This window comes from Centroberyx affinis, unplaced genomic scaffold (assembly GCF_046629955.1).
Source record: "Centroberyx affinis isolate AG114_WGS23_722 - 3 ecotype Tasmania unplaced genomic scaffold, CSIRO-AGI_Caff_v1 ptg001183l_1, whole genome shotgun sequence".
Lineage (NCBI taxonomy): Eukaryota > Metazoa > Chordata > Actinopteri > Beryciformes > Berycidae > Centroberyx > Centroberyx affinis.
The window spans coordinates 48251-120139 of NW_027279709.1; the positions used below are offsets into that span (position 1 = coordinate 48251).

The 71889-nt window shown below is 41.9% G+C and overlaps 1 protein-coding gene across 4 annotated transcripts; it reads right to left on the reverse strand.

Annotated features, from left to right (window-relative positions):
* Positions 1 to 1329: 1329 nt before the first annotated feature.
* On the reverse strand, positions 1330 to 49329 carry pbx1b (pre-B-cell leukemia homeobox 1b). 4 transcript variants are annotated; one of them, XM_071524326.1, is made up of 9 exons: positions 49142 to 49329; positions 47896 to 47969; positions 10231 to 10475; positions 7957 to 8147; positions 6636 to 6771; positions 4851 to 5010; positions 3987 to 4075; positions 3686 to 3775; positions 1330 to 1422 (listed from the first exon to the last, which is right to left on the reverse strand). In XM_071524326.1, exons 1-9 carry the CDS (start codon positions 49327 to 49329, stop codon positions 1330 to 1332), a joined length of 1266 nt encoding a protein of 421 aa, XP_071380427.1. The 4 variants fall into 4 exon arrangements, with proteins under 4 accessions (XP_071380427.1, XP_071380426.1, XP_071380425.1 ...); XM_071524325.1 differs by having other exon boundaries at positions 3963 to 4075; XM_071524324.1 differs by having other exon boundaries at positions 1330 to 1421; positions 3676 to 3775; positions 3963 to 4075.
* Positions 49330 to 71889: the final 22560 nt, after the last annotated feature.

The following is a 71889-nucleotide window of genomic DNA, read 5'->3' on the forward strand; positions in this document are numbered from 1 at the left end:
CTACAACATGGTACCTTTAAATCATAATTAAGATTAAGAAGAAGATTAAGATATTCATTTTTTGCCCACAAGTGGATTTGGTTACCAGCAGTATTTGGCTATATTGATCGTATTGATGCACACTGACAATGAGTGATAATGTACTGTATGTACACTATTTGTTCCATATATGAGTACTATATTTAATTCTTACTAAAGATTTTCCTATGCATTGTTTTCTCTTTGACATAAAACAAATGTTACCCCTTGAATGCAATCATTAGGTGTTATTGTGCTTTAATACATATTGACGTGTCATAATTGTTGCTAATGCAGTCATCGATTAAGTGTTTCAGGTAAATTTTTCAAAGTTGCTTGAGTCAATTCTCTCTGAATGCTGCGGATACAGAAAATCATACCTCAAGAGAAGGGAACTGATCCTAATTGGTCCTACATGCTAGGACCCAAACTCCTTTTTGAGTCACACTGAATTTGTTTTATCGTTTGCTATATTATTGTCCTGCATATGAGTAGAAAACATACTAATCTGGCAAAGAAATATAAAATGCCTTATGTGTCACTGTCTGTTGTAGAAGTTGTGAATACAAACTATGTAAAATGAGAGTGAATGCTGGGATATTAAGAGACTAATATGGTCGGTACACAGCTAAAAGTGAGTTCTGATGATAGCTCACAAAGTATGGCATGAAAAATGTGAGTAGAAGTCATGACATAAAAAAGCATAATGTAACATTATCAAAATTCACCTCCAGGGTTGAACTTTGGCACTGTAGATAAACAATAATCTGTGAGCGCAGCCATAACAGTTTAGACAGAGGCAAAATGACAGGGCATGGGTTGGTGTAAATTTCAGTAATTACAAAAATTTCCAAAAACAAAAAGTCAAGCCTTTTCAAATGATTTTTGCTTGTTATTGTCGTTTGTTTTGTTGTTATTCTCGATAGAGGTAGTGTGAAAGCATTTCAATTTACAAGACATGGGCCAATATACTGCTAACTGTGCGCCTACTGTGTAATATACTGTAAGAGAAATACAAAGAGGCAACATGGACATCATGTGGAAACTGTACAAACTGTAAAGTGTGGATATACAGTAAGTCCCCTACACAGGCTGCTAACGGTGTCACGGTGGTCCAGATAGGAAAAGTGAAAATTTGTCCGTAATGGTGATGATGTCATCCTTAGACCCCAGACCCCAGATGTCTCCTGCCTTGTGACTACATTATGTCACGTCCAGTCCTGATGGGGTTCGGGGTGGGGGGCGGGGGGCTATGGGTTATGGGACTGTAGTGGTGGAGGTGGTGGAAGGTGGAAGATGGAAGATGGAAGATCAGTTGGAGGTGTCAGAGTGAACGCTTCCGGGTCCTTCTATGGGCGAAGTCACTGATGAGGGGGTCGGAGCATCCTGCCAGCCACCGTTTGCCTGAGAGAAAGGGAGAGACAGGAGGAGGATTGAATCCGGCACGCTCACATTCATTACTCATGCAGCTGGGTCATCCACAGCACGGCAATATTGAGGTGCAGTGAATTAAGTCCTGAGGGCAAGGTACAAGGTATGAGCGCTACATGTAATGCAGCAATACCGTTTCAATATACAGTCAACCACAGCCTTAAGCCAAATCTGGATTGGAGGAAAAACTAACCTACCTCAAATTAGAGCTAATTAGAACTGACATAGAAATTCATGGTAACCAAGCAGAAATGGAGTCTTACTGTACTGTGCTACCCCGTCATATACTGTATACTCAAATTCATCTAATGAAGAAAATGCATTTTCTGTCTTGAAAACAAACAAAAAGACCATGTCTGTACAAGAGTTGAGTCTTGAGGAAAATGCCTGTCATGTTGAATAATATGTGTAATGATGAAATTGTATGAAATGGCCTATGAAACAAAACAAGCATAATCAATGGAATATACAGTAATTATGACATTGAAATTGGAATTAACATACAATGAGAGATATGGAGGCCCTTTCCAGTACCAGAGACAGGCCTGTTAAAGAGCGTTTTGGGATATTAATAGTACATTTCATGCCATCAGAAAAACTGGAAATGGTCCTCGACAGCCTTTCATTTCCAAGCCTGTTATTTAACGCAGCAGACAGTCTGTAATCAAAAATGGAGGGGTCAGATCGCAGAATGTCTGACTTTGGTGACGCTATGTCTATTTCAAAATTGTAATTACTGCTGTAATCTACCACAACACGCATTATGTATCTGCTCAGTCATTATCAAGCCTGAGAGGAGTTTTTCATCATTTCAAATAGGGCTTTTCCTTGAACTCTTCTTCCCCTCTTCATCCATATTATCTGTCTTCATAATGTCTGTACAATGTGTACACAACTATTTTGTGTTTTTCTGTTTCCTGGGGTGTGAGTATATTTAATTAACACCACATATGTAACATACTGTATAGCAATTAAATGCTGTAAGAGCAAATATATCAAATGAACAGGCCAAATGTTGACAAAATATACCACTATTTGCCTAAACAGAAACAGAATTGCAACACGCAATATCAGTCGTATTGTAGGAGAAAAGGCAAGTACAGAGCCAAAATTTCAACTTAGTAGTCTTAGCTACATAAATCACAGCAAAACAGCTTGGCAGACAGATCTCCCACTCTTACATTATGCATTGCAAGGCTTCTTTACAGGGTATAAAAGTGAATAAAACAGCATATTGTGGCACTGTAAGATGTGGTAGAGCAAGCAGGCGTCCAAGGAGAACCATATCTGTGAGGTCAAAGGACTGAGTGAGAACAGGGCCTGAATACGTTAGTGGCCTCTCAGGGTTATCACAGCTGGCTGTGGGATGCGCTCAGAGCAGCCAGGAAGGCTATTTGAATACACATACATGTTTTTATACAGGAGACATTTCATCTGATTATCATATGGCCATTGAGGCACGACGACGACAGCAGAGGAACCCAGCCGCGGCTGTGACCGTCCTCGTCCTCTCACCACGGCTCGCTGTCAGGGCCATTAGTGTGGCAGGAACATGATCTGAGCAATGCGCTTGGATTGCTGTCCCAAGTCCACACTCTGCTCTCCTTGTGTCTGTCTTATCGATTTTCCCCTTTACGACACGGCTTGTCGCTGTGAATTTCCCTGCTGTTCGCAGCCGCCAGCTAGCAACCCCACCCCCCTCGACAACCCCCACTTCTATACACACGGGCCCGAACTCTCCCGCAAAATAAGACGGAACACACACACAAACATGAGGGTAACACACCCCTATGGCACATAAGTAGTTTTTTTTCCAGGGGCTGGAGGTTTTATTTTTAGTGGGACTGTGGCGTTGTGTCCTGGGAGGCTTTAATGGGAGCTTCTGGCCCTAGGCTGCTAATCAGGGTCAGGTGGTCAGAGGGGGTTTTGAAGCGCGATGCAGGAGGTGTCACCTGTTTGTGCAGTTCCCTCACGGCTGGCCGTGCGTGGCTGCAGGTGCTGCGCCAGAACTGATCGGACATGACAGGCTCAGACGGCGACTCCGCATGTGTGTGGCCGGCCGCACGCCCGCGTACGCTGGGCAGTGTGCTGCCCGTGGCATGACCGATACAGAAGCAATCAACTAGGTGACCATGGAGCTGAGGCAAGTCCCGCTAAGTGGCATTCTGAGCCCTATGGCTTTGAAATAATTGGTAGGGGAAGAAAACAAAATAAAAAATTTTTTTTTTTTCCTTACATTGATGCCCTGCGGACTGTACATCTGGTTGGCTGTGAGTCCGTCACTGTATCCGCCTGTCTGACTGATAACATGGCGAAGGGTATCCACCTGAAACATTCAGAAACAACAAACAAAGCAAGGTCAGACTCGACACGAGAAACACAAGAGAAAACAGAGAGGGATGACAAGAAGACAAGAGGAGTATGGTGCTGCACTTGAGACTGGGCAGCACCAGCCTTGACTGGGCAGTGAGCTGGGTCTGCTGTGGTATCTGCTGCACTGCTTGGGGCCCTACCTGTGACTGCACGTTGGCTCCCACCTGAGCCCCCTGGTATGAGTCCCCATTGAGAGATTGCACGCTCATGAACAAGTCCCCGGAGTTTGACATGTTAAAAGAGCCAGCAGAACCTGAAAGGAGAGAGGGAGCACTGGAATCACAGAGAGAAAGAGGGCAAGCAGGGTGAGCCGCTCGGCCCGTCCAGGGAGGAGCCTGGAGGAGCACCATGCAGAGGTTAGCTAGCAGGCAGGCGGCAGGCCAGACAGGTGAGAGGAGCGGGGCCGAGGAGAGCTGCCCCGACACATGAGGTACAGAGCTGCAGCTGCAGCCCGTAGCATGAGGTGTGTGTCTGAACTATATGTTTCTATCATCAACAACATGTGGCAAGCCATTTGTTATTGCCATGTTAATGTTGTTAAAAAGTTATTAATCCAAACTTACAACCAGTACAAAAGAAGAATTAACTGAGAGAATTAAATGTCAGCATAGCAGAAGATGTAGTGATATATATATATATATATCTGGCATATTAACATGAAAGGTACTGAGTTAAATAGTGATACATGAAGAACAATGTTAATTGAGAAGAAGTCAAAAGAGCGGTAAGCATAGGGAGACTTGGCATGGGGCTCAGGTTGGCTAATCTGAGAAAGCTTAAGGTGTAGCTGTACTTGTTGAGGTCTACAAGGTGTTACCCACTCAATATGTTAAGGGAACAGTACCAGCTGATAGCCATGTTTCTAAGAGCTGCTTTCTTATACATCCTTATAGTTTCATTTCAAATTTACAAAACACCAGCAACAGCACTGAAATGAAATTGAACTTTATACTGTATTTAATATAGCAGTTGCTTCACTGTACTAATGCACAGTTCCATGTCTCAGAGCTAGTGAGCTCCAGTCTCACCTGCAGAGTTTGGAGTTGAGGGTGAATTTGCTTGGCTTCCGTGTGAGGAGACGTTAGCCGCGTTCACGGCAGTTCTCGCAGCGTACATGTTGGCTTCTTCCTGGAACTTGCCAATGTTTTTCTTGTATCTGATTCTTTTATTTCCAAACCAGTTGGAAACCTGAGTAGACAAATAACAGAATGCATATTATTTATTGTGTGAGCATAGCATACAAAGCCTCACCAAATTTCAAGGCAAGCAGTGAGAGAAATCAGAGTCTTTAGCTTGTCTGGCCTTAATGGCATGTCTAACACTGCAGAGAGCCTCTGAGGCTGTCAGAGGTGGGTAGGGGCTACATAGACTGGTGCTGTGAATCCACATTAGTGCCAGGATGGAATGATTGCCAATAACAGTCTCATTATGTCACTATGACTGCAGCTATCATCAGAACTCACGCAAGCACCAATCAGTCAACATCCGCTAACACCCATTACTGCTAATGGACTCCCAGATGAAGCTAGGGGGGTAATCCCAGCGCTAATGATAAACAACATTAAAATGAAAACCGAATCAATCCTGCAAAGTTTCCAATACACAGAGTAGGTAAACATTTTCCTTTATTACGACCAAGAAACAGACACTCTACAAATCATTCAGCCCCTGAGTAGGTTCCACAATCATGCCCAGATGCATCCTCAAATCATTTTGTATAAATTAATGAAACCAATTGAGAAAACAATCCATTCCCAAATGATGGATTCAAAACACAAACTGCTGTTTACCTTGGTGTTGTCATTGCCCTCTTTATATCAATTGTCACAGGGATTAAACAACTTGAGTGCTGGAATGCATGGATGAAAAAACAAAGTGCCTATATTTTACACAGTTTTTTGCTTGTCAGCAGTGCTGGCACAAGCATATATATATGTTCAGATGTCGGGTAAGTTACTATAGGATTTTGAGTAAATCACATTGCACTGTGCATGTCTGAAGTGACTGTGGCAGTACTCCTTAGAGACCAGCTGATGGCCCTGTTGATTACTCTCATGTGCTTGAACCTGTGGTGGAAACTGCTACTAGCCCGCAGATGACACTGAGCGACTACTCGAGCATAACATACAATCAGGGGGATGGCACCCTGCGGAAGCTTTATATACCTCTCTTTCTGTAGAGGAATGACTTCCATGGTGCGGTAAGATGGTAATGTATAACTACAACAATGGGTGGCTCAACGTCTTTTGATAATACAAAAGAGGAGTTATCTGTATTCCATGCACTTGATATTTGGAGGAATTGTGGGTAGTTTAAGTAGAGAAACTCCTTGGGATTGGCTACTCCTGTTTCAATTCATACCAGTAGTTATAGCTGAGATTGTGCAAATGTGCTTTAGATTTTGCATATTTTGTGGATTGTAAATACATTTGGTCTACTATCTCATGAGATAAGAACTTGAATGTGATAGCAATGTTGTCAATGTTATCAGTTTCTTCAATAGCTAGGAATAGTCACTGGTCAAAAATAGCTTTGTTTGATTTATACGACTATAAACTCATGACATGTCATATTTCTACTCCAAACCCTTTCTTGTCTCAATAAAAGGTATTGCTACAAGATTAGAGGAGCTGTCTGTATCCATGACAGTCAGAAAACACATAGAATTATTACATTACTTGCCAAGACGCTCACAGCTGTTTCACCTGTTCAAATTACACATCCCTTTCTGGTTACTGTGGTGTGTGTGGTAATCTTCCTACAGGTGTGTGTGTGTGTGTGTATGTGTGTGTGTGCACTCTTCTATGATGTACCTGGGAGACTGTGATGGCGCACTTCTTTGCCAGCTCTTCTTTAGCCTCCTCGCTGGGATAGGGGTTGCTGAGGTGCGAGTAGAAATACTCATTCAGGATCTCTGTTGCCTGCTTGTTGAAGTTCCGTCTTTTTCGTCTGAAAAAAAGACCATCAGTAGTTAGAACAGAAATAAAATCAAGTAGAAGTCAATCAGAATAACATACATACCATCAAGGTAAACCATACTCTTAATTTTTACACACAGAATATACATTTTACAGTAAACAGATAATGCACATATAAGTGTATACATAAGTGCAGCAGATCAGCATGATAAAAATGCATGGCAGCACAAAAACAATGCTAGATTGATCTGGTATGAAATATTGCTGGTATTGATTTGTCAGGGTGTGCAAATAAAAATGAACCCTGCAAAAGCCCCATACGCAACACTTTCTTAATAAGGTTGAAAAATAGGCAAAAAAATATCATATGCCGATACCCATGAGTTGACTGACCCCTCCATCTCCTGCACCTATCAGGTTGTGTCTGCATGTGCCACATCTCAAGAGGGCTTTACATAAGCTGGAGGGGAACCCTGTAAAATCGCTTTCCGTGTATCCACTGGTGAGGAGATTTGTGCTGAAATCTCTGTCCCACACTCCAAAAGCCTGCTTGAGAATATGTAAATGTGCACAGCATGGGCTCCAGCAGTAGATTAATCAGTGGAGCTGAGCATAGCAGTGCCTCTCATCCAGTGAAAGCTTTTCCCTTCCCCTTCTTTCCCCTTCCTTCCCCTTCCCTTCCTCTCACTGCACCACCACAATCATTTGCAAAAGAATAGATAGGGAGCTTTGTAAGGGAGCGCAAGCCTCATTTAAATGTTATGCCTCCAACTCAGACTTTGAGTGAGATTTATCCTTAGAGAAATGTATGCAAATCCAAAGCATGCATCAAAAGGAACAAGCGATTACATTAAAAAAGGGAAACAGTTAGCGTTATGGAGCACAGAGAGAACTGTTACTGGCCAGAATCGCGGTGTATGCTGGTCCAAATGGTATCCGCAGATGCAAACCTACCCAGCATGTTGTGTGTAGATGGGTGGTAAGTAGCAAAATAGCATGTGATATAACATGTTTATAGCATGATAGGCCTCCTACATCAGCCATTCATATGGATATGAGGATGCGAGGGAAGCACATGATTAGGCGTTTGCACTATTGTTGGCTTGGCAGGATATTTGCAGCAAGGAACACAGCAGACGGTTTAAAAAGATGAAAATATGAGCACACATGCACACAAAGCACACACACACACACACATATATACAAGGACACACACCTGGCATCAAGGAAGCGGGAGCGCAGGATCATGACGGCCTCGCAGGTGCTCTGTTTGAGCTGCATCTGGATGGAGCTGAACTTGCGGTGGATGATGCTCACCATGCGCTCGATCTCTTTGGGCGAGATGGGCCGTGTGCGTGACTGCTCTCTCAACAGGTTCATCACATGGGTGGTGAACTCATTACATGCCTGTAAGGGGGACGCACAAACAGACATAAATCAGAGAGTGTATCAAAACACTTTCCCTCAATAGAAACGGATAACGCCAGTGAATAAAGCCTTAATTTGTGAATGTGGCCGTATCAAATTCACCATTACAGAAACATACTGTTCATCTGCATGCAGAGAGAATGAATATGGTATTCAAAGCACAGAAGTACAAACAGAGGAAATATGAAAAATGAAAATCAAGCCCTGTGCTTAATGTTGTTCTGGGGCATGCTTTCTCACAGAGCCATGGGGGAATATAAGCGCTGATATATTTCATATTTAACAGAAGTGGTGATGGCAGTGTGTTGAGAGGAACCAATGACAGCTGTTCCCTTCTCAGACGCACACTTTCGCAGTGTAGCCACCCTGAGAGACGAACATGCCACGATGTTACATTCATCCCCCTGTGTGACACCAGGCGTGAATCTGCCACGATATTACACTCTAACTCTCTGTCTCCTCCTTTCTCTTACTGTCTCCTCTTCTTTACTTCTCTCTTCCTGTCTATCTCTCTCTGGATTCACCCGTGTCAGTCTTTGTGTGCGTCTGTCTATCTGCCTGTTTATTTGTCTTATTCACATTCATCTGAAAGGGAGGCTATTGTCATGAATGCGTTGGTTATCAAGGCAATGAGTGAAAATCATCCCTGTGAACCCCTTCAGCACCTCTCAAGACTAAACTTGGCATACACACATAAATATACAACACACTGCACACACTGGACTATTCTAGCATAAACAGAATTTAAAGCGATATAATGAATTCATGCTGACAGCAAACTATTATGTCAAGTATACAAGGTTTGCCACCATATGTTAAGACTGGGTTGTCAGCCACATTGATCCTCAAACTGGAAATATTTCCTCTTTGGGTTGCCTAGGATTTCAGTGTGGAATAAAGACCTGGATTTGAAGGTTCAGGAAAGTGAATTAAAAGAAAGTGGGGAGATGGACCTGCTCAGCACAATCAGATTCAATTACTTACCATTGATATAAACAGACTGTAATATCTAGGTTAACCTAGCCAAAATGAAATTATACTGTTTGTGATATGACTGCATCTTTTGGGTGGAGGGCATCTGGAGCAGACTTCTTCTTGCTGCTGCCTGTCCATCTGTCTACACTGTAATCCTAAATACATTGCAATCCTTAATATTTTCAAAGTCTGGAATAATTAGTCCTATACTGTCATCATGCAATGGTCACATAGTCACAGACTTTTCCACAATCAACACTCCCCTGCCTATGTGCTTGAAATTGGCATGATGCTGTGGCTTCTAGAAAATTAAAATGCAAGCAGAACTCAAGGCTATGCAGAAAATATATGGATCTCATCAAAGAGAGTATGTATTCATATCTGTCTTAAAGGTTGACCATATGGATATTAGTTAGTAAACAAACACACCATAATGCAGTAAAATCCACTGATTTATTAATGTGCTAGTTATATTGGGAGAAAAGTGAAAAACTGCCACTGCAAATGGCACAAAATAAGCGAAAGTAATTTTGTGCCTGTAAGCTTTAATTGCAGCAACAATCTCAAATGGTGATTTTCAACTGCTATCTGACAAGACAAAAATCACTAAATGGCCTTGCAGTTACTTTTACCAAATGAAAGTCCAAAGGTGTGAACACTGCACATCCTCGCCTGAACCCATCTGAAACTGTGAATAGAATAAAGATTGAGAATAATTCACATTCTAATACTTTGTGAGTATTCATTTTATGCTATTTCTACTATCCTTTGTCCACTCTTTTAATTTTATTGACTCTCTAAAATACTTTGTTTGTTTTGCAGAGTGCTATAAAAATAAAATAATCATCATTATTATTATTATTATTATTATAGATAGCTGGATTACAGATATACATATTATTATTATAGACAGTAAATTAATGTGACTGGGAGACCACTCTGCTGTGGCATCGTGTTTTAAAGAAAGTTGCATTTTCGTTGTGTAATGATCAGTCCTTCAGTCCTATGGATGGTCTGATACAAATGAAATGTTGACAGTTTGTGCTCGTCTGCTGTTCATATACACAGACAGTGTTACTGTTCTCACCTGTTCGTACTTCTCCAGCTCTGTGTGGTAGATCTGTCTGATCTGGGACAGCTTGGCCCGGTAGTCAGAATGCTCTGCAGAGTTGTCAGCCCCCGCGCCTCCTGAGGCTGCAGCCGCAGCTGCCGCCGCTGCCGAGCCACCCCCTTTCTCTGGACCGGACACACCCTCCGCCAGCAGCATGTTGTCCAATCGCATAAGCTGGGCATCCGGGGGCTCCTCCTCCTGGGCGCCGCGGATACTCAGCACTACAATGACAGGAAAGGTCAGAGGTCAGTCACAAAGGTCACACCCACAGTAGCGTGATGCACCGTAACAAGCTGTCAGCTGCAGAGCCTGACTCCACGCCTGACACCGAGACGCTGAGCTGCACCCATGCTGCTGTTGCACAACAGTTCCTCTCATCCCTGAATGTATGGCGGTGCATTCACAGACACCAGCTTGAAAAGAGCGATGCAGTACGGTGCAGCCAAGAGAAACACACAGGCAGAGACTAAAAGAGTAAAGTGTGCAGACTAGCTGGAATTATGAGCAGCCTGTCTTGATGGGGCTTATCCCTTTGATGAATCATCTGCCTTTTTATTACTCATTTGTGGTCCTGAATAAAGAATATGGCTAAATACTTTGGCAAGACTACAGATAATAAAACTTAATTTGTTTAATTACAGGAAAAGTCAACTTCAGTAAACAGTTAAAGTAATATATGTTTGTTATTCAGTATGTTTTAAATATATATTTAAGGGTCGTGAGCTGGATTCAGACCCAACATGTCACCAGTAAATGGTTTATGCCTTAGCTGGCTGAGCCACAAAGATGCCCTGATGTGATTTGATGAAACAATACGAGGCGCCAAATCATATCACTCCAAATCATTAGTTCATATAAAATTCATTAATTCCAAATGTGGGTTAGGTATCATCGCTTAGGAGTCAGTGATGACACTTCTCTAAATCAGATGCTACTGCTGGATCCATCGTGGTTTAATGTGGTGTTGTTTTTCACCTCTGCCTGTCACATCACATTCAGCAGAAACACACTGCCTATGCACTAAGTGATATGTTGGCAATGCTTGGTGTTGCACAATAAGTGACACCAGTAATATCCCACAGCCCGACAGTGGACGGTGTCAACAACACTGGACTTGGCTGAACGCTGCAGGAGCAGTGCCTCTCCCTTCCACTAGAGGTCTCCCTTGCCATTCTTTAGAAGGACTGGGTCCAACCTTCCATTTTCTGAGGTGAAAACACTCACTGACTCCGCTGCTTCCTCCTCCATCTGAGAACCATCCATTTCAATATCAAACACCTTCTCCCCGCTATACGTGCGGTAGGATCCAAATTGCTCCCAGAGAAGACAAGTGCATCAAAGGCAGCCGGCATTATCATTACAGAGCCTCGGCTGCTTATGCGAGGTATGACTTGGTGACTTTAAGGCCCGTGTGTGTCGATAGCCATTTAAAACGTTACCACTTGTCAAGTGTCTCATTGTCATTGAATGAGAAGGGACAAGCGGGGAGCACTTCATTAATTCAGAGACAATAGGAGTGCTTGGTGCATTAACCCCAGACTGCTGTCCGGGTTGGGAGGCCTGGGCAGGGGGTCACTGGGATGAGAATGAGGCCTGCTGTACCGCCAGAGGAAGGAGGGGGGGTGGGGGGGGAGGGCGGAGGAGGGGGGACAGCTCCGTCAGTCCCCTCCTCCCTTTAAGTGGACTGGAAATGCAAACATGGCAACTGTTGGCGAGTGGAAGAGGTCAGGAGTTCAGGCCACGGGCTCGGCAGGAGGTAGATTGAGTGTAGTACTGGGCTTGGAGGGGGTGGTGTGTGTGTGTGGGGTGGGGGGGTGGGGGGTGGGGATCCTTGGATCACAGGACTGTACAAACATCCTGTCTTATTACGCAGACTCCTTCAACACACCGATAATGCATGGACCGGTCACTTCACACTTCTCCTCACCTCTCCACTATCGCGTCACGCTGCGACCCGATCGAACCCGCTCCATCACAAACTCTTAAACTCCTGTCCACACTGGTTTATGCAGGCTGCATCACCACAGGTCCCGCTTGCCAACTCCTGAACATTCACCAGTGTGGTAAGGTCGTTTTTTTTTTTTTATATAGTTACCACCTCATAAATACCAGACTAAAGTGGGTGTTAAAATGAGAGCGCACCACAATATCCCGTGGGGTAAAATGAGTTGTACTTTCTGGAAGTAATTTTAGGTAGAAAAACAACTCACAGCAGCACATACTTTTAAGAAGAAAACTAGGTATTGCAGTGCATTAGGTATTCCAATGCCGATTAAAGATTTACAATTCTCGCAAGATTCATAAAATGTTTTGTTCCAAATGTTAATGTCTAAATCCAGCCTATTGTTTTGGACAACTCACTTGACCCTGTCCCTTGAATATGGGAGGAGGGAAAAAAAAAACAGCTGTCACTAAATAATGACTAACAGCACTTTGCGATTCGGAGTGCACCAGCACAAAAAATATAAGGGAGGAAGCCCTTCTCAGATGTTTCTACTGAAAACTGAGGCCTTCGGATTTCTTCCCAAACTCATAAAATGTCTAGACTGTCAAATGAAAATGGAACATAAAAATTCCCTGTGTCCACAAAATGATTCGAATCACGTCTGCCAAGTTCCAGCTTAACATTCATGAAGTGTTTATTTTACTTGGCTTAAAGTACCTCCAACATCAGTCTTTTAAGAGAGCGGCTGTTCCAGAGCAGGTCATTTCTTAGAAGATCTCTTGGAGGGGAAAAAGAGAGAGAGGAAAAAAAAAATTCTGGTAGGCCTACATATTTAGAACGATGAAATGAGAAAGGTCAACAACAAAATGAGCCAGCAAAACGCAAGGGGAACTATTGCGTTCAGCACCGCTAGACAAGCTAGGCAGAGTATTATTGTGAAAATTAATAGGTAAACACTTAAAAGTGTTTCTGCAGCTGACAATTAACAGAAACCCCGACATGAACCCCAAGCCTTGCTCGGCTGACATCTGTATACCCCCTCTAATCAGCCACACATCACATTTGTGCTCCTATCCTTGTGCGTACCCCAGATCCCAGCTCCATTCTTGTTGCTGATCCAGCTGTCTTGGAGAGCATCTGTCAGGAGGGACCCAGGAAGGAACAATGCATTACGCCATGTTGGCTGTGTACTGTCATCCCTCATTGACAGCACATTGTCACACTTACACAGTGTCCTCTGAGCTGAGAACAAGCTAAGTGGCTGCTGCCTATAATATCAGCTCCTCCTAACAGCTCTTATCATACAGTCTGATGAGGAACTGAACTTGTTCCAAGTAGGGTTAATGCAGATTCTGCAAGGGGGAGACGCCGTGGTGTTGCTTTTAATTTAAGTGACTAATCGATGTGATCCTAATAACGATGACAGATATGTTGATGACAATCTCTTGTCTTGTGATGGGAAGTTTCCCAGTGTTTGGGACATCGGCCACACAGGCAGAAGCATGCGGTAAATGTCCACAGGACAGGACAAAACCACAGTCCTGCAGTGTGTGTGTGTGTGTGTGTGTGTGTGTGTGTGTGTGTGTGTGTGTGTATGTGTGTGTGTGTGTGTGTGTGTGTGTGTGTGTCATTGGAAGCGAATGTCTGATGGAAGCAAATGATGATTTATTTATTCCGCCCTGAACCTAAAGCACATAATTAAAACCATGGAGGGGATTATCTCAAACAAATAAAATTAATAAAGAAAAGAAAGGGATAATGTGCTTCCATAAAATTGGCTTTGCTGTGGGTCATAATTACACGACTCAGTGAGGGCCACTTTATTGGGTAATGGCAGCCTAATTGATTCATCCTAATGTTTTCGAGCCTTGGGTCTGTTGGGCACTCCCTGTCCAATAGTGCTGGTGAACTTACTTAGCCACCCGCAGACAAACATTGAAGGTTCTCCCAGGGATAAACAATTATCTGTGTGTGTGATTCCAGCCCCCTCCCCCCTCCTCCTCAGCGAACACACATTTTCTGTAAGTCTCTAATGGATGCCATTTCCCTCTTGGAGGCGTTTCAAAGATGGCTTGTTGTCAGACAATGCCTTATTCCTCCCTCCTGTTGTTGACAAGCAATTCTCACAAGGAGGCCTAAGCCACGCTTTATTGCTGCACTAATATGAATAAAAGCATTCTTTCATTGCCTTTGGTAGCTGATGAATTTACTGATAACACCCAGAATATGAGATTTTAGGACCGATTGATTCCATCCCGCTACATGTTTATACAGTGTGGATACATCAGTGTCAATAAATACATGATGAAAGCAATGGATTGGGTCAGAATGGCGAGCACTGGTCAGTTTTTTCATTGCTGCGTGCACACATTGCAAAACAAAATGTCACCCAGTGAGACGACAAGAAAAGTAAACTGGAATGAAACCAACGGGAGAACATGACATTTATTTAACCTCGCAACATCTGGCCTTTTACAAATCAAATCGATATTTAATAAAAACCCGGGGCAATTGGCTTTTGGAGAGGTGGATGTTTAACCGTCTGGTCGTTTATCTGAAAATATTTATTTCATTTCCAGGCAGCTCAGGAAAAAGCTTTGCTCTTTGAGGTTAAGCTTGGAATATCATGCTCCGAGATGATTTACGTACCTATTTGGAGAGAGCAGCTTGCCTGAACCCCCTTTTCTCCCCCCGCCGCTTGTTTTCAACAGGCACATGTGTAACACTCTCTGTTCCTTCTATTTCTATTAGTCATTCAAAAATATTGGCTCATGGCTTCATGTGAAGATGGTAGTGGATATTAAAATATTAATTGAACTACGAGCAACAGAGACGGATCATTTCAGCTTAGCCTTGAGTTCGGGGTGAGTCTTAATTGAACAAGGAGACTAAACTCTCTCCTCTCTCTGGAGGGGAATGAAGCATGGCAAAAAGAAGTGGGCTGGCAGCCTGGAGCGAGCATCATTTTAGAGGCAGAGTATAGCTACTTTGGAGAAATTTTATCACTGGGAAGGACACAGGTCTTGCTATAACATTGCCATATCACTCAAACATGCAACCTTGCCACAAATGACACAAGTTAATAAACATGAAAAAAATAAAATTGACTGCAAACACAAGCAATAACAGAGATCCAGGTCTAAAAATACACTTTTGAGTCAGTGACAGTATTTGGGATTGTATCAAAAGCTTCTCAGAGGATTAAGATTTCTTCCAGGACACTGCTTGCATCTTCAAAATGATTCAGTAAAAAAAAAAAAAATGGCATAACAATATCAGACTCAAAGAGTTACAGCACACCATGCTCTGCAGTCCAGATATCTTATCCTATCAGATTAACAGAGGCAAATGGCATGCTGTCAAAAACCATTACCATATGTAATCCCCTTCTAGATTTCGAAGGCATGTCGACAGGGACTGTTGGCATGGCAGCCTGTCATGGCGATCTGATGATTGGGGGAAGTCTGATGTTTAATTAATGATGTTGGGCCATTCTGTCACAGTTAGCGAGATGTACGGTCAAACATCGAGGCCTCTGCCTCTGACAGAGGAGATCGGTCCCTCCAGTTCAAACCGGCAGACACCTTTGGAGGCCCTCCGTTCTGCATCGGGATGCTGAAATGTGATCCACTGTGTTACGTCACGGGTGCGAGCGTAGGGAGCTATGTCAGCCAAAAGTGACACTCGATGCCGGTCAGGTGACAGCCTGTCCAGATATGCAGGCAGTTCAACACTGCCTTGCTGTGACATCTCTAAGAGCATTTCGATTAGAAAGGTGAAGGGCACAAGACCTTAAAGTAGCAATCTGTGATGTTTTCATATAAATAAATGTCTGTGTTGCTATTCTATCACAGATCGATATAACTCAATAGTGACTCAGCCTATACCCAGTTCATTAAAGCTTTAACATTAGCTGTTCTATTCACTGTTCTATTCATTTCTTTCCTTACAAAAATCCTCTGGCACACAGAAAGTGATGCTTTTACGTTTCCGACAGCAGCAACAGCGGAACAGAGCGCCACCTACAGAAACTCAAACTTGATCAACAGAAGATCCAAGGAAAAACATCACACACACACACACACCCTCACCGTTTTCGACTGCACCGGGAAGTGCAGTCGAAAACACAGCATCAGCAATGTCTGCTTATCACATTTCACATTAATCACATTAAAGTTGATGGCAAAATAAAAAATAAAAAATGAGGATCTGGCGGATTACCACTTTAAATTATTATCCATTGCTTTCACTTGATGTCACAGCTCCAATCTGCAGCCATTCTGTTTTGGACCTTTTGTGTCCCTTCAAATCAGCCTGCAGTTTAATTCATATAGGGACACACACGAGTGAAAGCAACTCATCAGCTAATACTGTGGTACAGATCAGTGAGTGGATTAGATTTCATAGTCAAGGGGAAACATTTCTCTGAAACTGTACAAGTAGTTCATAATTTTTTGACTTTTAGCTTTATGTAATAGTGTTTCTGGAAAATCTTGTACTGTATACTACTAGCATTTTTAATTCAAAAATATATGTGTGTCAACTAGCATGAAATGTTGCTTCACCAGATCTTCCTGTGTATTTGGAAACTAAGATTTAAAATATATAACTGATGTAAAATATACTTAATGTATAGAATTAAACAATATGATATTCAGTATATGATGGAAAATATGCCTAATCTTAAAAGTTAGGTATGATATTCAGCGTATGGCATTATGTTTATGAATCTCAAACTCTCTAAAAAAATAGTTCAAGAGGCATTATGTAATCTTGTCTCTAACAAACAAAATGTTTTCCGTCCTTAAAAGCAAGCCTAGTGCGTCTGGTGAAAACCAAACGCTTTTGCATAATTAACCCTCTCTGGTCAGGCTGTGGTCGGCCTGTCTGCTTGAATTTACAGTGACAGCACTGGCCCTATTTGTTTGCATTGGTGCTTCAGTGGGCACACTTCATTGTGGCTTCAGCAGTTAATAAATCACAGTAGAAGCCCCCTCTCTCGACGCCAGCCTGTGCTACGGTGGTCCTGTCACAAGGCAGGCACCAGAGCCGAAGCGACAGCTACATGCTAATTCAACATCGGCATAATTCATTATACAGTCGCAAGTGTACTGGAATGGAAAGAGAACCAACATACACCAGGAGGAAGACGACAGGCATCAAACTGTTAAATCCAGCTACCCTTAAGTCCCCTCTGTTTGCCTTTGTAGAGACTGAAGTCTTTAAACTCTTGCCAACTATATAAAATTATATTCCACTTATTAGATATGCACAGAAAGAGCTTTGGGGAGTGTCAAGAATAAAATTATTTTACTACGTTTACTTTCAAAGCATAGATCGTAAATACAGAGTCATGTAATCGTATTCATTTTAGAGGAAAAAGGTTAACAGACAATATCAAAGAGGTTAATAGACAATGAAGACAATTAACCAGCCACTGAGCTCCTTAACAGGGTTGTTAAATGGAAATCTGCCTTTTTATGAAATATGGTAATCTATACAGTGACTTCCTGTAAGTCATGCAAAAGCCAATGTAAAATGACATATCAAAAGGTGGAATGAGGGCTATTGCACTAAAGGGGAAATTAACAAAAAGATAAAGAGTCAATTAAACCGATAAGGCCTTGTGCTCTTCAGAAGGTGACAACCAAGGGGAGCGGAGCTGACAGCCAGTGCATTAAACCGCTTTGGTGGCTTCTCATGCTCTATGTGGCCCCTCCGCTGTAACCACCAGCTCTTAGGAGAAAGACGCAGCACACACTTTGTTAGGAGGGCCCGATCACACGCCCTCCCGTCCTCGTCCTCGGCAGATACCACTAATGATGGTAATTATAATTAGGTCCACCGAGGCCTTAGGGCGACCAATAATGATGCAGTCTCTGCTACAGTGGACATCCTTCCCACTTGGAATTTGAAGTGAAGGATATTCCCATGAAAGATGCTCTCCATTATTCAAGACAGACAATATATTAGTGGCCCCAGGTCAAATATATTCCTGTCTGCCACTTTTATTTTTAGAATAAAGTTTTAAATATAAGATTGGTTTGCTTGACCCGATCACACTGGAGTCCAGAATGAAGTTAATGCAGCCGCAGCCTGAGGCTTTCATATTTTCTGATTTCTGATAGCATAAGACTTAAACGTCACATTAAACAATGAGCCCACAGTCGACATTTGTGATGCAGTTGCCCCTTTGGGCTAGTTAGTATCAACACTTAAAATTTATGTTATATGGATTAATGAGAGAGATAAAACAATCTAAGCTTTTCTTTGTTGGAAAATCAAAATGGAATGAGTGTCAGGCTTACAGTCTGTTTTCTAACACGAGGGGTTTCAGAGATGCTCTTCAATTCGCTAATCAAGTGGAATCATTAAGAGTTAGGCATAGTTTATCACCCATTTTGGGAATGGTGGAGAAACTAGGCCTAAATATTAGTACTAAAGTATTGGCAGGGTTTTGCCTATACATAGCATAGAACATTCGCTCACTTCTGCTCTCTGATTGGCTGTTTGGTGTGTATGATTTGGGGAATTTCACACCTGTGGTCAGTCGCCGCCTCTCCACTCCCCTCCAAAATTCCTGAGTGTGATGTTGTCACTTCACTGCTGTTGGTCGTCGTTGACCAAATTTTGGTGTAATTTTGAAAATGGGAAATATCAGTGGCAAGAGGCATCATTCACCCAAGTTCAGTCAAAATCGGGCAAGAAGTTTCTGAATTATTGCCTGTGATTAATGCACAGACAGAGATCAATAGTGTGGAGGATAATGAATTAAAAAGTGTCTATCCATCAGTAAGGTCGGGTTGGGTTGATGCCACTGCTGTGCAACTTCCCGGCGCACATAAAGGATCGGTAGCAGCACTGCAGCATCCAGACAAGCGTCCTGTGTTGGCCCGCATGAGATAGCGAGCGTCCAGCAGCATGCACCAGACCGGGGCCATGCATGGCCTCGGGCCGTGTGTTGACTGGGCCTGCCATGTCATTAACAGTCGCCTTGATCCGCTCTACCTTATTAAAGCCATTCCTTCAGGAGAGCAGACGAGCATGTCACACTGTGAAACCAGGCCAAAGAGGGAAGGTGACCACACTGCCACCCTCAGCTTGTGCAGGGGCAGGGGGGATATGAGCGCAGCGCAGCGGCTTTGTTGTCAGCCTCATCCCGGACCCCCTGATGTCCCCGTGATTCCCTTGTCAGTCTGTGTTAATGGAACTCACAGTGGTTATGCTTCTTCACATTCTTATCTCCGTTAGCAGGGCAGTCACACAACCTAGCAGCGTCTCTTTGGCCATGGGTGACCAGGAACTGTATATGCAGAGAATTGCTGTGTTGAATATTGACAATGTCGTTTTCCCCTTAGCAAGAAATGTCTTCGTGATTAACCCTATTTAGAAATGCTGAGACTCAAACAATTTACTATTAAATGCAGTGTCAGAATTACTACTATGAGATGGCCTTCGACTATTTGAATTGTATTAACTGATGCAGAGAATTATCAGAGGTTAACTTACTTTGACTGGTGTGCTCATGAGTAAAAAGGCTACAGTATAAACTCAGAGAAACACTTGGGAAGCCTGGCAGCTTCCAGTTCTGTTCCATTCTATCTATCTGACTATACACACTTGTGTGGCATTTTTCACAGAGCACAGCTCTCCTACTGCCAACCAGTTTATGTAAAAGTGATTAACAGTAATTAATCCTTAATCACCATGATTAGCCAAGTCGCAGTAAATTAAGCCACATCTGGAGCAGCTGAGGGCTTGTGAGTGGCAGCAGGCATGCTGAGTGTGGATGCCACTGTTTACTGAGGTCTACCTGAAACACTTGAAAGCAAACAGCAGAAGGCTAATCTCAGTAGGTTTGTTTGGGGTTTGTGGTGTAAGTGGTGTGTAAATTCAGCACCCCTCAAGAGCAAGAATCCCTTTTTTGTTTGCTATAACAAACAGAAGATGAATTGGTTGCAATGTTACAACAGAGCTCGGAAGTAGAAACGATTTTAAACCCAAATGGAACCAAAAATGAAATTGTCCAAAGCTGGAAATATTATTGCGCCTGCAAATAATTGTATTGGAGACTTTTTTTTGAGTAACTTCTTTATATGAGCATGGCAACCCCTATCTTGTTATCGGTTCTGTTCTAGCCAATCAAATGTCAGCTTGACCTTGTTTACCTGAAAGCTTTTTTTTTTTTTAATAATTATGATCTTTTGAAAACTGCAGTGGCAAAAACCACCAGGTTTGAACACCCGGTTTGTGCATCACACCATCTGAAATGAATCTAAAACACATGTTTGTTTCCCATATCTGGATATCCAATATATCCAGAATAGTAAATTGTTATCATTTTACAGTAATGCCCATTTTTAATAGAAAGAATTGGTGCTCCTTACATTTTTTGGGGTGTACCTAAATTTTTGCTAGTGCTCCTTAGTTTTTGAGCCTTGGAGTACCAGTGCTACCACATAAAGAAGCTAATTTAGAGCACTGTCTATGGTCGGCTATATACAGGAATACAATGCATTTCCATCTCTTGAAATAAAAGATTGATAACTAAAAACTCTATCACATTTTCAAAGTTAGGGTAAATCTATACTCACTTAAAAATGCCTTCCAAGAAGCCAAGAAACCGACCTTCAGCATCCACAATAAATAGACACCAAAGCATATTCCCCCACATTTACAAGGACATACACAACACACACACACACACACACACACACCGCCCTCTGTACCCATGCTGCATTGTTGATTGGCTGAGTTGCCTGAAGATGTCTCAGTGCATACCAGCGCCAGCGCCTCTCTATAGCTTTTTTTCTGGGAGATAAATGATGCAGTAGGAGCGGTTGTGTGCTGGGGAACTGGTTCCATCACAGTGGGTGTGCTGCGTCTCTTACCCCAATGTTTCTCTTGTGCCCCCCTGGAGAGTTTTTTCCCTGCGCCCCAGTCTCTCCCTGTTACACAGCTCCAGATTAATTACACACTTTAATGAGCTGAATTATTAATGGGGCTCTTACTTGGCAGTTTAAGGAAATGCAGAAGAGAAGTCAGCGTTGAGCATCGGGTCTCGGGCTCTCATTAAAACATCACACAACGCCTTTGGGACCGGTGTTATTTAGCCGGAGAAATAATAGGATTTGGTATTTTACATATCGGGAACAGTAAAGCTGTTTGAGTATGAATCCACTGCAGGAGATAGGGAAAAGAGCCCTGCAGAGGCTCTTGCACGACATTATGTCATTATGATTGCAAGCCCAAGGAAAATGAAAGGCCATCTAATGCAGCCACTAGAAAAGGTTTCCTTTCTGATTGTTCAGCACAGATGGGAGCAATATTATCTGAAATGAGGTGGACTAAAGCAGGGATGAAATGAATGAAAAGAAAGGCAATTTCTAGGAGAATATGTCTCATTCCCTTTTCCCTAAAAAGGGGACCGTTTTAATCTCACACAGCTGTAACAGTTATAGTGGCAAGGATCTTCATCAAAATCAGGAATATGGAAAATTGTCATTATGAAAGTTGCAAAAAGCTGGTAGAAAATAAGATTATTCACATGATATCACACTCGCTCATAACAGAAAATCCCACAGTGAAGAGACAGGAAATGAAACCAGGAAACTAGTTCCAGACTTGTTCCTGGTAGTCTAATTTTATATCTCCGCTGTAACAACATTCAATCTACTTGTGTGTGTGTGATGTGTGTGTATGTATGATGTGTGTATGCTGTACATGTCTACGAAGTCTGTGTACTCGATAAGGTGCACAAACGTTAAAACACCAGGAACATGTACAACACTGTGAAACATTATGAAAGCTTAACTGTAACTATATATGATCTGACAATCCTGTGAAAGAACAGAAAGGGCGGTTTGTTTTCCCAATACACTTTAATGTGTCAGAGAACAGAACTATCTGTTCTCTATTTAGACAAAACGTCTTTATCAAGAAGTTAGTCATATTTGGAGTGTGATAATTGTGTTTATCAGACGAGTGTGAGGCTGTGATGGCTGCTGCACTAACACAGGCTACATGTCTTGAGAGCACCAAACGGCTTTCACGCTCGCTAGTGGAATCCACAGTGTGATCCCAGGGGATCTCTCTATTTGTGTACAAGATGCTGCCAATGCCGACTGTTCCTGGTGTTCTGGAGGAAACAATAACAGGCATCGCACAGTCAGATTACATTACAGCCCGATGCTCTGCACAGGATTCTGAATGGATTTATCCTTTATTGCCATATTCAGGAAGACACTTAAGGAAAACTGATGATATTGCGCCTGACAGATAAGATTGAAATCTGACCGATGATTTAGCCCCTGCGTCTCTGTGATACGGTGCTAACACAGGTCCTTGATTAGTAATCACCGTGAATAGTAATCAGATGACCTAGAATGGCCCGAGTGGCCAGGCGGGCGTCCGGATGGGAAGCTGTCTTTGTGCAGCCCTGCAGCTCCAGACAGAAAGCCCTGGGGACACTGCTACTGCAACACAGCTAAACGCCCCCCTGTACCCACCATGAAAACGACACAAGTTGCTGCTCAACATTTGAAAAATGGCCGAGTGGCTCATTACGTGGGTCCTATCTGGGTCACAGAGCAGATGCAAATGTAGGTCAGAAGGAACCCCTGTTGTCAATCAAGAGGGAGAGGAGAAAGGGGTGGAGTAATGGAGGAGGATAGAGAGAGTGTCTCCCCGGTGAAAGATCACGCCTGCTGCACTTCACAGCCCATCCCCAAGGACGAGCGCACAAAAGAGTATCAAATCATATGCGGCAAAGAAGAGCGGTGCTAAGCTTGAATGAGGAAACTTAATTAGACTGACGCTTGTGAGGTTAATTTGAGCTAACTGATGCAATTGAAAAAGCATTTAAAGAATTCCTGTCGTGTTTTGCAGTACTGACATAGCACTCCACATCAACCTCTGTTTTCAGTCTTGCGCTAGGAGCGGTGTCATTGTACCATTTATCACCGCTGTACCAATAAAGCCTTTTCCCATCTAGCCTATCCTGCATGGTTTGCAGTCCTATCAGCGACATTCTGGTTGGATTATGAGGCCAGTCTGACCTAGATGCTGCAGACCTCCAGAGAGCCCAAGATCCAGCTCCTGCACAAACCTGGCAAGCACATCCTGCTGAACGGGAGTAAATCCTAAACCTTAAGTCACCTTGCAGCAAGATCCGCTGTCATCCTATTCACTTTTCCATGCTTGAATTCCTTTCAGATGACTTCTTTTTTCACATCTGAAGAAAAGTTGAAGTACACAGTCTCTTTTTTTTTTTACTCTTGCACTTTGAGCGTTTTGGCCAATTCCAGCTTCTCTCTCACTTCTGAAAATCTCTGCCACAGCAGCTTCCCTAACTCTGTAGCATTTCATTTCACTTCACACTGAGCTTAGATGCAGTGCTAACTGCCTAGAGGTTGACACTTGTCTGAATAATGTTATGCTAATGCTCTAGTCTACCTGTATTTACCCCTAAGTGCAGCAAGCAATCTGTTGATTGCGAGAAAGCAATTTTCCTGAAAGAGGGGGAGAAAGGGCTGGTAAGAAAGACTGAATGAGAGGGTAACAAGAGATCTTCTTTAAGCTGCAGCAAAGCAATTTACAGAGGACGACAATTTTCTCTGGCTGTGAAAGGAGCGCTCTCTCTAATTGTGCCTACGCAGAGCCATCAAGATGGGGATACAGAAAATAGCATAGCAGGCACACACACATCCCAGGGAAACTTAGGCGTATAAGCAGGAAAAAAGCTATAAAACAAGAAAATTTTTCAAAAATAAATTGAGATACCCATTCATAGAATCGAAAAAAAAAATCGTTGCCCACTAAACACTGTAATGGCCTGTCTATAGTTCTGTTTTCCAGATCTCTAGCAGTAGCAGGCTAATTACTTTTAGGTTCTACATTATACATAACGAACTATGATAAAACATTATGACATGTATAAGACAGAGCGGCATCCATCTCCCTAGTCTTGTTTCTTTTTACATGTGCAGACACACTGCAACCCCAAACCCTATAATGATGAATGGGAACATTGTCCTTTTAATTTGTTTGTTGGTCCTCGCGTTGCCGGAGAAGGCAGATGTAGAAATTAATTGCTCTTTCTGACAAGGAGTGGGGTTGGCTGTGGCGTGTGTGTGTGTGTGTGTGTGTGTGTTTGGGGGGGGGGGGGGGGGATGACAAGGCTTCTAAAAATAAAGCAGCAGAACCGTGTGTGCGGTGCCAGATTGGGCTCAGTGCTGTGCTCGTCTCGCTCTGGCTCGACTTCTATCTGCCCGTGTGATAAAGCTGCTAACAGGCCTTTATCGGGGAGCAAGGGGAAATATGCTCCTGCCAGATTAGGCCCCAGACTCTGCCAAGGTTATAAACAGCCTGTTATCTGTGTCCCAAACAGAGTAATCCACGCTCTATCAGCACCCAAACATATGGGCCACACAGAGCAGAGATAGCCTCTGATGGACACTTGGTTTTAATTGCAATGAGAGCCACCAGAGCATCCCTGGGAAAGGAACGGGACATAAAAAAGGTCTGTTATTGTGGACATCTCCCAGCCCCGGTGTAGCTGGCCAACATTCACAAAGAGCAACCTCGACCTTTCTGCAGCACCGCACCTGCTCCTCCTTGTGTGCCGAGGAGATATCATGAATGAGCGGGGCAACATCAGTGTTACATTTCCAGGAATCTATTCAAAGCCCCACTGGATATTTGTTTCCCACTGAAATTAATATTTTCCCTTTTCATCTGATGTCATTTCGCGTCTTTGTGCATTTCATCCGCATGCTAAATGAGATCGGGTACAATAAGTATGCATTAATTTGATTAGGCGGCGATGGGCTATTTTCAGTTCTCACCACGGCGCAGACTGCTCTTGTACTGATGCTTCACTTCACAAAACAACAGCTCTCAGATGCACTCTGTCTCGCTAATCAATAACAACTTTAACTTTCCCAGACTCAGTAAACAACAGCAACTCAGACATAGTCTGTCTCTCAAAACAAAACACACTCTCACTAAAAGTCTGTGTGAAGCCAGGTAGGCAGGTAGAGAGATCATGCGGGGTGAATGGTGTCTTTCAGCCCAGCATAAACTATATGTGTGTGTGTGTGTTGAAAGATAGCTGTAAATATAAACAAATATATTTATGCGGAATGTTTTGGTCAGAGAACAATCTATCAACGCTGTAGCTTCAACCAAATAACACCTCATCTTTTTGTTTAAGCTACTTTCATCTGAGTTTGACTTTAAAAACCTTGATGATAATGGCTTTGACAAAATAGGAGGTGATGATGCCCTGAGCTAAATTCATGGGCTGGCGTGGGAAGTGTAATAGCATGTCCTCAAAGATGAACGACATTGGCTGACAAATACACACATTCACACAAACATGCGCACACACACACACGTGAAAACAACACTGGAATTAGGTTTGATCTAAGACACATTTTGAGACTTTTAGTTAATTAGCAACTGAATCTTTAATTCTACAATTCTAAATTCATCCTTGATCATGACTTCTGTGATGTACCCTAAATATAATGTACATATAAATGTTTCTTATGGCATGATTGCTTGTATTGGCACACTGTTACTTGTTTTTCACAATACAGTGTAAGAAAACCACAGAAGGAAACTCTCATCCCCTTCAACCATGAGGCACAAGACATTATGTGAAGCAGCTCCTGCGTTAATGAGGATTGAGGTAAATCTGGGAGAGATTTAGACCCTCTACTAGGCTCTGTCTCCTCATATAAGCAGCGGGCCGCTCTTTCTGTCAGCAGAGCTGTGATCTGAATACCTCTGCCTTCATAAAAGATTCAGGCCTTATTGACTTCCTACTTTGGTTTCCCCGCAGAGCCTACCTCCCCTGCTCCTTTTAAATTCTGCTCTCGTGGCTGAGGATGCGCACCTGCCTCAGGAAAAAGGCGCCAGCTTAACACAAGGCTTTTATAGCCTTCCCTGAACCTGCTCTGTAACATATCATCCTCTGTGCACAAAATGTACCACACTTTTGCTCAGTGCATCATTAGAGAACGACCCTGGGATAAAATCCTGTATATACGATATATTAAAATAATAAATAGCCAAGAGTCAGTTCTGATATCACCTATTTACAGTTGAATTTACGAAAGCAGATCGCTCAGCTGTTCCCTCCTTACAGGGTCAATTGAGAGATTATTGGCATTATAAAATGCCACATGACATCTGTGATGCTAAATATTGATATATCATGTTCCGTTTATTTCAGCATCTGTTACCTGCTCTTTGCAGCACATAATTTGCTGGGGATTACTGACTGCAGCATTAAAAATACACAGGCTGAGTTCATCTGTCTGTGTCTATACAATATTTCAAACACAACCTACACGAAAGGGCACAACGTCTAATAAATTCCTCATTTTATATACTTCCCCCAGATTTCAAAGTCTTGTCCAATAAAGTTTTAAATGTCATGAAGGACCTATAACATAGATAGTATAAACCGGAGCCAGGAAAACCATACAATGCTTTGTCCCTTATCTTTTTATCCAATAAAGTTTTATATCTTTGAATCAACTATAAAATGGTTTGGAAACTGTCAACAGGGGAATAATTGGCCAACTTTATTGTTACCATTATATGTCCCCAAAGGCTCATTGCTCCAATCTGACAGCATTAGTTCCTTTGAGTAAATGAGCAAGTTGTATACTGTACAATGTATTCCTTCTATATGTCTACGCAGTCTGAATTAATCAAATAACCTACATTCAATTTGATTGATCCATTACAAATGAGACTTAAAGCAAAAATTACACTTTTTATATTTATTTATAATAAGGACATATTCATAGGTTGTAGCTCATGGAAGAAAATTGAACAATACACAACAGAAATGTTGAATTTAAACCACGCAACGCCTTCTTGACCTCTAAAACTGGCACTAACCTTCTGTCCAGGATTTCCGAGTTGCGACAAACTGGTCGAACAAACAAAAGCAGACCAGCATCTCTAAGGCGCAGCATTTCACACTTGGGTAGAGGCAGAGGACGGGCCTTTAATGACACACAGTCCCCCCAGTCACCTAGAATGAACACGCAGCGCTGGAAATAGACCGGAAACTCTGTCTCCACACAGGCCAGAAACCCGGTGACGCCTGCCTGCCTGTCTGCTTGCCAGACAAATCTTACCAAAAGCACTGCAGAGAGAGACAAACCCCAAAGAGGTGAACTACGTTTCAATCTTACCAACAAAAAACGATCAAACCATGTTATATGCTGCGCTATAATATTGACAAAATCATGTAGTGTGCACATAGCACACTTTAGTCAGCTGATGTGCTGTCCAGCGATGTGTGATAACACTGTAGATGGCAGAATGTCCATTCTTGGATTTCCAGTCCAGCAAAATCTCTCCATGTTGTGTACACTCTCTGCAACTATCAACAAAATACTATCCTAGCTATGCAACAAAATCCTCATCAAAACATTCTAATATTTCCCTTGAAATATGAACTTATCAGACTAAATATAGTGAATCAAACAATAGTAATAAAGGACCCAGTGACCTGCACTTGTGTCATTATTTAGATCCTGATCGTTATTGACCACGACTGCTCTGTACATTTAACATGACTCACAGGTCACATGGACAGTATTAAGACTGAATGCTTTCCTATTGATTGTGCTTCCCTACCAGTGGAAGCGACATGGCTGGTTTGCTGCTTCAAGAAAGGCCATTTCATACATCAAGTAACTCACCTGTGCCACTCCACTAGGACTCCAGCAAGCTCCCAGTATTGAATTCCACCTCCCAAAATGGATTCCCCCTCCAGCCTAAATTCCCTGGCTTCCACTAGTCTGCTATGACAAAGGGAGTAAAGGCAGGCAGCACTGGGGTTAAGTCTCCAGTCTCCTAATGAGCTCCTCTGTTCCAGTATGTTGCATAAACCCATTACCTCCCAGCACATTACCTCATTCATTTCTTATATGTGGATAGCTTCCCTCTCCCAAGAGCATGGCATTTCAGACACGGCTCATGGTATACTGTATGTACACACACGCACACACGCACACACGCACACACACACACACACACACACACACACACACACACGCAAGCAGACACACATTTCTCCCCTCCCCCTCTATTATGCATCACAGTGCAGCGTCTCACAGTAAGAGTCTATAATGTTTCTATTTCACATAGCCATTGAGTTGACCCTGAGATATCAGGCAAACACTGAGGAAAATACAAAAAAAAAACCCAGAAAAAACCCTCAGCTGGCAGGAGATATATTATTCAGAGAAAAGACAAAGGGAGAGAAAGAGAGAGAGAAAAAGAGAGAGAGAGGAGAAGAGAGAGAGAGAGAAAGAGAGAGAGAGAGAGAGAGAAGAAGAAGAAAAGCAATGTCTCCTTTATAGCATTATTTCCTCAGTATGTGGCAACTATTGCCATGTAGGATAAAAGACGCAGGTGGCAGCGAGTTCCACTGAGCCTCAAGCTAATCTGGGGATACGATCCAGGATGTAAGACAGCGAAGACTCTCCATTTGCCTGATGTCGAACATAACATTAGCATTTTAGGACGCTTCAAAAAGGCATGCAATAATGAAGAGAAAACACATTTAACTTTCAGCTAACTAGGAGCGAAGGAAATACAAACGAATACACAGATGGGAGAAAAGAGCCGCAGCCTCTAAACCTCTGTTTGCAAGCATTTAGGCCACACTTTGGACAACGCTCATGCAAATAGAACAATCAAAGACACGAGTCCCTTTCATGTAACAAGCCACTCCATAGAGTGTTGCGTTGATTGATTGTGGATGCAGAATAAATCTTGCCCGTACTAATCCTCTGTCTTATCCGAACTAGAGAATATTTATGTCTGCGGAAGACAATATTAAATTACTCCTACAGCCATCGGTGTTGACAACAGCTTCACGTGTCGTGCAAACCAACAACATACATGTTAGCTTGTACTTGCAGAAGGATTTATTCAAATTCATCGACACCTTGGTTGGAAATCAGTAAGCCTTAATTTCAATTCGGTGTTGGAACACTTTATTTTGTCACCATAAATCAACAGTGAGTCCAGAAACAATGGGCCTATTTTTCAACCTAATAGCAGCTCATTCCACATTGCAGAGGGAGACTGTGACTCTGAATAAACTACTCAATATGGCATGAGTGTTTACATGGATATCAATATTTAATCGCAGTTAGAGACAGCTACAATTCAGAGAGACAATGGATGGAGTTTATATGAATGCCATTGCCATGAGCCAAACAATTTTTTGGAGTTTGCACGAATTCCTTGGCACTTAAATGAAAAAATAAACAATGACATCAAATCAAACCAAGTGGGATTCTGACCCCGGAGTCTGTACCCAATAACTAAATCTTCTTACATTACAAGTGATGATGAGAATAACGTGAGATCCTGTCTCATGTTTAGTTGATTCATCACTCATTCCTCCCACTTCCATAGCATCTAGTGCCGAGGACAATGATGTCTGTTGTTGATGTTATTGTTTGTCAGGCTAAGTCAATAACTAACGTTTCAATCTCAGCCATTTGGACTTCGTTATAGTTCAAACCGCAGCCCTCACACATCAATCAAAGGAAACATTGTGAGCAAATGTGTCCCCTGTATAATTGCACACAGTCCTTTTTCTATCACGCAGTGACAGTATGGAGTACTGGAAAACTGTAATGCATCCCGCGGTGAATCATTCTGTTTGAAGAGGGAACGTCTGCAATATGAAATCCATATGAATGTTTCACAACCTCGTCCAAGTTTCCATAAAAAAAAGAATCCTCTAATAAACTGCCATAGAAAATTGTCACCATCTTTCTCTTCCTTCAGGGGAGGGATGTGAGGCTTGGCGAGGCTACTGTCCTCTGCATGTGGTTCCCTGCTTTTCTCTTCCAAGGCTAAGTTAAAACAGAGCATCAAAATCCGAGCTTTAATAATTGAGGCAGAGACTGCAGGGTACTCTACTCGGGCTGTCTTGATGTGAAGAGTCCTTAAAAGATGCATGGATGCCTCCCCAGAGGGATATGGAGGGCCTTCATAGAGCCGAGCCTCCGTACACTTAAAGATTATATGTGCATCCTCTAAAGCAAGATGACCAGAAAAATGCTCAGAGGACCATTATTCTCCACAGAGAGGTTTCAGGGACGGGCCCCAACCTGGTAAGATACTGTCAATTTTCATGCCTCTAAATCAATTATATCCCCACCTACTTCAAACGCAAATCATTTGGCAAGCGAAACATTTTCAGAGTGACTTCCCAGACTGCAATAATTTAATGCAGGATGTACATACTACACAAAACTAGGTAAACAAGTACTTAGATATAGACTTAGCATTTGAGCTGATGTGATAAGGATTCCAGCAAACATAAATGTGTCAGCCGTTTACAGCAAACACATGCAGGGGTTTCTAGTTAACGCCAGCAGCCTTAACTTGAGCTTGGCTGTGCCTTTAAAATGTAATCTCTGACTCAGATGTATCGGTTTCTCCTCACCCCGCCATTAAGGCTAGGGCCTAAATTATTGATCCCCTGCCTTCATCAGCATAGCAGTCACGTCCGAGCGCAGGGGATCTAACTCTGGCTGTGTCCCCACGCTCCAGCCACTGAAATAATTAGGAGGAGTTCTCATTAAGGGAGAATGAAAGGTTGAGAAAGAGAGGAGGGAGAGCAGCCTGAGGGGCATTCTGGGTGTTTAATATCTTCCCTTGGGCCCTGAGATCATTCTGATCAAATCCGGAGGCTATGTCTAAAGACGACAGGCCATACCGCAGGAAAATACACACACCGCGTGGACACACAGCAACGCACAAATAATACATCAAGACAGCAAGAGAGAGGAGCAATGCATAAATAAAGATGTTGCGCCGTGCAACCAAATTAATAATAAATTGTGAGGATTGGGATCAATAGCATCAGCACATAGCCTCAGCAAGTATTAATATGGCAAAGTAGGAGGCTACTAAGTAGCAGTGTGAATTGGAGCAATCCCTGCTCAACTCCTTTTATTTTAGTTACTGAGGGAATCCACAGGGCTTTGGTGCCCCAAGGTAGTTTCCTTCTTAATGCTTTGTGAATCATACAACCAAAAACACACCAGTGTGTCTGTGTGTGTGTGTGTGTGTGTGTGTGTGTGTGTGTGTGTGTGGGTGTGCGTGTGTATATGAGTATGTGTGTACGTCTGCACTTGTGTGTTTATGCTGTATATGGGCTGTAAAATCTTGAGGGAAAAGTAAAAAAAAAATGAATAATTGACAAAGAGGGTATAATGAATGATTGATTTAACTATTTATAGGAGGCTGAACACTACATGTGCCAACACTGATAAACAAATGTGATGTGAACCAAGTACACATTAGCGACAAAAATACCTTTGATTTTAGTCAGTCCAAAGTACATGACTTAAGTGGACCATACAGTCAGTCCATATGGAGAGTTCTTCGTTAATTTTTCAGGATAAGAACGCACTGCAAAGGAATTGCGTTGTCATGTCAGGCTCAAGAAGAAAACATGAACACTGCCTCTAAACTGGCTTTGCAAAGGAACCCACTGACGAATGTGCATGCTACAGTAACATTCTTGCCAAAATGGCTTTTGCAATGACTAGTGAAGTCCATGAATCTTTTTGTCACATTGTGCTTTCACTGTCGGCTTGCCTCACGCTGCGACTCCTGAGCTTTCTAAGTAGCTCAGTGTCGAGGCCACACCCCTCGTTAGTGGGGAGGGTTCATTATGCAAATGATCCGACTGGAGCGGTATCAACGAGGCGCACGCTCCGTTATCGTTTTCTGCCGCCGGGGCTCTTCCTCTCCCCGATCGCTCATACGGAATCATGGCCTAATAGCATCCCATTAACATAATTGCCAGCACAACTAGTGTTCCGTGTCTCAGAGCCACTCTGCTGCTCTGCCAGCCGAAGAAGAGAGAAGAGGATGGGTGAGGGTGAGGATGGGGGGTGGAAAAAAATTTAATTAAGCCAACGCATTGGCCACTCCCTCCCACCGTAAATGTGTCTGTTTTCTTTCTTTTTTTCAAAGAGGAAGAGGGGGCAGAGCTTTTTGTTTTCAAGAGACCTTGAGAGTCTCCCTCCGCTCCTGCGAAGCAAGCAAGGTGCTCAATATTCCACTGATGAGCTCACAGCAGACGCCAGCATCACGTCCAAACCCAGTCTGCCAGGCGAAATAAAATCCCCATTATTTTTTAATTAATCCTTAATTAAAATATATTACAGCGCCGATTCCGCAAATCTCTCCTAATGTGAAAATGCAGCCCATTCAAGCATATTTACATATCTTTAATTAACGCAGCACATTCTTTCAGTCTAACAAGCCGTGCGCTTTGAGTACCAAGGTGATCCAAAACATCGCTGTAACTATGGCACATGCAGAGTTGCTGGGAACGAGGCCTTTCAGAGACCTCAGATACTCCCATAAGACAACTGGCATTGCGGTCCACTAAGGACACTCCGCAGGAATCTTTGTAGCTACAGAACGATGGGTGTACAGTCAGTCCATTAAGGCATTGCAGCATCAGCTACAGCGGTGAGGGGAAATAGTTGCAGCAGGGAGCTATAATCATGTGCTGCGCTCCTCCTCTACGCTGCCATTACCACGCCCCCAGCTCTCCTCTCAGCACAGCCACCCGTGTTGCTCTGATGAATTGATTGACACCATTTTCCATCTTCTGGCGCTGTCAGAAAAATAGAGAGAGCCTCACAGGGAGGCCTGCTACTCTGACACTCTGGCAGCAGCAGCACTGTGGTCATTTCTGAAGGGTTCTCCACTGGGAAATGTACACATACATCACAGCGCTGGCCTCGCTTAGCCCCAACAAGCACCCCATATAATCATAAAGTAGTACAAAGCTCGGTGCATCCCAAACATTAAGGAACAAGAGTGCCATTATAATAACAGCTTGCCTTACTAAACATGTTGTAATGTAAAAAAGCACAAGCTTCTGATCAATCAAAACATTATTCACACTGCGCATTTCCCATACAAATGACTGCTAAATGCTCAACATTAAGGCTCCATCGCAAAGTATGTGATCATGTGAGTCTGAGGAAGCATGCTTTCACACTCCCATCTCACAGCTCAATAACACGTCTAGCCTCGTTACGCTTATCACAATGACAACTAAATAAGCACAATTAGCAATCACCCAGGTACCCTCACTGCTGGTGATTTCATTCACCAAATTATCTGAGAGATTCTAAATGTTAGATGCAACATTTTTTCATCAAATAACGGATGATAATCGCACAGAGCGGAAACCAAAAGGAGGTTAAAACAGCATGTCAGCATCAGAAACAGCTCTCTTGTGATAGGATCCTTTTACATCAAACTCATGCTGCCATTGCTACAGTATAGACGTGCTTTGTTGACAATTTTCTTAATTCTTTCTCTTAAAAGAAAGAGTTCATTTTGTCTTTCCTTCTGACCATGGCTGCTCGTCTTTCCCTTTCACTGTCATCATCTCAATGGTCAGCAGCATACTGTATCAACACTCTCTCAATCCTAACCTCGCAAAAAACAAATTGGTGCCCCAAACCTTTTTTTGTGTTCACAAGCATGCCATACAGGGACATACATGTAACCACGCACATGCAGACAGACATACACACACACACACACACACACACACAAATACAGTACATAGCCTACACAAAATGTTTCCTCTCTCTTTTCCCAGGCTGTTTTAATTTGACACCTTGAGCTGGGGTAACTAGGTGGGGAGTGAGGAGCCGCAGAGGAATTCATTAGGCGCGCCACTGCAGGGTCCTGGCTCGGAGCGTTAATGACATTGGAGGATAGGGAAACGAGACAGCCCAGACGCAAAATGAAATAAACATGAGGACTGTCAGTTCTGACAGGCCTAGCAAAGGGGACAGAGTCATTTGGGCCGGAGACCTTCAGCCCATAAGATCAGACCAGACGGCTTATGGACCAAAACAATATTAGTGTGGGAGCACAATCATCCTCGCCAGGCCCTTAGATTCACACTGACTGTGTGTGTGTGTGTGTGTGTGTGTGTGTGCGTGCGTGTGCTGTCATTGATCTTTCTGGGCTTCACTCTTCATATCATTAAAAATATCCATCACTTGGCACTCCCGCGGCATTCAGATACACGGCTGCAATTAAATTATTAATGTCACAGCACCCCCATACAAACTGCACTCTTAATGTGCCTGGTGAAAGACATTAAATATACAGCAATCTTTGTCTGGCTTCACCGTGGATCAATTTAGATGACTACAAAAATAATACATGGAGAGAAAATAGGGATGCTAGCCATAGAGTATGAAGATGTAGGAAGGAGAGGGAAAGGGGTGCATTAGTCATTTGGCTTTCACTATTTCATGTCACTTCTTTGAATAAAAATGTCATGCACTGGCAGGTAGAACAGCAGGGAAATATGGACAAAATTGCCTCGAAAATGATGGACCTTTTGGGGTCCCTCTCACTCTCTCTCTCTCTCTCTCTCTCTTTGTCTCTCATTATACAAAGCAGGGAGCAAAGTGAAATTTTGTAAAGCGAAATCCATGACTTGAGCTTCACTTGAAAAATCCAAAAGCCAGAGCTGAAAGTGGCATTCAGTGCCCCACATCCCCACCCCCACCCCCCATTGCTACTTTACAGATGCCAGTGGCACGCTGAATAGTGGGATACAAAGTGGTATCCACTAAAGCCCCCCAAGCCTGCATCTATCTTGAATTAGAACAGCATTTTCATAGGAATTCCTTACGAAATTCACGATTCCTGGAGGTCGGAGCAACAGTTTAAGAGTTTTGTAGTGAGAATGTAAAAAGAGACTTCTCTGATAGCTACATGTGTACAATACACACAAAAGAGTGTTGAAGATATGATGTGGCTATACAAAGAAACAACAATGTATGCATAGAAACAAGTAATTCTTACTGTGCATGACTGAGTATGGTCTGTGCTTGTAAGGCCTTTTCATGAGTGCCTTTCATCCCCATTCCTCAAAGGACACAATAAAGCCGTCAGTCAGTATGTCAGTCAGTCAGTACATAGCCTAGTCTGTAATGCTCTTGGACTGGGACGGTCTCCTCTGGTGGATGCTCCATATCTGACATGAGCACTCTCATACACTGATGGAACTCCGGTCTCTTGCGATATGGCGACTGTGAATGGGCGGCAAAAGATGACCCTTCTTTCCAAGTTGCTCAGCTTCAAATATGTGGCACCGTCGCAGCAGGCATCTGCCTGGACAAGAGGGGGTGGAGGGGGGGGGGGGTGGGTGCTGACACCTGTCTCTCCTAGGACAAGCCCCCCTTTGTGACGTGGGAGCCCGGGCTGGCTGTCGGGACAGGCCTGAGACAGATATGACAGGGCCGCTGACAAGGGCCAGGCTGCACGCTGGGAGCAACACTGCAGTCCAACGCAAACAAGTCTTGTGCTCTCTGCATCGGCCGGGCCTGCAGCTAGACCCACAGCTGGCAGCTGAGAAGCCTCAGCTTATATGCGCTGATTCATTGAATGGAAAGCCACTGAGTTCAGAACAATGCTAATCACTGTTGCATGGATGGACCTCAAAGATACAAATACAGAACATCAAATCCACCTTTCTGTCAATGTCAATAGGCTGTTTTCCACTCTGCCTTCAGCGTTCTCCAGCCCCAGACTTCAAATTCACCAGACACCAGAGCGCTTGCCTCTGCTGGATCTGTGCCCCCCTGCCCCTGCCAATCTATGGCGAGGCACTGTTCATTATATCAACCTCGCTTGGCACGCACATATTTCTAAGCGCCATTCCAAAGCAGACGTCTCCTAATTGTTTTCAGGTCTGTGTTGAGACAGTCCAAGGAGAGATGCTGATAAACACTCTCCTGGAGCTGCTAAGACATCTCACAAATAGCTGCAGCACCAAACCCGCTTTGGATGTCTAGGTACAGTATGGGTGCGGAGGCATCACCAGTGCAACTCGCCTTGCTCTCTGACCACAGTCAGAACAATATGACAAATTGGCCTAGTTTTCCTTTTAATTAATCATGCCTTGCTGACAGCTACCTGTGCCACACATCATCATTAGTCAAGAGGAGAGGAAGCCCCAGCCACATATGATAAGAGAGGAGGATACACCTCATTAACTAATTTTCCGCCATTTATTTTTTTACAGCAACAAAGCAATCACAGAAATAATATTTTACAGCCCGTACCTTCATCATGGCATGTGAGTTGATTTGCCTTGTTTTACAAAACTAAAGAAGTGAGTTTGTTCAAAATAAATCTCAGAAAAAGTGGACAATTGTAGAAATTTCAAGTAGAAAATTGTTTATAAATGTGTGCTTTGTTAGGAACAGGAACAAGAGACAATGCAAATCATCCCTTCCTGAATCCTATGTCATTCATTCAAGCGTTCTATTATGTTTAAAGATTTTAAGCACACCTTAAAAAAGCATGCAACCCCAGTCACTGGATCTAAATGACTTCCCTCTGCATCACTATATTGCATCAATCTAATTATTTTCACTAACCTCTGTGTACCTCTCTAGCCTCATTCAAACTGAAATGATGTATTTAATGAACGGGTAACACACTGGGAAACAGTCAACAGAAATGCACATGTGTGGCGACAAAAGTCATTGTTCCAGTCCCTCCATGAGAACAGAGGCTGCTCCTCAGGACTTGGGAAGCCTGCAGATGATTGACAGTTCCATCTTTATAGGGGCCATCCAACAAAAAGGCAGAGAGAGAGGCCATTCTCGCCCACTGGGCTGAATGTGCTTGGAGACCAGTCATGAACTGGTGAGATAAAAAAGGAAAGCAAAATCAACCATCTTAGCATTCTGCAGATAAATCATGATGCCTCTCAGACACTCTGACATGCAGAACAATTCTTCGAACATTGGTCTGACTCTCCTTTATGTTAGGGAATACTGATTTCATGCACACTCAGCTTCTAATTGGACCCCCATATTTGTTTATCACAGTCACTTAAGGTTATAACTATGTCAAATGCCATCTGTTCAATACTAGCCAATCATGTAGGCATTTTAACAACTATCCATATATTGTACGTGTTCAGGGTTTGATGTAAAGTGTCCGGTCTTACCTTGCTCATAAAAGGATAATTGCTAGCTTCGTAAAGCAATAAACACCTCGCTAAACCCAAGATCTTAAATGTATCCAGAACAGAAAATAAGTGGTGCCCGTGTTCATAAGGTGGGTACAAATAAATACAGCTCAAACATTGTAGCGCTTCCATTTGTAAGAGGAGATATTTGGGGTGAGATAGACGGCTAGCAGGTGGATAGTGGGATGGATAGAATCTAAAAACCTAAAAAAAAAAAGCTAGTAGGGTAATAGCCTGACCTGAACTCACACAAATAAATGTTGCACAGCCTGTGCTGACATAGTTAAAAATGAAGAGAAATGTAGCAATGTAAAACCCTCTATAAGCTGTTAATATTTCATGAATAGCTGTTCTGACACTGTCAGTATATACCTAATTTGTATGGCAAGCAAGGAGAGGGAAAGAGAGAAAGCTGGCGAAGGGAAGAAAAAAGGGGGAGAAAGGGTGGATGGAAGAGCAGCAAGTAAAAGAAATAGAAGAAGATATAAGATAAAGAAGACAGTGAGAAAGAGTATTCAAAAAGACTTCAACATGCACAGAATTGGATGACAGTGGATTTTGGAAGTCAGCATGGTACAAAGAACATTTGAAATGGCCCATTTAACAGCACTGTACTCTACTCCCAGCCGATGCCACCATTTGCATACTTCATATCAGATGAAGATGGATGGTGGAAATCAATGTCATTGAGATGAGCATTTTATCAAGGTTATGCTATCCTCCAAACTCCTAAAACCTCTTTATCTCATCTCTGTCGTCAGAATATTAACTTATCAACACAATCTCTTTACCGCAGAGGTAGGAGACACTGCAGTAGCAATGTGAATTTATCAGGGAGAGAGTGCCAGTGACAGGGTGGTCAACTGGTATTACATCCAAACCACAGCCTATTCAGCTTTATAGGCAAGTCCATGTTTAGTGTAACATCATTATATGTGCTCAGTGGTTTGATTCCCTGCAGCAGTCTCCTATTGTACCTTACCTCTCTCTCTCTGTCAGGCTACAGAATCCTTCCCTTTGTCTGTATGATTAGCTGCTGGCCCCTCATTATGTGGGTTATAACTGAACTTCCATTTCAAGCCTTTGTGACTCCCACCTTTAGTTCAGGCCACTAGTCATAAAAATGTCATGCCAGCTATAGCGCCGGAGTGAAGGGCACACAGGCCAGACTGAGATCTAACGGGAATCACACGCTCAAGGCCACACCGCCCCGGGGCAAAAAATGTCCAGCGGTCACAATTTGGAGACCGGTGAAGAATTTCTGCATACTACTTGCCACACGCTCACCCTTTCCACCCTTTCGCATCAGTTTGAATGTGACTTCCACCAACTGCACATCCTTTGTTTACTCTCTGCCGGTGTAATGTTGCACCACAGAGAGAAAATGACAGACGATTTATAAAACAGGAAGAGGAGCTAACTACAGTAAGCATTAGCTATTTCTGGAGAAGGATCTCAGCAAATAACAAAGAGCTGTCAAACTCTAACAGGTCCCCGGTGACATAAAATCACATTTAAAAAAAATAATAATAATAATAAAACGCTGCTTTAGACTATGTTGAAGTCATACCAGGTAACTTTCAATAACGCAGAGAAACTCCTAATCTTGGTTTTGTGTCTTTGATCCCACCTGCTGTGGCCCCTGCTGATGGTGCAGACGATCACACTCCATGCTTAAAGTTCCCCACCATGTCGCTGGTGTCTGCACTGGGAAGCCGTCCAAAACCACAATACAGTTCTGCTATGGAACATTTGTTTCCTTTCAGGGGGCGCAGGGCCCAACACGCTCCTTCTACATTTTTCTGTCCTGCCACATTGCATGACAGTTTATTTTGGGAGGCACAGGTTGGCACCTGAGACACAAAGCTGACAAAGCACTTGGTGTCACTCCAATGAGGCCAGTTGGTGCCATGACAATGCCTCTGGCCATGCAATCCTACAAGATGGACAACACTGCATCCAGTATCTTGGCAAAACAGGAAAAGAGGCACTGGCTGTACAACAATTTGGACAATTGTACAAAAAACTCTTAAAAGGGAATTAATTGTAAACTCTAGATCTGACATACTTGATGTTACATAAACATGAGCTAGTCTACCACCTAAGATTAGTAGACATGAATACAATTTTAACTGCTGTGATGGACTGGTGACTGTGTCTCCCTGCCTTCTGCCCAATGCATGCTGGGATAGGCTCCAACCCCCCATGACCCTGAATAGGAATAAGCGGGTAAAGACAATGAAAGAATGAATGAATGAGTGAATGAATAAATGATTCAATGACTGAAAATCTGAACTGATGTAAAAACAAATTCTAAGATGTAGGCAAAATTCATAAATCTCATATTGTTTTTGACACAAAAGAAAAAATCACTATCAGATTTTAAAAGATACTTAAAGCAAAATACCAGTATTTTTCACTTCTTTCATTGCAGCCCTATTTCATATTATCTTTAGGCAATTTTATACTGCATGGCTTGGTCATTATAATTTGAGGCTAAAGGACCATTTAATTCATGTAGCTTGAAATGCCATGTGAAGTCGTAAAAACCCAGGAAATACTTAATCACTGAACTGTTTTTAGTTGGTTCACAGTATTTACTGAACAAACGTTTGCAGCTATCGGGTCCAGCAAAAATCATATGGTTCTTGTGGAGTGCATTGATTCAATAATACTACTTATCCAGGAACTTGCTGCCACTTATCAAAGCTTTTGCCCGAAATGAGCAAGGAAGCTATTTCTATAAATAAAATGGAAAGTACTCAGTTCGCTGTGATGGATTATGGCTTTAGACTGACGAGAATGTCTGTCTATAGGGTATTGGATGGATGCTGCTCCAAACCGAAAGGGATCCTATGAGTAGTGGACTGTACTACGACTTTGAATTATGCTACAACATGTTGCATGCATCAACTAACAGTCTGTGGGTTTAAAATAAAGGGAAAAATATTACTTTTAGCACAAAACATACCAGTATTTTCCTCCAAGAGGGGAATAAAGGGGAATACCACTCAACAAAGACTAACGTGTTTGTATTAGATTATAGATGATGAACTGTAGCTTTATATTATAGTGGTGGAGCTCCACAAATTATCCTGCATGCATCACAGTCATCTTCTCCATGTTGTCTAATTCATTCTTAGCTGCACATCAGTGTGAAATCACAAATGCGAGGTGTGACAAACTCTTGTTTCTGGTGTGGGAGCCGAGAGTAAATTGCTCACTAATACAGATCTGAGACACAGGGATGATATTTCAAAGTTAAAACGCCACAATATTCTCCTTTAAAATAATGGCTGTGCATGTGACCCAGTAACGCAATCATTCTTTCCTATAAGAGTGGTGTAAGTCTGTTTGAGCTGGTGGAATTTCCTTTACATTTACGACTAAGATACAGGCAGCATTTAATTTCAGGCGTATCTCTTAATAATCATCCCTCTGAGTATGTTTTTATCTGAGCCAGTGGAATGACAAAGAGATGAGTAGCAGCAGTGGAATTGCAGCATGCATTAGCTAGGCCAATTATGAGCCTTAGTGGGATGCTTTATGTTGCCCTGCAAGGAGAGGTGCTGCTGTAGCTGACAGGATAGTCAGCGGATCTGTGGGCACCACTGCTGCCAGTCAATGACGACCAAAATCAAAAGGAAATATACAATGTACTGTATAAGTTCGAACATTATATAACATTAGCATTTTGCTTACAGTTCTTTGGAAAGCACTAAAATGATATTATTCCATGATAATTTCATGTAGTGCTTCTTGGAGATAACTGTTCAGTAACCTTGTCTTATTGGGAGGAAGGTGGATTTCAGTTTCCCAGTAATGGGGAATCTGAATGCTTGATGCTGCTTTCAAGAAAATCCACTCGTCTATATATACTGTACCTGACACACACACACACACACACACCGAACAGAATAGTGAACGCATATCCTGTTTCTGATAATGCAATGGCGACTGGGCAAAAGATAAGATTACTGACTGGAATGACTGCTTAAAAAATATAGCCTACACGGACACAAGCTAGCGCGTACATATGTGCACTCACTCACGCACACACTCCTGCAAACACACACACACACACACACGCACGCACACACTTGTACTGTAAAGTGACAGAGCAACTGCTTTACTGTGTTAAATATCAGATGCAAATGAAAAGAGAAAATCTATCATGACTCTAATGTGGCCTGATAGGAGGGGGCGCACTCTCCTCTGAGGAGCCGAGCGGTGTGAGGAGGGTGATGTATGGAGGAGCTGGATGAGAGGTGAAAAGCGTAGCGAGACGGACGAAGGGAGGGGTGGATTGCTGGGAGGGGAGGGGGGCCACACAGTCCTGCCAGACTCCTGAGGGCCCAGGGCAAAAGTGGAATAAATGTTGATTAGTGTTGATTTTGTCCAACGAGCACCCGGCAACTGACAGTGGGACTAAGCTGCAGCGAAAGGGAACCATTAATCTTGGTCTGGTTTAAGTAGTGTATATTAATTTGTGTCATTTCCACTACGTGGAGAGAGGCCTCTCTCTCTTCTCTTTCTCCCTCCCTCAGTCTCTCTCTCTCTCTCTCTCTCTCTCTCTCACTCTCTCTCTCCAGTGTTTGAAAGCTGTGGCAGCCTCGGCTCTTTCATAGCATACGTACAGTGGAAGCCTGGAGGTGGCGTCTGCAAGTAGCAGCAGGGGAGAGTGGAGGAAATGAGATTCCAAACACTACATTATGGAAAATGAACTCCTGGGGGGTTGGTATGGCAACCACATTCAAATGTGCCATTGCATGTTCAATTTAACGTGCATAACAAATTTGCGGACTTGATTAAATTCGTAACATATTAAGGAAGCCAGTATAAAAAAGGCAGACCAAACCTGCAGGGACCGAGATTGCAAACAGACCCTTGAACAGAGTAAATGGCAGAACAGTGATATTTAAGCAATCGTTTCTCGGCTTTGAGTACAGGAGCCTACAGTCTGGTGAAAGATTGAGGCCTATGCTCATTTACAAGTCCACTTGGATCTCGCCTTCATTCTGCAATCTCCACACTGGCAGGGCTGCTATGAGCAAAATGTCATTTTTTTTATGAACAGCATTCCAGTGGCCTTGAGCAAACGGGGGGGAAAAAAATCATTAATCAGTTTAAAAAATCAGCTCAAAAAATCATTAATCAGTTCAAAAATATAGACAAGAAATACTGTCGGCTCTTCCTTTTCACAATGGCAAGGATAAGAGAAAATGATCAAGGTAGAAAAACTTATCCTGGAAAAAAAAATAGATCACTTTCCTTGTAAATGTGATGTCAATGTTAATTACCAAATCGCAGCACAGTAAGATTCCTATAATTAAGCTCCTTAATATGATTAACATGTATCAATTAGGCGACTGACAATTTGCATAATGTATAATGTAACCACATTGTTCTATACTGTAATGGTATTAACACACCATTTACAATACTGTCACTCACTGAAGATACTGCGATTATGATTCTGCATCAAATACAATAAAAAGTCAGTAACAGCCTTATGATGGTTAATCAAAAGGCACATTGTCCTATTTTCCCAGTTGCCTATATCCTCTGAGCAGAATTAGACTTTGGCTCTTCCTCTCGGTGGATGATTAAGCAGAGAGATTGGGGAAACAGCTGTGGTGGCTAGCTTGGCATTTCTCTCCCCTGAATGCTGCTGTATCAGCATCGAGGAGGAAGGATAAAAGGGAGACAAAAGCTGCACGTATTAGAATCATCTCTCTGTCGGCCAGGAGACTCAGACGAGACGGGACGCACAGCCTGTGACACCGCGCTCTGTATCGGAGCAGACATCTACATCGCCTCTCAATTGATAGAAGGCACAATACACCGGTACGACCTGCTAGTTTACATTTACCTTGGCTCCCAACAAGCCCCGCGAACCTCATCCTGTTGAATTATAGAGACGTTCCTGCAGTAGTGATTATAGAATCTTTTTCATTGGAAAACTCAGGATGCAGCCCTGAGCCAACCTGAAGATTTAAAAGACATGTTGAAATTCCTTTAGTTCACCAGTACGCCTTACATTTTGAAGCTGGAAATCATACCAGTTTCTCTCTGGTTATCATGAAGGCTGACGAAAATTGTTTATACAACGACCGAGCCGAGTTCTTGCCTCTGCAATACAAATAGGCAGATGCCAGGCATCTGAATGGACTGACAAGTCAATGCAGTGTAGGCTTCCATGCAGCCTCCATAATCAGATCTCTGGCTCATTTCATCCCGTCAAACATTACTCTGCTGCCCTCTGTAAAACACCCTATTTTCACCCTTCAAAAAATAACATTACATCACTTGGCTAGTCATTTTTATAAATGGAGGATCCCCTAGGCTTGAAACCTTACACTATTCAAACACAGGCCACAAGAAAGCTGCCCTTTTGTTGAGGTTGAGAGAAAAAAAATTAAACAGCAAGTCAGAGCAGCACATTTACTGAGCAGCTCAGTCAAGGAGTGGTTTTGTTTGACACTGGTAGAGATTTATGATGTTGGTGAAGTGTTTACAGAGGTCAAGGCAGCTCATTTTCCAAATCAGTTTGTCAAGCATTTGCTTATCTAAAGAGGCCTTTTCATCAATCATAAAAAAACTCATGGTGAAAAAGAACAGAAAACAGTCCTGGTTGAAAATTTCAATAAAATAAAAAGATAATATTTGTATACACATATGATGCATATAACCCCTGACTTGTTTCAACATCCACCTATGACCATATAGATAGATAGATAGATAGAGAGAGAGAGAGAGAGAGAGAGAGAGAGAGAGAGAGAGAGAGAGAGAGAGAGCGAGAGAAAGAGAGACAGAGAGAGAGACAGACAGACAGACAGACAGACAGAGATGCGGTTTGGATTGAGTTGTGTCGCATTTATTTGATGTCCCTATATTTACCAGCCTGTTAAGTTAAAGAATTCAGTTAGTGAAAGGTTAAGGTTTCATGGCCCAATAGCAGCGGAGTCAAATTGTTTGGATATATTTTTGGAAAGTCCCTGTGAGAACCTCTCCTACCAGAGGCTGCACTGGTGTTGCTAGGACATACGCTAACACAGACAAACCCAAACCGGGGCTGTTTTTACCTTTGCTCTACATTTCAGACGCACAATAAACTTAATATAATTTAATGCCCAGTCTCTTCTTCAGAATACACTGTGTTGCCCTCAATCACATTGCTCCAGGAGCTCTGACAAACAACCAGGCTCATTTGCTTTAACACACACACTCACTCACATACACACACACACTCACTCACACACACTCATACACGGTCTCTGAAAAGTAACATTCCTTTCAACTAAAAAAGACAACCAAAATATGCCAGGAATGAAACTGGCCAAAGACGAAGCCAGTGTCTAAAAAAAAAAAAAAGGAAGAAAAAAAAAGAAAAAAGTAAAGGACGCATTGGTTTAAATAAAGTGTTCCTTCCTTCTCCTTTCCTCTGGGGTGTAAGCGCACCATTGTGCTTGTTTATACTGCACAATATTTCTGTTGGCCATCCCTCACTGCATCCCAGTAAAAATACACAGAGTAGGTCAGAAGTTCAGGCCCTAGATCAACACTGGCATTGTGTCCTGCAGGTGCTGTCAGCTGCTCTGGGGACAGCCAGCCATGGAAAATATACACAGCAGAACAGCAGCTCTATGACTCTAGACTGTCTCTACACTGTAAAAAGAAAAAGAAAAACACATGGGATGTTTCTTATTACAAAGTTACAGTGGCACAAATGCAACTCTGAAGAGTCTCCAAAAGCCTTAATTTTGGCTGTTCTGTACTCAACTTTTTAAATTTTTAAAAGATGCAGCAGGGAAAGTTGGGCAGTTGGCACAAAGGCAGAGAGACAGCAGACAGAAACTGGACTTCAGTTGGTTTCTCAGGTGACATCAGCCAGCACAGAAAGTACTGAGATAATTATAGTTATACTAGACTAGAGCTGAGCTTTTTATGAAGCTGAAATAAAAATATCAGCTGTGTCAAGTGTGTGGGGAAAAAAACTGCATCCATGATCTCTAAAAAAAAAATACAATCTTAACCAGTCTTAGTCTTAATAAGCAGTTACTACAAAAAAGTTAAAATATATATATATAGGATTTTTTTTTTTTTTTACTTTCAGTCAAACCCTAACCCATAATGACAAATAAGTATACAGAAAGAGAACCATGGCAAAATGACCAAGACTATCTTAATACAGTTCAAACATTAGACAAGTACGATAGCTACCTACTATGCTTCGCGTTAACCATCAAAACTAAAATTTGATCTCTGTAAATTAGGCAAACCTAAACTGACATTGAATTAAAATAAAATGAAAACGAAAAATAAAGGGGGTCACAAAAATATAACCCTAGTTGTAAGTATAAAATTTACTGTAATTAAATTTGAAAGGGAGACTGAACCACTAGAGGGAGCAACATGATGTTGCTTTCTATAAAAAATATAAATTTATCGATTTATGTTAATATTCAGAGCAGAACTAGGATCTTTTAGGATCTTCTAGGATTAATTTTCAACTGAAAAGACCTTGTGCATACTATCACTTTAAAAATGTAAAAATCCACACTATCCTGCCAGTGACAGTAGCGTTTACCACATTTTGAGATGTTACTCAAAACACTGGTGAACTCTGTCTTGGTAAGGTATGAATAGCATCAAACATTTTAATGCTTAAAAAACATAATTGAGAGCAGCAGAAAAGGTCTGTATAGCCTACAGCACTCTATTTTTTATTTACACTGAACCCGGCAGTACTCTGTATTGCTTTACTTATCTGGAAGTTGACATGGTGTTAAGCACAGAAACTGATTTAACATGGTGATCATAATGATTTTTAGACTTTGGCAGCAAGTCTACAACTGCAAATGATCACATGCTAAATAGGAGACTTATTCCAAATGTAAAATACTAACTTTTGTTGACTCTCTCATTTGTTTTGATGCTATTGCAAACTTCACACAAGTGATATGAAACAAAAATAATCAACTTCCACATCATACCTAAATTACAGAAACAGTAGGGTATAAATTGTAGTAAAAGTAAAAATTTCCAACTAACTAAAAGTTACAACAAAGTTACCTGGATGTAATTAAAGCATACAATGATACTATTATCATACAATGATAATAAATGCTTTCAGTGCTGATGTGATACATAAAGTCTACCAAAACAAGACAAGCACCATATCTCTTCTGTAAAGCGCCATAACCTGTGCCATGTATTTATGGGTTGCCAGCTGAAAGAGAAAAGAATGGGTGTGCAGCCAGGAAGAGGTCCAAGTTACTTTGTACTCTCAGCAGAGCCGAACTTTGGATGAACTCCGAGAAGCGCCAGGGAGTAAAACACTATGCATAACTGTGTCACTCCCCCTCCAAAAACCTACCAAGACAACAAAAAAGAAGAGAGAGCCAGCAGGCTTCAAAAGGCCCCCTGCTCTCCTGAGGCAGTGGCCGATTCAAGATAAACTACGGGGCTTGAGGGCAGGCAGCGAGGTGAACTTCAATGAAAACCTCAATGAAAACATCAATGAAAACATCATGCAAGGTTGGGATCACACGCAAGAAAGAATATAAACAACTCCAGTCATCACTGCCACAAACGTGAAGTATGAGCAAGTGCAACTTTGGAGATAATGAAAATGATATCTCATTTATCCTACAACCATTCCATTTTATTTCATGCACTAATGACTGTGAAACACAGAAAGCGCTGCCTTTGACATTAAACTGGCCAACTATGGCAATTCAATATCTCACCACTGTAAGTTTTGAAGAGTCCTACACCACATCAGTCTAAAGATGGGAAAATAAAAGATGAGATGCACGCTATCAATCTGAAGTGCACTGAATTCTATCTGTGCCAATTTCAAAAATGTCACAGGGAAAACGATTTGGAAACATGACTTACGCCTCCCATGTTATGTTATTTCTCTCCTAGCAATTATTTTGGTGACATGCTCTCTCACAACTGCTTTAATAGAGAGACACAATACAGAATAGAATGAGACATATTCACCAGACTTGACAGTTAACTCACAAGGGGAGACATCACAATGCATGTGGCAATTTTGCTCAATACTCTCTATTATCCAACAATGACATCAAAACCTTATTCATATGTTGACACAATAATTGATAAGGACTGTTTAGAGGTAATTGTCCACTGTTCCTATTGTGCAATCGCTAAAACATGCAGCATTTATAAAGGAGGAAACACATGTCTGACATGTCAGTGGGATTTATATGGCAAATTGTGTTGTGACTGAATATCCAGCATCAAGTTCTTCAATGTGAATTTAAGTCTGAATAGCAAATTACCCTTTGATGATAAAATAGCCCACACACAATTGTTACGATGCTTCTCTTGAAACACACATTTTGGCATTTTTTAGCTAAATGTTTCATTGGTCAAAAAATTATGTGTGTGTTCAGTATTTGTGTGCATTTTAGCCGCTTAAGGTGACTTATAGGCTTTGCTGTTAGACAATATAGACACAACATTATGCTATCAGTGCAGTGGATACGTTTCCCATCCCAAGGTTATCTTGGCACAGGATAGCAATGAATGAATGCAATGAACTCGGGTGAAAATTTGAACTTACCTGTTTTTTCTTTGATTTCACACAAGACATTGAAAAGAGCAGGCTTCATTCTGTGACAATTCAAAGCATGTTTCCTGCAACATAAAAGTGGCTTTATAAGCAACCTCAGTGCATGTCAGAGAAAAGTATGTTATCTAGCCTGTTCTACCACTAAATTATGTACACAAGGCTGTATATGATATTTTTGTATTTCATTTTATTTCAGATAACAACATGCTATTGCACATTATTTGGTTACAAGGCACAGCTGATAATATATTACAGCTGAATAACACCTATAAGGTATATAGAACATGTGTGGCCCAGTTTAATTGGTGTAAAATGATTTTAACTATAGCCATTTCAAGGACACATAGTAAAGACAGGATCACTGATATAAAACAATAATAAAACAGTAATTAAAAAAAAATAATTATAATTAGGCTTATATAGTGTCTTATTGACTATCATAAAATAATATAATTAAGATATAGAATGCTTTTTGGGGGTTGAGGTTGTTGATCATTGGTTGCTTTTACCTCTGTAGGCTGCCTACTGTCAAGAAAAAAAATTATAAAAGATAAATAAGTAAAAATTTAGAATCATGTTTTAACATATTGTCAGTCACTTGGAGATTTATTCAATTTAATAAGAACTACACAAGATGGATGAAACCTTGAATTATAGCAAAAGTAAGAAAGTTGCATTGCATTTGCCCACCACGTTGTAAACACGCCAGGCAGGACTTTGAGTCAGTTCAGAAAGACTGGCTTGTTACTCAAGAATTACATTTCTTATTTAGTAAATAAAATATCAGCTTTATTTGTTTGTTTTATCTTGTAAATGCGCCTTTACTGAATAAAGGTGTATTTCAAAAATAGTCTCAATACAAGTTGGCAACACTAATAGGCACCATAAGAATAATTCATAAAATCGGCTACTTTAGATGTCAGATTTGTTGTCACATCGTTTCTTCCTTTGAGGAGCGTGGCTGTCAAGTTAGTCAACCAAAACCAAAACTAGTGATTTAAGTTTAAGTGCTGCAATACATGCCATCGTTGTTTTCCACTGTTTTGTCTGGTTTTGGACAAGGCTATGCCAAGCGCGTGTGCGTATTCAGTTCATGAACACCGCACTGTATTTTTTTTTTTTTTAAATTAAATTTCGCTAAATTATTATTTTTTTCTTCCTTTTAAAAAAAAATAATTTCATCTAGTTTGCCACCTCGTTATAGGCTACGAATCAGCGCAAATCTGTGCCACCTTACCTGGCTTGGGCTTCGTCCAGACTTTGATCTGTGATGGTCATAATTTGCTGTAAAATGTCTCCAATGTCCTGTTTTCTTCCATCGCCGTCTGTTCCTCCGGTGCCTTCCTGCATATGCTGCGACAGGCCGGGGTGCCCTGCCATGCCTACCCCCGTATGAGAGTGCATCAACCTCGGCTGCTCGTCCATCTCTTCCCTCTATCTAAATTCTCTGTGTCAAATCTCGCAGAAATCCTGCACACACAAAAAATCCCGACAGCGGCTTTAATATTGCGTACACCCGGTTCCTCGCAGGGTTTTCTGGCGCTGCTGGCTCGCCGAGGAGCGCGGAGTATCGGCGGGGAAGTGGAGAAACGAGCCCTCTTGCTCTGGCTGTCTCTCTCCCAGCTGGTCGGAGCTGAATGTGAAATCTGATATGAACTGCTGCTGCCTTCACTGGAGTAGGGTGTGCGTAAAAAGAGATAGGCTGGTTTATACTACAAATATGAACTAGGACACGTTTCTGTTGTAATGTGGCGCAGTGATCCAAACCCCAACCCCTCTTTCTGCCAAACAGACTACGTCGTGAGTAAAAAAAAAAAGTGGCTTTGAGAAATAAGAACTGTGGGTTAATTAGACTCACTCCATCCTCTTGCTTTTGTCATGTACAGTACAGGCTGGGCAAGCAGCAGATAGCAAAGAGCATGAGAGTCAGACTCCGCCTACGCGACATGATTGGGAATATAAGACCATTTAGCCCCACCTTGAGGTGCCTCTCATGAAACGTCGATCATTGGACTGTAAAGGTGGGATGCAGAGGAGAAGCTGGGAGATGTGGCTGCCTTACAAGCAGGGAGACAGTATGGAGTGGCAACACAGTGATGGATAGAGCCTGAACTCCAAATAAATAATAGTGGCTGACACGAGAGGTCTGCTTTAGTCTCCCCCTCTGACCTCAGCCAGATCCCCCATTTGCTCCACAGGAGACCATTTCATTTCCCACGCTATTGCCAAGAAATAGATTGATCCAAGGTACACTAATCAAAACAACTGACCGCCCCCTTTCATTTCTGAAAATTATTAGTTAGGTAATGCGTTTTAAGATTAATGGCAGGAAAAATCCATCTACTGATGGGAGTAATCACATAATGAAAAACACCTTTGCAATATCAATAATAACGTTAACATTTAATTATGATACCACATGATATCACGATATTATACGTGTTGTATAATCATGATATTATCTGTACAATGTGCTTATTTTGTGCACTACACTTGGGTTGGGGAACATTGTTTATTTTTTCAGGTATGTTGGAGGGCTTCGCTTGGCTGACTTTGGCAGGGTCCTCCTAATGTAAGGCGGTGACCCATGTTGCGCAGCCAAGCAGCAAGGCCTGAGTGTGTCTGGCCAGGCTGAAAAGTGCCCTTCAGGCCCAGTGCAGCCTCACTGCCGCTGCTCCCCCTGCCACTGAGAGCCATTCAGAGGGAAGAGAGGAGGAGGGGCAACAAGCTCTCCAGTGTGGAACTAAAGTATGAACAGTGCTGTGCAAACCATCCAGCTAGATGTAGACATGTGTGACATACATAATCAAGGACATATGTAAATACTTGACAGTGTCACAGTGTTTTATTGCGAGCAGAAGTCTCAAATCAGGTTTGCACTCTATTATAGATGGACTAAAATTAGATGTTGACAACTGTTAGTCCTGTCCAGGACATGATTTAATTTCCCCTGCTATGATTTCAGTTCAACTTAAAGATTTCACTAACCCAAACACCTTGGAAATGGAGGCCATCTGAAACAATGCATTGTTCAGAATACTGAAATTCACTGAAATACCAGGACAAATCATATTCAAAAGATTAAACATGCAAATAATGCAACACATGTTCAGAGACACCATGTATTGCCTCATTTGCAGTTGAGAGGTAGCTATATTATTCAGGTTATTACAGCATTTTTGAAACGCCTGCAAATGTAAATGCATCAGTTTGGAACCTTGAGATCCTGATAAGTGACATTCTACACTATATGCAAATACTTCCCAATACAATAAAAAAAAATCATTATTTTACCATCTTATTAAGACCATTTCATAATACAATGTTTGCTGAATGACATTAAACTATTTAAAAATCATCAAGCTGCCGATTTTTATTCCCCGGAATTCAAAATACACAACTGGGATGCACCCATTGGAATACCTCTGTACAACTATTAGCATATTTGAGTTTGAGGTGTAGTGACAGTGACATCTCAGACTGTCTTCATGAGCCTCAGGTGAAGCTGCAGTGCAATCCTTGAGCTAGGTACTCTCCCTGTAGGAGCTCCTGTGAAGCACTGGCTATGTAAATTGGGAGCAGAATATGTATGATGGATAATGGTAAGTGTGGTAAGTTTCCTTGCCATCTGCTCAGTAGTAGAATAATGAGAATACCTGAGGGGGCCTCTGTTACACCAACATCCATATGACTCCCTAACATCTGCTAAGTTACGTTAGCAGGGCATTTAGAAATCTAAATATATGCTGATACTTTCAGTCTCCATGGCAAGGCAAACAAATCATACAACTGGCAATGATCCTCATCCTCTCATTGCCAGACTGATGTATGATCAGCCACTGACTAGTGATAAAGCGGGAAATGCTAATAGACGGTACTGTATAATTCTTAATTTGCAGTGGAGACATAAGCGATATATTATGGAATTTGGCGCTGAATACATGAATTTCCCATGTGAAAGTATGATCCACACTAGTATGATTCTGTGATACCGTCACAGTTATTAAAAGTAACAATGGCAGCTTCTACCAGTGGTGTCAAATATAACGCCCAGGTGCAGGACAGAAGAGCGGCTTTGGCCCTCACACCTCTGCACTGCTATACTGTAGAACCTCTGGAGAACTGGATTCTCATATTATTCTTGTTCATTCAGTAAGAGAAGCTACTCATAGTTTAATAAAACAACAGCATATCATTTACTGGCTTTTGACACATATTAGATATTGTATTTGACAGAGATGGGATTGAAAGAGCCCATCAGAAGATCCAACATTTCGTTGGTCATAACTTAATCTTAAGCATACTGTATCAATATTGTGTAAATGAGGTTTAAAGCAATATTCCACTTAGTTTTAACATGGGGGTTATTTGGCTCTTGACCGCCATGAAAACCAGAATATACACTAATCACCAAGATCAGATGCAGCTGAGACGGGTTTGTTACGTTCGGATTTTTACTTCCCATTCATTTGAGGCCACAAAAATAGCCTGAAAACTGACATTTAACACGTTCATGAACAGATTCAACAACAGTTGAATTGACTGTGGGTCCAACGTTTTAGAACATAATTTCACCAAATAGCATTTATATTGATAGAAGAGAACACAGCAGAGGGATATCATTAAGGAGAGATAGTTCCTGTTTGGGAGACTGGATCTACTTTTATTTTTAATTGCTAATTTTAGTGTAAACCAAGAATAAAAATGCGAAATGACGGCGGACCCAGGATCTGTTGTTGAATCTGTTCACAAACATGTTAAAGTTTTCGCAGGCTATTTCCGTGGTCTCATTCACAGGCTACAAATGCTACAAAAACTTTCCCAAGCTACAGCCGATCTCATGTTAAAAGTAAGTGGAATAATGCTTTAAGTTCTATGGTTCTGAGGTTTAAGTTGAGTTGAATCTCAGCATCATATCAGGCTTCTCATCTATCTATTCTTCTCCACAAGCCTACACAGCGTCACCCAGATATCGACACAGGAAAAACACAAGAGCGCGACTGGAGGACGACAGGACAGCAGCCAGAGGTGGATTGGTTTCCATGGCACCTGAGAGAGACCTTTCCACTCCAGGCCCCGGGTCACACCATGTGATGAGGCTATGCAGATAAATCCTCCCTTTCATCCTGTGTGGCTTTTGGCTTCTGTAGAGGCAGCAGCGCTAATGGAACGGGGCACACGTATTCGTACACGTAACTCTTCCTTTGATTCTGATGCATTTGGACTGAGAAGCGAATGCATGGAAGCTGCGTCCTCTCTCGCTCTCTCCTTTCAAACTTACAACAGAGAATGTATGTATAGCAGTGAATGATGAAAAGAAAGTTACTGCACTTCATAGAATAAAGGAGTGTTGAAAGCAAGGAGGCAACTGTGTTTTTAATTTCCCATGGCTTTTTTTTTTTTAGATAAATTAAAAGCTCCTGTGACTCTGTGTGAGAGTAGGAATGAGTCACCATGGCTGCAAGTGAGATGGCACATTGTTTATCCTCTGAGTGACCTGGCAATACAACATGCTAGATGCTGTACTAGATGCCTCCTTTTATGTCAGAATATATAGTGAGACATGAAGACTCGGAAACACAAAGATTAGCCTTCTCCTAACAATCCCCCGAGGCTCTGTTATATCAGAGCATGATGCATTCCTGTGGAGACATGGAAGAGACTGAGATGATCAATTGATCTGCCAGTACAGTCATTCATTTGTCTGTTCTAACCATGAACTGATAAAAATCATCTTCAGTCACTTTAAAAGATACAGAAGATATGATACACAGCAATAAGAACGAAGGCTGCATATAACACAGAAACAACTATAGAACGTAGAAGTTATCTGACAATAATTGGTCATGAAGTCCTTATATGTAAGTAGAAAATAGAAGCACAAGACCTCCGGTTGAGGACTGTGGGTTTTGCAGGGGCTCTTTTTTTAGCCGCTGTGTGTGAATGAGCATTAGAGGAAGATCCATGGCGCAGGCTGGTTTGAAGAGAGTGAGCACCAGTGGAGTACATTCGGGAGGAGGTCTGAATGGATCAATACATCACAGAACAAAGGGGAACTGTGCTTCAGCAGGGGCCCTAGAACAAGACAGGCCCATTGCTCAACCACTGTCACAGTAGTGTATCACAGGCATCTCACATGCACCTTTTCAGGGCTAGAGCCTCCGGTTACAGAGCGGGGATAAAGACGGATGAGCGGATGGGTGGATAAAGTGAGTAAACTTAGGACACAACCAGCAGATCTACAGATGAAGTAGTCGTGTGACACCAGAGAACTACTGAAGAATTAGCTCTGATTCTTTGGCTAACACGGTTACAACATTATGTACTGGTTCTGTTGAGGTACACTAGTGTAGGTAACTGTTTATTGTAAGAATTCATGTGTTATTGCTACGGTCTAAAACAGTTCAATTGCTATTTGCGAACATGTAAAGTTAGAAATCAGGGAATCAAGACTAGCTTGTTGGAGTCTAAGCTTTTTGCTAATAGCTCTGAACCACAAAATGTATCCACATGACCAGAAAACTCATGCTGCTCACAAATATGAACTGAATAGCCCTACTGTAATAGGAAAACATTCTTTTACTACTTTAATTACTGAAATTCAGTGGTATTCCTCTTTAAGAGTGGGGCTTTAGCCTCACAATGCACCTGATCACTGCTTTTTCCCCCTGACCAATCCCTAATATGATAGATACAATGTCAGCGCAGCACATAAAGGTTACTGACAGTCTAGTTACCCTTCACACACCAGTAGCTGCATGCCCTTTCTCTCACTCATTTCAAGACATCTCTTTTTTAAGCTACCTGTCATATCTATTATGATATTGTTTATTCACAGCCTTCCCATGTCCTCCCCTTGAAGTGCGGGCGTGGCATGTTTTCACAATACTGTATATTCTAAGCATCAAAAAATACCATGATATTTATGTTAATACTGATGCATAAATCTAGTTTATAACAGGCAAAAGATCCCTTGACCAAAATGCCTGTTGTTTTTTTTTTGTTTTGTTTTTAAATCTAACCTATTTAATTTCGGTGCTGGTGGGCTGGTGGAGACTTAAATGAAGCTATAATCAAACCCCAAGATAAATTAAGAGGCAAGCGTTGACTCAGCGTTTTGTCGCCCTAGCGATCCATTGACCCTGAGGGCCGGCAGCGAGAAAATTGAGAAATGCTCGTTTTAATGCCTATCCAATATATACGGCATCTACCTCGAGATGGGGCTGTGCAATCAACCACTAATCCATTAGACAGAGATGTTTTTCAAAGATTGACGCGTTATTGTGCTGCTGTCTGCACTGGCTCACGTTCAAGGTTAACCTTTTAGAGACGCCTGATTGTTGCTAGAAGGTTAAACAACACATTAACATGCATTAAAATATTAAATTATGGCTCCATTTACTATATGAGAGAAAAACAACAACATAAAAAAGGCTTTTAAAATTATGAAGGCAATTGATAAAGTGGGTGGCTAGCAAAGGCGTTTACTCTGGGGGAAAATGGGGTTGAGGAAGTGAGATGGTTTTCAAATGGGCAGACCGGGTGCAGTTCTGGCAGAATGAGGGCTTCTTTTATTGCCAGGTTAATGAACTGATGGTGAGGTCAAGTATTGAAGCCTTTGCAATTAAGGTGACTTTTCCCATAAGAGCTGGCCAATACAGAGGATGAAAACAAATTGAAACAGCCACCTCTCTGGCTGACATTTTATTCCATTTTTGCAGCACTGCAGTGTAAGCCTATCAGAAATAGCTACAGCATGGTGGTTACATTTGGGCTACATCTGTCTTCCAACAAGAATAAACTCACGCTGCAGGAGGCCGGCGAGAGGCCATTCTCTGTTACAGTATATTGACAGTGGGAGGATTCTGAATAAGTGATGCCTCCTGTCTCCCCAGTGAAATACAACCTGCACCTTGTTTCAGAGGATAACCAATTAACTAATCTGAGAGCTATAGTATAGCTACAGTGGCAGCACCGGCTCCTTTCCTATCTCGTCCATTTAAGTAATTGAAGGATTGGAAAAGCCATCCCATTTTAAACCTTATAAGGGAGCAATCCCATCATGCACATCTTCACCCTCGCCATCCCAACCTGTGCTGTCTGCCGTCACATGTTGCTGATTGACAGCTTTCCCTTTTTAAAGGTCCCACGGCACAGCAAGTTCAATTTACCTTATGTAGTGTCAGTGTCCGGCGTTGGGATGGCGGGGTCGAAATGCACACATCCTAAGCTACAGTGGGGTTGAGGGGGGAGAAATAAGGGATTGGGGGATGGGGTTGTGGCACAGGACAAGAGATGGAAAGAGTAAAGAAGAGAGGGAGAAAGACTGAGAGGAAGAGAGAGAGGACCCTGTCGCTTGGAATCACCATCACAGAGCAGGTGGAGAGAGATAAATGTCAAAGGACTCTCGGCGAAATAAAACAACAACTCGCCTGCGCTCATCCAGGCAAGCACAACTCAACCACGGCTCGAGAGGCTCCTGGCCCCTGGTTTAAATAGACACACAAAAACGCAGCAAAGGAAAAGTCCATAAATCCTAATATAAACAAGAATCAAAATGAGAGAGCAGAGGGCTTGACCAATATGTACTCATTTAACATAAGTAATTATTATGTTATTATTATAAGTAGTTATATGTCATTATGTTAACCCCGATTAATGTTTTCGTGCATGCAGCGAATAAATGTTCATTACAACGTGACACCATTTATATCCAGGGTATCTTTTTTTTTTCTTGTACTTTCTGATTTTAGAAAGGACAGACAGTTATGAGTGTAAAAAATATTCATTGTTGTGAAGTGAGGTATTGTACCTGGAAAGGACACCAAAAAGTGCGGGAAAGGCTCCAAAATTTGGTCTAGGGCCCATGTGTGTGGAGAGTGTCACAGCTGCGGTGTGACAGGTCCTCCTGCAGGCCCTATTCTCACAGACACTGTAAGCCTGCTTTTATTAACACTCCCCCCAAAATAACAGAGAAGGAGCCAGGACTCTGGAGCCAAGTAGCTGTTGCTGGCATTTTTCTGGCCTAATTTGCATTAATAAAGAGGCTGTTCCTTGTCGGAATGTGTTTTATCCAGCTCAAAAAATCCCTGGGCGATCCCTCTCCGTAGAGCACTGGGAGAATCCGACTGTCAGAGCCGACAAGACAAATGAATCCTGGTGTCAGCGCCGAGTGGCTCCGCGTTGACAGATTGAGAAGAACTGTCCCTCTGTCGACAGGCATGCTTCATTTTCAAATTAATAAATCTGAATAAAATATTTTACCCTTCATTATGAGTGCTGCCTCTGTGACAGCTTTGCTGAACAGGGCTGGGATGGGGATGGGTGTTGGGGGAGGGGGGTAGGAGGGAGGAGAGGGGGGCTGCCAGTGAAAACAGCTTGCACCAAATCCACCTGGGCTTCCTGCGCTGTGTATTTATAATGTGTGCTGTGTGTGTGTGTGTGTGTGTGTGTGTGTGTGTGTGTGTGTGTGTGTGCGTGCGTGTGTTTATGATGTGGTGTGTGTGTGTGTGTGTATGTGTGTGCTTGTGGTTTCACTACTTTGAGAGCGTATGCACATGGGTTTCTTGCATTTTCTATTGATCCTCTACTCGCACATTTTCTACTCAGCACACTCCCTGAGCCCCCCCTGTTCTACCAAAGGCAATGGGACAAACAAAAATAACTAGTGCCTTTGTGGTACAGTAGTGATAGATTCCTCACATATTCTCCCCTTACACCTGTACAGCCATATGGAGACATGTCAACATGGCAAAAAATAACTTTTCAATAAGAGTGTTGAGCATGATATAAATACTGAATGTAGCTTATGCCAAAATAAAAATGAAAATGTGTTTGTTTACATAAATCATCAATTTCAGCTGAAATGTATCTTGAATAATTTACTATTTTGTAGTGTATGTGTGTACAAGTGATTTTAAAGACTGACTTCCCTAAACATTAGACATACTAAATCACAATATGAGGTTTCTGGTAGGTTATATTGATGCATAGGGTCAAGGTCTCTTCAGTCTCCAAAACCACATAATGTCCAGTCCGATCATGTATCAGGTTTGTGGTCTACAGAGTCTAAAAACGCTAACCATCTTTGTATGAAGTAAAAGCCGATTGATCAAAAGTCAAGTGTTTAACAATGAATCAATAAAGTAGTCTCCCGGCAACCTCTTACCCACCACAGAGTGGTGGATAAGTACATGTTGAGTGACAGATTGATGGGGTGAAAGACATAATTGCTTGAGATAAAAAGGACTTGAAAAAGGGGGAATGTATAAATATAACACACAGGACTCATAATCCTGCAATATTACCCCTCCAGGGCGAGAAGGAGGCATAAGGGAGGAGGGTGGTTTGTATCCAGTCACAGTCATTCTGGATGCTAAATTAATATGCAACAGCAAACACTAATATGCCCTTTGAGAAGGCCCGGCATATTGTGTACGACTTTAAGCTCTCGAAGTTGCCTGAAGGCAAATTCATCTGAATAACATAAAATACAATATCATGCTCTGTAAATTGTGCAATTGTTAGGGTGCTGTATATCTTGTTATTCTCCTCTTATTTTCTCCTGCTGCCTATTTATTAATGCACACTAGAAAATAAAAAAAAATGATGGTGTTATGTTTAATAGTTGACATTTTCCTATGTCAAATGTTAATTGCTCATAATTTTTTCCTAAAACACTGGAATTACTGCAGATAGGATGCTGTTAGAGACTAAGTCATGAAGTCATTGGTATTTCTTTTTAATTGATGCAAATAAATTTAAAATATTAAAATGTAAACTACTACATTGATGAAAAATAATGTATACTACATAAAATAGGGATTACAGTACAGTGTAATATATGTCTGGTGAAAGAACAAGTCTGATCTGTTCAATGTCAGTGTGTTTCTGACCGTAGACTTGTGATTTCTGGGATGCTGGGTACGCAAAAGCTGCACCAAAGCCACTTCTGAAAGGAATTCTTTCTATTTCCTTTAATCAACATACAAAAAAAGTGTTATCCAACCAATTAATTTACACCAGCTGACACATGTATAATAATGACAGGCAGCACAAAGGACAAATGACGATGTTCCTCCTTATGTCGGCCTTCAATATTTAAAGAAGAATACGTGTTTTTGGCAAGGGTACGGCAACGGGTGTCAGTTAAACTTCTTAGACGTCAACCTTCTCTGTGAACATCACATCATCAGAGATGACATTTCATCAACTAACTCAATAAATAATAGAACATAGGACCTGCCATTTGAACCTTAGGTGACAGCATCTGAGGAAATTGTCACCCTTTAATTTGGATTCTTATGTCTTCTGTCATCTTTTATTTGCCACTGAAAGAGTTATCACTTGTATTACTGTAATCTAATATCCTAGGTAAAGTGAAGGTATTATCATTTAAAATAGAAGGTGTACCTTTAATCTTCAAAAAAAAAAAACCCACAAAGTTTAGCTTAGTTACCTAATTGGTGTCCTAAGCAATACTGACACAGAAACAGACCGATAGATCTGTTAATATAAAGACAGAAGAGAAAGCAGTCTGAGTGAAATAAAAAATAAAATAAAAAAATAAATACATGCAACCTCTGACTTGTTTTGACATCCTATGAAGGATAGATAGATAGATAGATAGATAGATAGATAGATGGACGGATGGACAGACAGACAGACAGACAGATAGATAGATAGACAGATAGATAGATAGATAGGTAGATAGATAGATAGATAGATAGATAGATGAGTATTTGGAGCAATGATTAGAAATGGCTGGTCCGTCTGAGAAATCAAGTAAACTGAGCGGACAGGGAGTGACAGCGCTGTATTTGTGATCTCTTTACAGAGGCTGGGGGATTGTTAGGGAGGGGAGCTGGAGAAATGTGCCAGCCCTAATGCCTTATGGCAACTCATGTTCAGCTGATAAGACAATATTTCACGTAGGGTCAGGGCCAATAAGGGGCCTTTTCAACACCACAGAGATGAATAGGGCCTGACTGCCATGATCAAAATGCCAACTGCACACACACAGACACACACGCACACACACACACACAGGCACACACACACACACACACAGTGCTGTGAATGTAAAACACGTGGGCTGGCCTGAGGAACTGCACTCACTGATAATAATACAAACTATCTCCAGCTGATTGAGAGGTGCCTCCTGAGAGGGTGTAATCAGGTCATTGTGTGTGTAGTGATGCTGAGACACTGACTGACAAGACTAGCTGACATAACAGCCACTTGCTTTGTTGTCACCCATAATGGAGGAAGTATAAGCAGACAAAGACAGCACTACGGTCCATTTAAATATTTGCACCAAATAATGCCACCCATAGCCTGCTTACAGAATTACATAAATACCTAGTCTAGTCTAGTCTAGTTTGGACATTGACACACCTGATTGAATGTACTATGTTTTTCATTATCGTAAAGCCAATTTTATCTAAAGACTTGTGCTTAAATGCTTGAAATTTGTTTCCTAGACACATACAAATAGTGAAGTTGATGCCTAAATATACATTTCTTTCCAAAGCCTTTGCCTTTCCATCAAGGCAAAGGGTGGCTACTTTAAAAAATCTAAAATATAAGATAGTTTTGATTTGTTTAACACTTTTTTGGTCACTGCATAATTCCATTTGTGTTATTTCATAGTTTTGATGTCTTTACTATTATTCTAAAATGTGAAAAATAGTAAAAATAAAGAAAAATGCACGTCAAAGCGTTTGACTAGTGGTGTACATACTATGTATATACACATATACACATATATACATTCTACATCATATACTTCATACATTTTACCCATGATAAAACGTAGATACATCAAAATAATAATTATGTTCAGCATTCCAGCCCCCTTGCTGTTTCAGTGTGGTGATAATTGGATTATAGGCCAAGGAAGGGTTAAACCTATAAAGAGATATACCTCAGCCATGACCCCTTGCTCTCCAAGGTATCTCCCCTGTGCAGGATTCTTATTCAACTTCAAACTGACAGTGTTTTTAATCTTTTCTTTGCTTCTCTCCTGGAGATTGGGGAAACAAAAATCAATACACTGTGGCAGGCGATCTAGAAGCCGGTGAATTACAAGGCCTGGGTCCAGCCACGGCGGCTGCTCGGCAGCCTTGAGCGGGGGACCATGGGAGTATCATCAGAGACCGAGGGAGGTCACAGGTTCAGGTCAGGATCAGAGACGGAAAAGCAAGGTATTTACTGCCTGTGCTCTAAAATGAGAAATAAGTTCCACACAGCACCAGGGGAGCCTCGAATCTTCGCTCTGTTTTTTTTTCCTGAGAGTAGTTCTGGCCCCTGTGCTGCTCTCCCACCACACCTCTCTGCTCACTCCCTTTGGATGATATATCGGGCCGGAGCCTGCGATCATGCCCGCACTACAAATCTGAGCGCAGAACATATCGACACCCAGGTCTGTCATTATCCGTTAATCACGCCACTGACGTACGTTTCAATCCAGGCTTCTTGGCAGCCCACCAAGCTACATAAATGACCTCAGATAAATCCACTGGGCTGGAGAGCGCACACCTCCATCTTATGCTAACTCCAAACACTAACCAAACTTACATGTGTCAAAAGTATTATAAAGCACATCTACTTGAGTTCAAGTCATTCTGTTAGGAGCATGCAGCATAGGAAAAATACATAGCCTACAAATTATATAGCGCTGACTATAAACTAAGTCTGAAAAGTGAGTAAATTCAGTTTAACTATCCCCTGAAGAGGATTTCAACAGGTTTTAAACTAAGACAGGCTGTAAAGCAAATCACCATGTTACTTCAGGCTAGGGTTAAAATAAGGAACACCACCCATAAGACTTCACCCACTGAGTGAATGATTGGGAGCAATTTGTGTGTGTGTGTGTGTGTGCGTGTGTGTGTGTGTGTGTGTGTGTGTGTGTGTGTGGCGGGTGGAGATGGGGGAGTTGCTGGTACTCCACTTGTTAGCAAAACAGGTCAAAAGTATCTTATGGTTAAGAATTGCTAGCTTACCATTACGACCGTATCATTACCATTACGTTAAGTGATAAACTCCAACTTTATATACTTTTTAGCTTTTCTGATGCAGCCAACAGTACCAAGGTTCTCTGAATTAGCATTTAACGGCAGCTAAATAGCCTGACTGATATTAAGCTTGCTCATTTTTTAAAACAATTTCAATAAATAGTTGCAATTCTGTTCAGGCATAATTCTGCTGATATGCAGAACTATCCTTTCTCTAAGTGAGAGCAGTTTTCAAAGATGAAAACTCACACTTTTCCCAATACAGTTATATTGTTTGTCCATTTACAAAACAATAAAAACACACGCACCAATATTTAAGTGAGTGAGTTTTCCCAAGAATGAGGCCAGCCTCCCCTGGGGGGCACTAGAGGTCCAACGCCATGGACAAGTCTTGATAACCACTTACCAAGGAAATTCCAAAAATCAACAATTCAACCGAGAGAGGACATTTAGGCGTCACCACTTATTCTGTTCATTCTGCCTATTTGGTTTTATAATCCCATCACCCAAAAAGCCCTGTAGGACTCCAAAAGTAAAACCCTATAGGCATGGCGCCAAATGAGCCAGTTCAATAAGATTGTTAGATATCTTAATAATGCAGGACTCTACAGTAGCATAGCATAGCATATAGAATAGCACATCACAGCATAGTATAGTATAGTATAGTTTAGTATAATATAGTGTATGGTATGGTATGGTATGGTTTGGTATAGTGTAGTATATATAGTAGAGTATAGTGTAGTGTAGTGTAGTGTAGTGTAGTATAGTATAGTATAGTATAGTATAGTATAGTATAGTATAGTATAGTGTAGTGTAGTATAGTATAATATAGTAGTATAGTATCAATAGATAGTATAGAGCCAGTTCCTATAACCAATTAGATTACCAGAAAACTTTTTGACTTCTTGACTTGGCTGGACTGTGATTGGAAGAACTCCTCTAAGCTTCTCAGGTCTAAACTTCATTGCACAGTGAGTCATATTCTCTGTTGTCAAGTGATGTTCAGGCAATAATCCAAAAAAAATTCCTTTGCTCTCAAAACAACAGGCAAGCATCACATCAAATATGGAACGGTTTGAGATTTAATATTTTTCTTCCACCAAAATAATGCTTGATTAATTTGTGTTTGAGAGTCCAGCCCTAAGCACTTTGATCAATATGTGTGTAACCACCTGCCAATACTAGACTGACTGAGTAATTAGCCAATGTGCTCCAGCAATCGTTGGCGGGCCTGACGGGGGTAATGAAGTTGCACGGGCTAAAAGCTGCCAGGAAAAAAATTTCAGTACCTTATTCCAATCCAAATAAAGATGGTTTCCCTTCAAAGGCCCTGCATAGCCTGATACATTGAGAGAACGGTATAAAATGCTCAGAGAAGCTTTAACAACAGCAAAACAACACAAATCATCTGTGTCCCCATACATTGACAGAAGTAGAGAGCCCCTTCATTTGCAAGAATATTAATTCCAACCAAGATTGAGGTAGAGTGCTATAAATATCTATGACCGCCTGATTGCTCTTGGAGGATCAAACAGAGACAAACAATGTACTTTCTAAACAGTTTGTTCTGAGAGAATTATGACAGAAATAACTGACAGCCCTAGATGAACAGGGACATCCGAAGATCAGACAAGTTTTTTATTAAATTAATTCTAAAAATGATACATCACTCAATGGTGTATTAAAAGCATTCAGCTCCCGGTTAAAGAATTTTTGATTTCCCTGACAACGGAGTCTAATTAGACCAAACACGTCTCTGTTTGTTTGACTGAAATAACTCAATTATAGAAACTCCAAACATCTGGCTGCACACTCGCTGAATTGATTAAAACAAATTTTCCTGAAATGATTAAATAAGACGGTAATCGTTTTAGAGCCGGCACCATCTCTATTAGAAATGTGGAGAAGGCAGAAGATGTAGAACCTAAACTAATCCAATCAGCTGAACCCACACTTATTTACAGTTAGATGTGAAGGTAACAATCAAATGAAGCTGTGTGCACAAAATATGTGTGGATTTGCTGCCAAACCATATCTTAACTTGTATTTTATTTAGCTTCTTCTTTCATAAATAATGACATGATTCCTATTGCTTATTTTTTAGTTGTTTTGGCTGTGACAAATTACAGAGCTGTTCTGTAATTATGATAATGTGCAAATTACAGTTGGCTACATGCTTCAACCTTGCATGCCATGAATGCTAAAAACAATTATGAACATTGCAACTGTTCAAGCGTGTTTTTCGAAAGGCTCTGGCCTATGGGTATGTTTTTTCTTCAGCCTGTGTAGCTTCTGCCACCAGCCCATTACCCTTGCCAGGACAGAACAGAGCACAATCCGCTGTAGCCTTTAATTTCAGGGGGGAAAAAAAGCTAATTGAAACTTTCTCTCAATGATTTGCTACTTGATTTGACACTGGACTTTCCCATTGTCACAAAATCGATAGAGGGAAGACAGGCAGGAACTAACTGGAAAAGGCTTTTGGCTTTTCATGCAGTGCACAGGCGAGTGAGAGCGTCAGGGTTAAGTGATGTGTTTCTGACGCTGAGTGGGTCTGGGACACCCCACTCTCTCACCAGCCCTCTGGAACTCACGGGCCTAATGGCAGGGCAAATCACTTGGGGGAAGGGGACTGACTCACTGTGGTGAGTGTGCGCGTGCAAGTGCGCTAGATTGTGTGTGCTTATCTATTGTCTGTGTGTGTGTGTGTGTGTATGTAGAGGGAGAACTCTCTAGGGCATTTGATTGTTCATAAAACCAAGTGAGGTCTGCACCATAATGACTTCACCCACTTCCCAAAATGAAAATTAAAAACTAAAGCAACACAATGGCCACAGCTATTATCATTGTAATGGGGTACCGACAATCTGCCAGCTGCTGTGTGTGAGCGCATGTTTGTGTGTGTGTGTGTGTGTGTGTGTGTGTGTGCGTGTGTGTGAGTGAGTGCGCCTGTGTGTGTGTGTGAGGGCCATCCTTTTCTCTACCTCTCTGCCACCTTTCATCTTATGAACAAATACAACCAAAATACCGCTGCTGTCAGGTGAAAACCTTGTATCTCCATAACTGTCAACTTTATAGGAACTAAGAAAAAAAGACTTGTTTTCAGCTTGACAACCATGAATGTGTCAGTTTATCTAAGGGGTTTTAAAAGGTTTTCAAAAGCCCAAGCTTATGAAGCTTTCTCAACCCATAGAGGACCATGTAATCTTCCAATTGAAGGTAAAAATGAAAATCACCACCACTGGAATTACGAGGTTTTCACCCAACAGCGACAATATGCAAAACACAACACATTTTGGTATGCATTACAATGAATAACAGCGATCAATCACCTGACACTGAATTCAGCATTAAAGGTGAGGCTCAGCACTAAAAGACTAGTCGGAGAGGTTGAACCAGGAACATGAATTCTTAAAGTGAGAGCTTGAGAAGCCTGAGTTAATGCACTTAGGCAAATAGAGAAGGCCATAGCCATTTGGGTAAGTAGGGAGCAATTACACGTGAGGATGATTTAAGGGAATGCTGTCACTATGGTGAGGAGCCAGGACCTCTACAGATGAAATGAAAATGGCCCCTATAATGGCAGAGGCGACTACGCAGCCACTTTGGATGGACTGACTATTACGGCACGTCAACACAGAAAAGAAAAAGAGCAAAACTATGAGGACAGCAATTAGAGAACATGATAGAAAATGGATCGGGGTGGCATCTGAGCTAAGGAGAGTGTTACAGCAAAGGACTTCTGAACAGGAGTTAATGCATTGATTTATGGAATTTTTGATCACAGACATGTATGTTATAAATTTCCTGACTGTAGTAATAGCCATAATGAGGTCACCGACTGTACAGTGTCATCTCAGCACTTTGGGGTTCACGCACAGTATTGAGAGTGGTTACCCGCCCCGCATTCTGAATCATTAGATGATGGCATCAGTCACCAAACATTACCTTAATGCAAATGTCAGTCTGACTTTGGGCATGTCTCTGTCTTGTGATAGCTCATCGCTCTGCAACACTCAGAGGGGATTAGAGGAAGGCCAGAAGTGATCAGCTGGGGAGCACCATTATTCAAGATCTACATGGTAAATACAGTGCAGATATGAACACTGATATGCATCATCATCGCCACCACCACCACCATCATCATCATCATCATCATCATCATCACCATCATCATCATTACCCATGCCACCATCATCATTATCACCATGTAAATACACTCTCAATATTTTGCAGTTTGGATCCTGGACTGCACAGCAGGCCCTGTCGTGCATTTGCATGTGCATATTTCAGTGTTTTCTGAGAACGCGCCACAGCAATTAACACAGGATTAATTGGCATCTTTATCTCATTAGGGCCAATCTGATCAGAGTATGATGAGGTTTCTGTGCGCTCCCATTTGTTTAAGCGGATTGTGGTAATTGCTGTCATTATTATGGGCTCTTTAGCGTCATCCGTGGGCCTCCTCTCCCTGTCTGGACCCCATAAAGCCCAGCCATGTGTCACGGCTCAGTTTAGTTAACCCCTGGAATGAGCCCAGTGGTGCCGGCGTGTGCTTAACGGCCGAGCGGTGATTAGCTCTCACACATCAACCCATTAACACGTCCCCCCTCTCAAACTGCCTTTGTGTTCACTCCTAATTACAGTCCCACCTTCCCAAATAAAAACTTTACAGGCCCCATGTGGGGGGAAAACACGATGCCACAGCATAGGATCGGGCAACGCAGGTTCAGTATGTGTTAGGATGTTTTACAAAGCCCCGGGGCCTCGTTTGTCAATCCTGCAATGATGCACTTCACAACAGTGGCACGTACATGCCATAAAAACGATAGATATCGCTTTATAGACAATGAGGAGAAATTATGGTTATTTCACACACTGATATTAAGGTTTTGAGTAGGGGTGATATTAAACCAGCTCCAAACAGAAACTAGGAACAGTTTTCCCCATAACATATTACTACTTCTAAAATGTATATTTTACAACATCCTCACCGTAGTAAATATACTGTGGATCTAAAGCACACGGCATCAAAAGACAGTATTTCTGAAAGAGGGAGCTATTACTCCAACATGAGCCCAGATCTACAGCCCACAAGAGAGGAGAAGGAGAGTGATATGGAGACACAGAGTACAATAGAAGAAGGGAACCATTGATCCCACAGTGCACAAACTTTACTCTTGCTGCTAAGTTCTCTAAAGGGGGCAATCAAGTTTTATGTGCTCGTAACTATTTCACCCCCTCTAAATGTTAACAACTGCACACTCACACTATATGGCCCATCCCCTTTGTTGCTCTGCCGTAGCGACGGGCCCCATCTTCATGGATTTGCAATATAATAACAAACTAAGCCTATGACACCCTGAGTCGCTACTACGGTTTCACCCTGACATCCAGTATCTTAAACCGAATTCATGGTGCCAATATCCTGTCCTCACAAGTCAATCAAGTCCTGCGGGCATGGGCGGAAATTACGGGGGGGACGGGGGGGTCCGGACCCCCCTGTTCCCCCCTATTAATATGCATTGAAAGCACTTGTGCAAATTATAGATGCAAAACAATGCGTTTTTGAGTTTCGAAAGATTGTGTCCTCCCCTCATATGCCTCACAGTGGTTTGGTCCACTGCCTCCCATCCCCGAACCCCCACACACATTAGCCCTCCGTACGTGTCTGTGGAGCAATCTCTGGAAGTGTGTCAGTGGTGACTGACCTCCAGTAAGTAGCAGCTACTTTGCAAAGGTTAACTTAAAGGATGTGTCAGACATTTTTCTTTACTTCTACCACTCAATAGAATAAAACACATTTACAGTTGTAACCAGACTACATTTTGTTCGCTCCATTACCTCGCGGTTGAATATTGTGCGTCAACGTATTGGTACGGGGCAGCTGTGTCTCCTAATGCATGCATGTCTATGGAGGCAGGAGGTCTATCCATAATTAAAATCATGATGACTCGCTGAATTTTCGAGAGGTTTGGTTTGTTACAAATGCCAGATGTGTATTTATGATACAGGATACTTGGTTAAATTAAAATGCAGGTTTTCATACCAAAATACTTTATCTTTTGTAGATGGTAACAGTAATATTTCTATAATATAATATTTAGGATTAACTTACCCTACATAATTAGGTTCTAAGTATATTATTTTTTTCTTACTGCATGTAAAATGGCTGCCACTATGTAATTCTGTTCATAATTTTGGAAATAAATGAAGACTTAATTCATAAAAACGACACAATTACAACAAACACTATGTTAAAATATTAAGTAAGTTTCTGGCAGGCTTCATAGCGTTCTGGACTTTTACACATTGACAGTAAAACATTAGAGATCTGCTTCTTCCGGAAAACTAAATCTAATTAGGCATATATTAGCTTTAGTTCAGTTAATGGGTGTTGCTTCTCTCCCACTACTGTAAATAACCTGCATGCTGTGTGTGTGTGTGTGTGTGTGTGTGTGTGTGTGTGTGTGTGAGTCTATTTGTCAGCCAGCCAAGTCAGTTAAAATGGCAGAGAAAAGAAAAACAGACATCCGATCATTTTTCAGTGCACCGAAACGCCAAGTAAGTAGAAAGACCCCAGTAATATCAAAGGCAATTTGATAAAATCTTCATAAGAAAGGAATGAAGTGCTTATGGAAATGTCTCATAATGGACCTCTATATACATTTAATACAACAGTACTTTTGGCGGCACCTTTGGTGTCCCCTTCAGGAATTGCTCTTGAGAAATATTTCTGTTTATTGTCCCCCCCAGCAGTGAAATGAAATATCCGCCCTTGCCTGTGGGTCCTCTAAAAACATATGGGAGAAGATTTATCCATATCAAACTCTTTAAACAAGGGAGAAGTGTCAGTATTGAGACACCCAGGAGGCGATCTGATATAGCACCTCCTCTGCTCCGAAGCAACTTTGCAAACAGGCCAAAACACTGGTCTTGGGAAGTCTGACAAATTTGGCGAAAGAAGAAGTAGTAGGAAGCGTAACTATTGCTGGCTAACCTGCCTTTTGATGTGACCATGAAATATCAAATAGAATATTGTTAAGTCAATGCATCAGCCATGAAACGTTGTGGAAATAACTGATAATTCTATGAAGTTGAACTCCGCTTATTTAGAATTTAAAGAAATAACAGCCAGTATGCCAAGCAAATATACTTTGAACGCCCATACATCTGAAATCCACATTATGAGAAGTTAATTTGTTAAGACACCCATTCAAGACCCACTTACGTTGTGACTTTTCTGGATTTGCGGACCATTTTGACTTGAGTGTAAAGAGACAAAAAAAAATTACACCAAGCTTTGAGACAAGGAGACACAAATACTTCTTGAACGTGTCACAAAAGAGCACCAGCGATTGTCAAAATTAGACAACCATGAGCTCCATCAGAGCCCTGACAGCCTCTCCTTGTGACAGCAGCAAGCACCAGTTGTACCCACTCACCTATGCCTCTAAGCGCAAACAAAGCTTTGATTCCCTCAAATTCCCGAAAAGTAACCCCCCCCCCACCACCACCACACACACACACACACACACACACACACACACACACACAGACACAGACACACACAGCCCCACACCCCCTCATCTCCCCTAACACAATCTGAGAAGGCACGTAGCCATCTGTACCTCCCGGGAAGCTTCTTCTTCTTCAAAGAGCAACATGATCAGCATTATGGCATCTGAAAGACTCTCTCCATGACTGGTGAGAGTAAATCATAGTCACATAGGTGAAGATTGACACCCAGAAAAGGCACGTCAACACCCACAGATAGGCTGTGAGCACTTAAGAACTTTAAATCCACTACTGGTGTTATTGAGGCGGTGATGTCACCAAGCTTACTTGCTGTTTTACCCTTTTTTGCCGGTCTAATTCCTAGTAGTGTTTTAGTCATCGACTCGTCAAAGTGTCCCCAGACCAACATAGAAAACCTTCTCAACAATGACTCGCTGTACATTTGTTTGGTTAAAAAATGTATGTAAAACAATACTATTAGAATGAAATATGACAAAAACTATATGTTTGCTGAATTCTAAGGCTCCTGGAGATAAGATCTACTTCTCAATTTTTTGCAAGTTGTATATTGCTTTATATTGCTGTTGGGTAAAAAAACACGCAATTTCAAAAATAGGTTAGTGCCAATGAAAAAAATAAGCATTTTTAGAAGATACAGTTTTACCAGATGCACCAGACAGCAGTATTGTAGCCCATAATGCAGCCAATATTGTAGTCAATAAACTTTGTGGAAAGCTTCAGGGATCGTGTGCTCAATTACAGCTGAAGCACTATGAGGCACCAACACTGGCAGCAAATGTCTCTGATGCAGCAGAAATATTCATGTCAGTGCCCTACAGAATCCAATAGGCCTGGCTGCCTTTGAGGAGAGACAGATGAATAATCAGAAAGGGGAGGAGGGGGGATCCAAAGGGAGAAGGGCTTTGGTGAAAGCAAAAAAAAAAAAAAAAAAAAAAAGCGAAATAAAAAAAGTGAAAAAGCGAAGCAGCCTTTGCTCTGCTGGGTCTTTGAAGTCCTTCCTCCAGCAGACACTGGCATACAGACACACACAAAGGCACACAAGCTCTCTCTCTCCCCCTCTCTCTATCTCTCTCTCACTGTTTCTCTCTGCCTCGCCCTTTCTATGTCTCTCGCTCTCTCTCCCTCATGCACTCTCTCTCCCTCTCTCGCTCTCTCTTTCATCTCCTCCACATCCCTTCATCTTTACCCTCTGTTTGCTCCAGGGATACCCCCTCTCCCCCAATACTTACCACTCGTTTGCTGTCCGAGCTTTGATATCTGTGCACAGCAAGATCAACAGCATACTTTGGATCCATTTCTCCAGCTACCATGGCTTTAATAACGGCAACAAAGCCGAGGCTTTTCAACTGCACTGACTCATATCTATTTGTTATTCATAGCCACTATCATTTCCCCAAAGCGCTAAAACATATGCAGAGCTAACTTCATGATTTTTCCAAAACATGAAAAGAGAGCGTACACTTTGTGGGTTTCTCAAAAGTAGTTTGAGTATCACTCTGAGCACAAGTTCTGCAAAGAGAACGCAAAAACTTTGCTATGAAGAGTGTGTACTGAACTCCGACTAAAACAGTGAGCACATGCCAGAATAAAGCAATAAATAAACTATTGTAAATGTTTTGTTTATTATATATAGAGAACCTTGTTTATTCTTGCTCCAATTTAAGTATGGATCTAAATGGGGTTTCAAATGTACATAAGTATCTAAAGCCTGAATTGTAACCGCAGATATACCCTTCAATATATTCATGGGGTATGGGGGTTGACGATGCTCTCTGGCCATGCAGGCAGCCTGGTTCTGTCTCACTAAAGGTTCTGCGAGCCTCCAGGCCAGCCATCATACCAGGCATGAATCATGGAAATGTCAAGTGCAAAGTCTGCCATAGAACAAACTGAAGAGCCGCAGCACTGGGAGGCACCGACCGCTGCACACTAGAGCACCGTACCGGCACCGTACGGACATGTACTACAGACAGCTGATATACTGCCTGCTTCTGCATGTGAGCAGTGATTATAAAAAGACAATGCATACAACAGATAGAGGTCAGAAGAAGCTCGCACTATTTGTATTTAGGACAAATTTACCACTCAGCTTCTGTGCTGTAAAGGCCCTTTGTGTTTCATTTCATAAAAACCTGTTGATTAAAGCTTCTATGATTAAACCAAACTCTTGGATTCCACCCCCCCACCCTCCTCCCTCCATTAAGTTAAAGTGAAATGATGACACAGGCTCATCTCCATGTCTTTTACATGTTTAATGTTAATATAGGCTAACAGGGTCAAGTTAATATCTAATGTACATAGGAAGAGGGAGAGGTGATATAATGTCCCTTCCCTCTCACTGCAGACCTACAGCACTAACCTTTATACCGTATCCCCTTGAGGAAATGGGGACTCATGATTAGGAAGGTGTTAGTGGGCTGCTATTTTTACA

Coding starts and splice junctions, on each gene's coding strand:
- pbx1b (XM_071524324.1), bottom strand. CDS start 49,329: ATGGACGAGCAGCCGAGGTTGATGCACTCTCATACGGGGGTAGGCATG. Junction 47,970..49,141: donor CTGGACGAAGCCCAAGCCAG/GTAAGGTGGCAC, acceptor TTTATGTTGCAG/GAAACATGCTTTGAATTGTC. Junction 10,476..47,895: donor TGAAATCAAAGAAAAAACAG/GTAAGTTCAAAT, acceptor CTGTCATTGTAG/TGCTGAGTATCCGCGGCGCC.